The 63996-nt window shown below is 40.5% G+C and overlaps 1 long non-coding RNA gene across 1 annotated transcript; it reads left to right on the top strand.

The window, feature by feature from the left end:
- Window positions 1-10988: 10988 nt before the first annotated feature.
- Window positions 10989-15197, top strand: LOC134424098 (uncharacterized). Its single transcript, XR_010029338.1, has 3 exons — window positions 10989-11060; window positions 11882-12053; window positions 15114-15197. It is a non-coding gene; the product is annotated as an uncharacterized LOC134424098 (long non-coding RNA).
- The last annotated feature ends 48799 nt before the right edge of the window (window positions 15198-63996 follow it).

Genomic DNA, 63996 nt, shown 5'->3' with positions numbered 1-63996 from the left:
GTAAATATCATTTACTTCCCAGAAAAAAGAGCCAATTCTTTTTCCTCCAAGTGTTATAAGGAAGGTAGGATTATTATTTGCCATGGAAATGGGAGAATGCAGGAATTAGTATGGACACAATGATAAAATAAAGGTTCATGATCTGTGTTACGCTACAGAAATGAGGTTTGTCTTCTGGCTAGAATCAAGGTCAAATTACAACATCTGAGTACTGGGTGAGGAAAAGCAGAAGGTTGGACTGGAGTTTTGGTCTGTTCTCTGTTCCAGAATTTAGGGAGTGCTGAGAAATCTGCCTTTAGATCTATTTCTGGATTTGTATGCTGTGTCTCTAGGAGTTATATTAGCTTTTTCCATTCTGCCATCTGAAAATGTTAATATTTAGGGGATTTTTTTCATAAAAACAGCAACAACATGGAAAATATTAACAGGAAACATTTTAGATGCTACAGGAAATTACAGCTGTGAAGAGTGTTTCATATTGTGTTAGCAGGAGATTGAATGAAGCTTCTTCCCATCCAAACTTTGAAATCCGTGAAGAGGAGGAATGTCTCGACTCCATGTACCTGCTCTGAAGGGGTATCAGATCTGTAAAGAACAGGTATTGTTGTTTGCTTTGCTTTCACTGGCCTGGGAATCAGCAGAAACACTTGAGTTGTGCAGCAGCTGAGTTGCACAGCTGTGGGAATTGTGAGTGAGGTGACAGAGATGTCACAGCTGACAGCCCGATATCCCAACTGGGGTGCTGCCAGTGGGACACACGTGTTTGGCAGGCAGTGCTTGGTCCTGCCTGGGATCCTGCTTTCCACAGTGGAGGATGCTCTGTTCTCTGTCCCTCGCATCAGGGAGGGCACTTGGAATTTCAGAGCTGCTCTCGTGGGACAAGGGGGCTGTAGAGCCCCACCTGATTCTCCACCTGACCAGCAGCCTGGACCTGGCAAGGTCAGAGTGAGCAGTGAAGCTCCCTGAGCCGCTGGTGAATGAGGCAGTGCTGAACTTTGTTTTGTTAGCTAGCTAGCGTAAGTCTAGTCTGGTTATTTAAATATTAAATTTGCAGTTTCACAGTTTATATCCCTCAAGCATTATGGTGACTCACACTGGGTGGCTGGTTAGCTCTCAAATCCTGCCTGTGTTCCTACAGATGCAGATTATTTTCTGACTTGGATTGACCTAGAGAGAACATTGCTGCTGGAGGAGCCTTTCCATGAGAAGAACAATGCTTCTGGGTGAGCCTTACCATGAGAAGATGATGTGCTTGTTTCATCCTGTTTAGAAATCTCCTTAGACTCCATGCACGGAAATAGTAACAACAACAACAAAATAATTGAGGTTATCTCAAGAGAAATTCTCTTTGCTGGGAAGTGCATAAAATCAGAGATAACCTCTGCTGCTGTTGCCTGTCCTCAGGCTTGCAGGGAACCACAGGTTCCCTGTGAGCTGTATGGCTTTGCTCTGTTTGTGGTCTCAGATTGGCCCCAGCACTGGAGAACTCAACCCTGGCAGTGTGGGAGTGTGTTCTGTTCTCCCCAGCATCCCCTGCCCTCCCTGGATATCCACTTTGCACACCCACAGCATGGCATCCCTTCCATGTGTGCTCACATCCACAGAAGTGCTGTGCTCTGCAGGCTGCAAGGGGTGGATAGACCTGATCTGCCTCAAACTAACAAATCCCCCTGTGCTTGGAAATAAAACAAACCTCAGAAGGGGGGAAAGTTCCCTCTTCTGAAATGATCAGATGCTATAATACAGTTTCTTTTGAGCTGAATTCTGTTGGGCAGACAGCTATTGATGTGGTCCCCATTGTCACTTAGGTATTTGGTCTATTCATTATTTTCATTTATATTGTTTATGTAGAGCACCTAGAGGCCTGTGATAAGCAAATTTCACCAAATAAAATAAGCCAACTTTAGTAGGTCAATTAGCATTCTCCAAAGATCATACATTTTAGCAGGGAGTTTTGCAGTTTACTGCTGTTGTCTAAGGAGAAAATGGAAAGTAGACCCCTCCCCTTGTATACAGTGTCAAATATCAGCTCTAAATTAGAATGTTACTTATTCTTACTGAAACTGGGAATTCATTCTATGAGCTGAGTAATCACAATGCTGTGCTCTGATTTTGTTTCTGGAGATCATCCAATGAAAACAGCCTGTTGTTACCTACTGGGAAGAAATAGGCAAACACAGTCATGTCTCTAATATGTGTACACAGTATATCAGTGCTCTCCAGGTTGCTTGCTAAATGCAGCTTAAGAATGTTCTGAGATACAGACAGGGAGATTTGTAATGAGACCTGTGCAATGTATTTCTAGTGTCTGCTGTTTTCTTTATAGTTATAAAATCAATAAAACTTAGGTGTACCAAAGAATACAGCTCAGTAATAGAGCGTTGCAGGCTGATGGAGGTTGTTCTGATGGGGAGTTTATTTTTGATTTGAACATTAAGAGCTTCCTGCTTTCCCTACTTACACAACTTCTGACTGTTTGATTGCCCCCTTCTCTTCACTTGGTTGTCCTCTTCTAGAGGTCCTCTGAGGTGCTTTTTTCTTCTACTTAAGTCTTCATTGGCTCTTTTGTGATGCCTCTCTGCTTTAAACTCTTTCCTCATTTTAGGTATCTTTTGACAGAGTTTTCTTGCAATACTGAGAGTCCTAACATAAAACAAATTAATTGGTAATACTGCTGCAGCAGACAATGCAACATTTATGCTTTGTGTGCCATGCTAAGTTTGTGCCTTTCATCCCAGTTTATGAAGGTTGACCTGCCTAGAATTGGGTATTTTCACCTTTATAGCTCTTAATCTTTGCTCAAAGTTTTACTGACTTCTAGGTCTTGACTTGAGCCTGTTGACGTGTTTCTGGTTTGCTAATTTAGACTTGAACTTCCTGCCAGACTCAGCCAGACCAAGCCATACAAGCTGTTTACCTTCATAGTCTGCCTCATGTCTGTTCTTCCAGTTGGCTGTGTTTGGGAATCTGACCTCCCCAGTTTGGATTTTTTTGGGGCTAAGCTTGTTCTGACCAAAGAAGTCACAGAAGAGGGGCATGAGTGGGCAGAACAGTTGGGAGAACAGAACAGGGAGTAGCAGGATTGCTGCTGTCCAGACTCCTGGGTTCAAGGCTCGTGGTCCTGGGTGGATTCCAAATGCTCACAGAAATGCAGTGTGGGAGGAGCTGTGCCAGGGTATGGTCAAATCTGAATGCTGGGGTTTGGAGGTTTGGAGTCTCCACATTAGATACACAACAACCAATTCCATCCCAAGAATATCAGCTATATCCTACTGCTAATACTGCATTGAAAGACTTTTAATCCTAGAATGTGAAATACCCAGCCCAAGTCAAAACAAAACTAAAAACCAACTACCACCCTAAATCTAGTGAGGTTTTATCTAATTTTTTTTCCTGGGATATAATGAATTAAACATAGTATGAAATGCAAAAAGATTACATTGAGACATATAATATTTGAAGGTTTAATTCATTTTTCTAGTGTATAAGACACAAGGCTATTAAATTTTTAAAGCAGTGATCTCCTGAAGTCCCTACTTTATGAGGGCTTTCTTCATAAAGATAAATGGTTTCCTTGCCAAATCAAATGCAGATTTGAAACAAATTAAGTTAATGTTCAATGGTACAAGGTAGAATGGATGGGGGAACTGTTTTATTTTGCATTGTAATAACCATATACACCTAAATCAATAGCTGTGGAAAAAAAAGGCAATAATATCACGTAACTGCAGGAAATGAAATATAGTGAGATGAAGGGGGGAGCGGGTTGCAGAATGAAAGGATTTGTATTGGAATAATGACATTTCATTAAAAAGGGAAGGAGTGCTATTGAATATAAGTCCATACCAGTAAATTCTATTTCTTATAATAACACTTGAGATGAGTTAAAGTTGCCCAAGTATTGTGATAAAGTATCTTGCTGGATTCCTTTCTTATATTATGCTGTAATTTTACGTTAAAAGAAAAATTTGAAATGTTAAAGAGGCAGTGCATGTTTTCTAAAGTGCTTTCTATTTCTCCTAATGTTTCATTTAACTTGTTATATTATCCTGTGCTCCTGCAGTCTGAGCAGGAGGATGTTTATCAGTTTCGTTCTTCTGTAAGCTCCTATTAAAGGGACAAAACAAAATGTGAATCTGGCAGTGGTGAAAGGCATTGGATTGAGAGTCCTGGGGATTAAAGCCCACGATTTATCTGCAGCACAGTCTCAGATGGTGGGTAACAATGAGGACTGAGAGAGGGTGAATCTCTGCAATACAGGGATCAGATTCCTGCCTGGTGCAAATCAGCAGCAGCCAGGGCTGATGTGTTGGGTAATGGCACTGAACAGGACAGGATGCAGCCTTTTTCAAAGTATTTCACAAAGAAATTGTTGTTCCTCTGAAGTCAGTGACAAAAATCTCATTGGTTTCATAGAAGTAGGGATTTTAACCTTGTTTTTTGCTGTTTGTCACCCTGAAGTCTCCCTGAAAGACTCTCATATAGAAAGGAAAATATTCCATGTGCTTCACTTCAGTCACTTCCCTGATTTGTTTCCTTCTTTTGAGGTTGCCCACAAAGGGAAGAGTTCCATTGGCTGGGCAAGCTGAGAGACACATGTGGCTGCTAGAAATTGAACTGATACCCTGCTGTTCATGTCTCATGTGTCACATAAGAGGAGTTCATTAGAGGGACAAATCCATTTTGTTCTTTTGTGGAAAGAGTTTCTGCTCTTTCAGGGTACTCTGAAACGTGGGTGTGTGGGCACCTCTGCTGAACCTCTGCCAAGCAGTCATCTGGAAAATCACTTGTAGTGGTAAGAGGTGTACAGGATTGTAAAGAAAGCAGGATTGATAGTGTCATAATGCTTCAGTGTCAGTGATAGAAACATTGTGGGACATGGATGTCATCTGTGTCAGAGCTTCTCTCTCCCCTTCCTGACACGGTGTGTGCAGCTACGTGGAACTCTTGTTATCCCTGTCAGCAGTTTTGGAGCTCTGCCTTCTTTTACCAAAGCCATAAAAATGCTGTGGCAGGGCAAGGTATCTATGAGGTGGCAACAGAGCTAGAACTGTATTTTTATATTAATAAGGAGAAGGTTTGGAACTGAACTGTAGTTCCTAGAGTTGCTCATGGCTGGGTACAGAGGAGCCCATTATGAGAATGTGGTACCTCCTTGTAGCACTCTCACACCATTGTGTCCTGATATAGTCTGGCTCCTGTGGTGTACTTCTGGCAATTATAGAAATCCAGTAATGCTTCACTTGGATCTCCTGGACTCATTATGCAAATTTATTGTGGTCAGAAATGCATGAAAATCCAGAGGACGTTTGGATAAGACTTGGCTTTTCATTTAGGGCCTAGGAAATTTTTGTGTCCTGTCTCCCCATCACAGAAGAGGCATTTTTGTGCAGAGCTTGTGACTGAAATTCTTTTGAGCAGACATCTGAAGAATCCCCTGTGCACAGTTAAAGGATGAAACTTGTCCATACACACACAGCTCAGCATCCTCCTGTCCCCAGTGCAATTTGCATCTGTGCTGTTCCTCCTTATACCCTGCACAGCCAATGAGCCATCCCTTTGTGTGAGCCAGTGGGGGTCTTGCTTTGAGTTATTTTTGTAGTCATAATCAGCTCTGTGCTTCACTTGTTGGTTCATTTGTTTCAATAAGAATGGGCAAAGCATTCTCAGGCAAATTTCAGACCTCATTCAGTCTGAAGAGTCTCATCCCTATGAGCATTATGGAGAGGCACATAACTGTACTTGAGCTTGTCTCAGTTCCTTAGTCTGCTTCAAAATAAGATCCAAAGTGGAGCTTCCTGAAGCAAATCAGCTTTTCAGAGCTGTGTATTGTGAAATTGGTACTCATCTCTACCAGCAGGAATTGATCCTGTGTGCTGAGCAATCCTAATAATGTGCCTTACCTGAGTGTGTTGCAGGCTGCACTTTTCATGCAAAAAGTATCAGTTTCAGGAACATTATTTATATTCTCTCTTTTCATACATTCATCAGCTAAGGTGTCACCAGATTTTTGCCAAGGGGCCAGGGGTAACTGATAGCATCTGAGGAGATTTGGCTGTCTCCCACTCAGGATATGAGTGAAATGGTTTGCTCAGTAAATGAAATATTGTTTTTTAAATAAAAAAAAGACACCAAATATATCCAGGCTCTCCTAAAAAATGTCACAGGGAGTTTTATTTTAGAATATGTGCAACCAATCAACCTCTGATTTGTGCATTGCTGTCACATTTTCTGGTCTCTGTTTCCTCTGGATAGGACGCTTGGGATGTGATCCTTTCAATTGCTTTTAATTTTACTCCCCATGAAATTAATTGTTGACAAGTCCTAGAATCTGAGCCACTCAAACCAACTGTTCATGGATTTCTCACGTACACGTACCAGTAACATTCATAACTCACATTGAATTGTATAAGTCAGTTGGAGAACAGAAAGAGTGCTGCATGGTTTATCTAAATAATAAACACAGTTGTAATGGTAAACATTCACTCTGAACTTTCCAAGAACATCTTGCAGCATAAAAAAATTTACTGCAGAAATTCTCGGATAGTGTTTTTAGATAATGGTTAAATGTAAGAATTTCACCGTGTTGCAGCAACAGTAAAAAAAGATTAAATATATTGAATAAAGATTTTATTGTGAGTTATTTGCTCAGCTCTGTAGCACCATCAATTTTTTCTCCCTATATAAAAATAATGAAGTCAATAAATGTGTTTAGGTGACCTCTGAGACTTACAAAAAGGATGTTATGAGATGGGTGAATACTGGATACAGTATTTCATTCAGATGCTGAACAGCTGTTGTGCTAGACAGTGCTGGCATCCTATTTTTCACCACTGGTGCTAATGCAAATTGTGCTCTGATTGTATTTATATTCTGTCATATTGTGGGAATGTGAAAAAGACTGTTGGCCTGTCAGCCCTTGTGTCCCACCTGGTTGTGCCATTTGCTAATGTGCAATTGCAGAATTGCAGGCAGTCAGGAGCCTTGGCCACCAGAGTGGAGCCTGCAAAAGACTGGCCCAGCCCCTGCTGACAGCCAGCCTGGTGGCTGAGCTGGGCTCCAGCCCCTTCCAAAAATCAAAATTGGGCCCTGTTGTCCTGATGATTCCAACAGGCACCTGACAGACAGGCACTGGTTTCGTTTTTTCCCCCACCCCGGTAAAGTAGATTTTATTCAAACGCATTTAAAAACATCTGGACTCTCTCCTGACCCTGTCACTGTGGGCTGTTAATTGTTCTTTTCCAAATCAGTGATCCCAGCTTGCTGCACATCGGTCAGTGAGCAGCAGGGATTTGTTAGGGATCAGATTTGCCTTTGTGTGTTCAGAGCATCCCCAGTGCATCACAAAGTGGGAGGGGAGGACCCTTTGTTCATCCCTTACCTTGTGCTGCTCCTGTCAGGGTGCCTGCCCTCGAACCTGTCTTGTCATCAGTGCTACATGTTCATAGAAAATGTGAAAGTATTTTTCAAAGAAATAGACAAATTAGCACTTTAAGACTAATTCTTATGCAAATTTAATATTTATACCTGTGGTGATTATTTCCTTTGCAGGATGATGAAAAAGGAAATATGCATTAACATTAACAATTAGCAATATGATGAGAATTCTGTGTTTGATTAACCACATTTTCTATATGTTTTCTCTGAGTTCAGTATTTGTTTTCTTTTCAGTCTGACAGCTGTTCAAAAGTGGGTGCACACCTTTTCACTTTCAGAATGGTCTCTGTTGTAAATTGACTGAGGGTGTGTGATTTGCCCTGCAGCATCTTTTTAAAGTAATTAGTATAAATCAGTCAATAGATTTGTGTTAGTGACACCAGAAAAATTGCAGTAGTTTGGAAAACACTGCACTCTATTTTATGTTATCCTCTTTAAGTGCCATTGGTTTAAAATGTGAGAGAATTATCAATTTTAAAAGGTAGATCACTGGTACTTTGATTAAGCAGCTTTTGTTTTAGGGAGCTCCATGCTTTTATTCAGGAGACAGTTGACACGACCTGCAGATTTCTGTTTATTTCATGGAATCACAGAATCATGGAATTGTTTGGGTTGGAAGGAACCTTAAAGATCATTTTGTTCCAATGAGACACCTCCCACTTAAGAAAGTACTTTCAAAATATTGCTCCATAAACCTCTCACACTGAAAATAAGGCTAGAGAAGGATCCTTTTGACCTGCATACAAGTGACCTCTTCAAAACTAAGTTGCCCACACTGTGGAATGTTCCAGCTTCTCTGTACTCTGGTCTTCTGCAGTTGCTGAGCTCAGGTGGTTGTGACCCAGGGGAAGCAAAGGAAAGATGCTGGTTGTAGGCAAGGAATTGGTGGTGTAAGCTACTGAGAGAATTTTCTTGGGGGTGAGGGATTTGTTAGTCAAAAGGCAAGTTCCAATGTCCATTTTGGATATCAGGCTCCAGTTTAAATTCTTGGGTGCATTTCTTTCACCCATAATCCATAAATGCTTCTTTGCCACTTATTGAATTCTTGCTAGATGAGTCCAACTTTTTTCCTTTTTTTTTTTTTTTAAGGGGAGTGGGATATATTTTCAGTCCCTGCCTTTGTCAGATTTTGTGGTTTTGCAACTCTTGTGTTTCTGTTTTCTTTTCAAAGTAAGCCTGCCCTTTGTGACCGTGGGGAGACTGTCTCCAGTGAGGCTCAGTGCCATGAGAAATGCTCTCAGAAGCACTTCTAGGAGCCTTCACTCCTTCATACTCATGTCCTAGAGTCCTCTTGCTTGTTACTTGTTTGAATGACAAAAAATATTTTTTTAAGTAGTTTGGACAATTTAATCAAAACTGAAAATAGTCTTAGATCCTGAATAGGTACCCTCTTTGAAAATGCTGATTACAGTAGCTCTGTCATCCCCAGCATAAATCTTTCCTGCCTTTTTAGCTGTGTACAAAAAACAAGCTGTTTAGACAAAAAAACGCCAGGAACTTTTTAAAAAATATCTGTAATTAAGCAATCATAGCAGCCTTTAAATAAATACAGCTTGCATTTACATTTTAGCATGCACTTCTGGTGTTTGTTTAACTTTATTTCTTCTTCACCCCATTTGAACATGATAGCAAATGTACAGCAGGATTGCTGAGTGCCTCCAGTGCCCCAGCCTGTCACAGCCTGTGAGCTGCTCCTCTGGACTCAGGCTGGCAGGATGCCTGACACTGTCACTGCTCAGCACAAGTGGGTTTGAACAGAAAAGCCAACCACTTAGAAAGGCACATTGTTCTGCCCATGCCCAGATCAGAATCTATTAAAGCAATTAAAACTCAATTGTGATCAGAAATGGTGTGTGTTTGTCTCAGGCTTGGCTGTGGAAAGTTCAGATTCCCAGAGTTGGAGATCTGGGCTGGTTTTTCACATTTGTTTCTCTTGTTGAGAACAACGGGTGTGCTTCTTGAGATTGGATGCCTTTGAAAATCTGATCATGTCACTTTATTTATTTGTGTAGATTTGTGTGTGCACAAATATATACAACATGCCCAGAAACAAGCATGCCCACATACATGGCAGCTCCAGGGTCTGGATTTTCAAAGGAGTCTGGGAGAATTCAGTGAGAGATGGGTGTCTAATTAAAATTCATATCCTTCCTGCCTTTGGCATAACTTAAGCCTGCAGCTAAGTTAATACCAAAACATGACTGAAGGGCAGCAGGATAACTCAGTAATACCCACAGAAGGCAGGCAAATTAGCCTTCCTTTCACCAGCCTCACATTTTCCCATTTCTTATTTTTAAAGATGGAAGTAAAAATTACAAAGGAATGCCAAATCTCTTTAAAGTACCACCCTTATATGGGATGCTTTAGGTTGTCTGGGGTCAGGACCTATCTCTGGTCAATTGTGTGTACAGACAGCAAAGAGTGTCTGATTTTTGTTGGGACTTCACTGTACTGTTGCACTTGTGTATGAAAACCATAGCCAGGTAACCAAAGATTTTTGGACACCTGTAAAAATTGTAATGTAAGCTTTAAAATCATAGTAGAAATAGTGCATCTTTCTGTTCAATATGCTACAATCCAATCAGACAAAAAACTCCCCTGATTTAGGATTTCCCAGAATGTGGCTCCTCATCTACATGTACAAAAAGAGAATCTTATATCCTAGAAGATGCTTTACCAAATCAATTTTTTATAATAGTGCATAGTGTAGTTTACATTCCAGCCCTGGTCCCAGGAGGGAGGAGGGTACCAAGTTCAGTGCCCAGCATCTCTGCTTTATCCAACTCAGATGCTCCAGACAGCCCACCAGGGTGCAAAATGGAAAAATGGAATGCAGCCTTAAGAAAGACTTTTACACCACCACGGATCTTGAATTCTTCACTGCCCAGGATATATCCCCAGCAGGTAATTTGGGAAAAAAAAACAGTAGGGAAGATTATAATTTTTGTTTTCTGGAGACCACTGTGGGGAGGGAGGAATTTGAATGCCCCTCTTTTCTAGCCTGGGTGAGCGACAGGTTTGCACACCTACAACAGAATTGTTTCTCCAGCTGCTGAATTTTAAAGGAAAGTGGCTGCAAACACACTTTGCAAGACATGCGATCCTTCTGTTTTCCTTAGAAAATATTTACAGGACTGGTCATCTAAGGAGAGACTTTTTAATTCATGTGTCCTACCAAGACATAGTAAGAAGTCAGTACCAAATCAGTCCCCCTGAGCTGGTCCTTGGGTGTCCAAGGAGATAAATCATGGAATAGGGGACACACCTGGGCAGGTGCCAGTTTGCTACCTCTGGCCAGGAGTACAGGAGCCCTGAAAGGGATGAGGGCCTGGCTCCCAGTTTTGCACTTTTCCTCACAAAATCTGACTGAGTCCTATTTACCCAGGGGCACTGAGCCACAAGGGAGAGTGTATCAGAGCTAATAGGGCCCAGTGTTTTCTCCCCTGTTTGTTGGTGTCAATCTGTGCTTTTTTTTTAGTGTGAGCTGCTTTATGGACTCAGAAAGAATGAATCCCAAACCTCTTTCTTTTCCAGAACCACTCAGGTTTGCTGCAGTTCTCTTACTTGTGCTCCTGGATGGTACTGACAGTGGAGAACGGATTTTTAATTAAAGAGGAAAAAAGGTATTAACAAAACCTCACATCAAAGCAACTGGTCTCTAACCTGAGAAGCCCAGGATGCTTGCCCCTGCTAGGCTCCTGGACAAACACACTTCACCACTGTGATCTTAAGAGGCTGAAGTATCTTTCAGACAAGCTCATTCCTTAGACTTAATTAAAACCTAGTTCGCTCCTTTATTCAATTTATGAGGCCTAGCCAGTAGGATTAAGCGATTACAGGCAAAAAGCCCCATTTGTGAAACACTCATAAGCTCAAGCTGCTAGACTGCTCAGTTGTACTCCATTAAATTAATAAGGAATGAATAGACTGATCCATTATGAATAAAGCTGTGGGGAGCCTCAGCATTGCCTCAGACTCTCTGCACACTCCTTAGAGAACATTTGTGCAAAATGATTATGTTCATATTCATTCAATTGGAATTCTATAAAAGTGGAATGCATAAATTACTCTAAAGATGGGGAGTTTATCTTAAACATTAACTATGTGTGTGAATTAATAAGACTATTATAAAACCATTAGCATTCAGTGTATTTACCTACGTATGCTGCATACCTAAACTAAATTCAACAATTGTTCCTAATTGCTATTCTTGTTGTGTGATCAAGCTGTGGTTCATTTTCCCTTGTAGTCATAATATTTATGAATTGCAGTTTTTCCTGTGAAAACTTCTCCATCTCCCCTTTCCTCCCACCAGCTTTTCACTTGCTCCTGCAGTTTTTGTATTGGGAAGTGAAAGATCAACAGATGCTTACAGATGTGTTAAAATAACATATTGGCTATCCTCTGAAAATATTTGTGTCAACCAAACCTTTATCTTTTACAGAGTTTTAGTTGGAGAAGAATGTCAGTGACTCCTGGGTGAGTTTCCCCTGAATCTGCTGCTGTTCAGCAGAATCCCAGTTTCAAAATGCAGAGGGTACAAAACTCATCCAGCGTTCTTTGCCGTGTTGTGAACACGCACAGTCTGTTTCTTCTGGAAGAACTCCAAATGAAAGGTAAAAAGCAAACCCAAATACCAAAATGAGGGGGTGCCTTACTGGGAAAAAAACCCCAAAAATAAAAAGGTTTTAGAGGACTTTGCAAACAAGGAGTTAAAATGAATGAGCGTGGGTTAGTTGCTCAGGTTATAAAAGCAGGAGCTCAGGCAGGCAGTGGCAGGGGTGTGCTGCAGGATGAGAGGAGGGCTCAGGGCTGAGCTGCTGGGACAGACACTGAGCAGGGAACCCTTCCTCCTGCCCTGCATCTCCCTTCCCGTCCTTTGACACTTTCTGACAGAGCAGCAGGCCCTGGGGGGCTGTAGGGTGGATTCACCAGGGGCTGGGCTGGAGCAAAAGGGGTGCATTATTAGGGCTGGTTTGATGTGATCCCAGTGAGATGGCAGCAGGGGCATCCAGGCACGGTGTTATTTTCAGAGCTGTTCCTGAGCAGAGCGAGGAAGTTCCGTGTTAACACAGGTTACCTGGCATGTCTGACCTTCATTGTTCCCAGTGGAAACAGTGACAGTCTATTAGTCCTCCACAAGGGATATCACTGTCTCACAGCAGCTCTGAAAATCCCCCAGGACACTCCTGGAACAACAATAATTCTGCAGGAGTTCACACAGTGTTAGAGCTCTGTGAAATGTTTCCAACAAATCTTTGCCTGGATTGGAGAGGGGGATGTGGTGGGAAGGGGGAGAGGGACAGCTTTGAGCTCAGCTGCATTTGAGAGGAGACACTAACCTTGCAGGCAAGCTGGACCAGGTAGGGCTTTTGCCACAGGAAAATCTTGCTAATTCTCTTGAAATGAAACAGCCAAATAGATAAAAGAAGGTGGAAATTAGTTTTTTAGCTTAATCTTGCTTCTGAAGTTGAATATCAACCTTTAAATCTGAATTTTAAACTGAATGACAAAGAATTTAAACAGTGAAACTTGTAGGGGCTAAAAGCCAAAGAAACCAATTTTCAGCTGAACATTTAGGAAATTAAGTGACAGAGTTTTAATACAACTTATAGGAAGTAGAAGCTGAATCAAAGTATGATTGCCTTTGATGCAAAAATAATGCTGTGGATGGGAAAGTAACTCTGTAGCTTTTTACACATTGAGTAGCTGCTAAGATCTTTTAATGGCTGTACTTTTAGAATGAAAGGGCAGGAGTAAAGAAACTTTTAGTTCCACTGCTGGATTTCTTAGACCTGATCTTCTCTTTGCTTATTATCCTCTCCAACATGTTGTTCCTCTCAAACATTCCTGCAGCCTGTGGCACGGTTGTGTGGTGTGTCCTGGCCTCAAACAGCCCAGCCCACAAGGGCAGCAGTGATAACAGATAACCTGACAGGTGTCCTAGGCTCCAGTAAAGATAAACATGGATGTTCAGGGTAACCTGGACTTGCTGCTCTGGAGATTTCTCACCTGGAGGGTGTCCCTCAAGGAACAGAGTTATTTGATGTCATTAGGGCCCCTGGATGACTTAATCCAGGCTTGATCGAAAGGATTAATAAATGAATTCTTGACAGAGCCAGCATGTGAAGTCTGTATTGGGGAAAGGCTTATTCTTTGGCCTGGCTCCAAGAGAAACTAATCATCATGAACTTCATGCAGATTTACGATTATTCTTTCTGTAGAAAGGGTTAGGCCAGAGCTCTCTGGCAGTGCTGGAAAATCTGCAGAAAAGGAGAAAGCCAAACACTCACATTGCATGTGGGCTTGTTTCTTTGAGATCCTTCCCTTGGATTTTCTGCATTTTCACAGAAAACTGATGTAAGAGCACTATCATGTATTAAACCAGATAGAATCATTACGCTCCTCTCTACTCAAGGAGACAGAAATATCATACACTCTTATTTTTCCAAGGGAGATGCTATCACGGAATAAAGTGATAAGAAAGAAAGCTACCGTGATAGTATGAAATATGTCCACTGGCTGCCTTCAGCAGAGTAATCTTTTATATTCAAACTATTACTCAAAATAGGGATTATTGAAATGCTGTTCTTCTGTGGCACTCTCTTGGGTGATCTATGGAACCTTGTAGAAGTCAGTGAAAGGAATCTTATCATTTCTTCTTGTTCCTATAAAAAATGGTAATAAAATAACGTACCTATTACATTTCAGAACACATATATACATGTATTGGAAATGCAGTATGATAGTGGGGGTTTAAAAAGTGCTATTTCATTATCAGATTTCTAATAATATTTTAAAATATCCTGGAAAAAAAAAAGGAAAAACTGCAACCAGTATATCCAGAATTTTGGGCTTTCTTTTCTGGTTTTTTTTTTAATTGGAAGCTAGTTGAAGACTTTTTGTAATCTATTTCCAACATTGCATTTGCAGATATGTTTGGATTTGTTAGGTTATCTCCTACTCATAGGATTTTGTTAAACAAAGTTGTGGAACAGTCATTAAAATGAAGACTGAAGCTTTGTCCAGGAGCTTTGCTCCTTAGTCTTGAGATAGCTTTTTGCTTTTTCTTTTTAATGCTAAATTTTTTACATTACAGCATTATTTTCTTGACTCCTACATAAAAAAAAGGACATAATGAGGGGACAGAGATAAGACAGGGGCTGCAGAATTCTTTAATTTTACAAAGCAACAGACCAGTGGTCTGTAAGATCCAATATCTATCCCAAAAGAAAATTAAAATCACTTGGTCAGCCAGGCAGTGCAAGATGACCACAATTCTGTGATTCCCTTACATGATTAGGGTATTCTAGAGCCATGGGGATTGTTAATCCTTGTGATTTAAACTACACAGTCTAAGTACAGATGTTGCTGCTTTGTAGATTCTGCATTATTTGGATCCCATTAGTGTGTGACAGGGTTTATGAGCTGCAGGATGTGTGATGTGTGAATGGGTGTACAAGGACAGGGAGTGGCTCCTGCTTGTGGGGCTGCATAAAGGCTGAGCTCATTTTGTGCACCTGTGCTAATTAGACATGAAATCCAAGATCATCAACCTTTTGAAAGATAGATTTGATCAATGGTAATACCCCAGATAATGTCCTCCGGAGTATACATGTCCCAGGATATCCAATTTTCTTGTGTGGTAATGATTTGTGTGGATTTTGTATGCTCAGGACCACTGATTCAACAATGACATGGCAGCAAAAGAGCCACTGCATTTGGAACTGAGGAATCATTTCCTCCTGTGCTCAGGACAGGTATTTATTTATTATTAACAGTTTGTCATAGAAAATTAAGCAAAGTGATTTTTCTAGTTATGAGATGAAGGAGAGAGACCTATTTATTCTGTCATCTTCTATAACCTTTTTGGGCAGTATGGATCACTTGCATTCCTTAGGATGATTGGATAAAACATTCCTGTCCAACTTCCTCAAAGAGATTCCTTCCATGTCTGAGTGAAGCAACAGGGAATGAGATGGACACACTTAATAGACTCCTCTTTAGATATTTTGCATTTCATTGTTAATATATCACATGTATATATCTGTCCCCCTTGAAAACAAGCAAAACACTGAGGAGTAGCACCACCCATGGTTTAACATCACAGGAGTCCCAGGGAGGAGACTTTAATAATAATGTTTGCTATGTTGGATGTATACATTTAACTGTATGATTAGGGACTCTGGGAGGTGTAGAAACTCAAACCTAGTGGAATGAACCACCCTCCTCTGCGAGAGTGATGAGTGCAGGCTGGAGCTGGGGTAGAAGAGCTGTTTGATGTGTGAGGATCAGCACACCCCAGTATGTCCCTTTTGTCGCGTTCACTGTGGTGCTTGCTGATGGAAACCAGTGGGAATCCTTCTAAAGTGGGGCTTCAGTGGGTCTTCTAATGAGTTGACTACTCTCCAAAAGTACTTCTGATGAAAGCACAGTGCTGTCAGGAGAGGGATAAAGGTCACCTTGGTAATAAATGATAGCTGTGTTGCAGTCTAGGGAAAAGTTCTAAGGTTTTCCAAAGTTTGAATAGGGATAAGTGGCCCTTTAGGTAATTTTCCATTTCTGGTAATATCATGCCTTTTTTTTTTGGCCAATTTGCCCTCTCCCTACATGCTCTATTTTGGCCAGTTTCCCTGGAAGACTGCTAGAAACCCAGCATGTGCTAAAGACCTGCAAATCAGATGATCATATAACAATGATTTTCCAGTTCCAGCTGCATGTATCCCTGGCTGCCTGGTACAAGCAGGAGTCCACTGGGTACCCAGTGTGTCACACCAGTCCCAGTGCACTGACATTTTGTTGTCCTGTGGCTGTATCATGAATTAAGGGCTGAAGCCACACTGTCTCTGCTGGGCTGCAAGCACATAATTCCAATGAGCAGTATCCCCCACAGGGTAATAAACTCTTTAATAACAGTAATGCAGCAACCACAATAATGAAAAAAGTGATTACATTCTACATAAAAATATAAAAGCTCATTTGATCCTGAGGTCCCCAGTGGCACATTACCTGGACTTTTATTTAAAATATAACATTTCTTACATCTTATTCAGGTCCTTTGTTAACACTAATATAAAACAGCAGTAAAATTGTCATTGGAGGAATTTAATAAGGAGTGGGTATGGCTCAGCAGTGCATGCTGCTAATTCTGAGTCCTTCCACGAATCTAATCTAGAGAAACACAAGATGCTGTGCTTGAGTGTTTCAGTACTGAACCCCACTTTGCATATGCAAGGCAGATCAGAAGATCCCTTCTTTGGAAGCAGAGCTCTTTCCTAAAATAGGAGTGCTTCTACAAGTGCTGGAGTTTCATGAAATGTGAGAGTCCCTTCTTCTACTTGCTCTTCATTCTTGATGGTTTCCCTGCAAATCCAGGCTAACTCCAGAGATCTAGAATGACACCTGGGGATCTTCTTCCAAGAATATGTCAGGGGTTCTGAAAGCAGAAGTCAGCCAAACCTTAGTCTGTAATCCACCTTGCTGTATTTCTGTTATATCTAATACTGGGAGGAAACCAACCCTGTTAAGCATTGCTTTCCTCCCAGTATCCATAGTACAGACATTACTGAGCCCATGGTCAGACTTCAAAAGAATCAGAATTCCAGCAGCAATGTTTTTTGCACTGTCCCTTCTTGTAATCTGTACAGTTGAGCAGAAATATATTCAGACTTCCTCCATATCCTTTTTTTTTCTGTCAGTACTTCATGATTTCCTGCTGGAGACTCCAGCCTTCCCATCATGTCACTGAGGAATTAATCCCCTGTGCTGTAAGTAAGAACATATGGCAAACCATTACTCATCAGCCAGGGCCTGGACACAGTTTTGTTCTAGAAAGTGGGCTGGCCAAAATGCTGAGTGGAAGGATGGGGTTTTTAATAGGAATTTTTATCAGGGTTTGAAATGTTCTCAAATCAGAGACAGATCTGAAGATTTAGAAAGTGTGTGAGCAGGTAAAGTGCATTAGCAAATCCCCCTGTGAGGTTTAACAAGGTCACTGTGGTGGCCTTTGAGGTTGTGATGTAAATTAAGCTCCTGCTTCCCTTTGTATGGAAGCTTCATGTGTTCTCAGAAGCCAAGGGCCTGCCTTCATTTCTAGGAGTGCAAATTGCTTTCTATCAAATGGAAACAAACTAATTCAGGTAAAAAAACACATTACCATTTTGGGTTTTTTCTTTTTCAAGTCAACAGTGAAAATGTTGACTGTAATTCCAGGAGCTCCCTTAAAAATTGGTGGCCATTTACCATCATCTAGACCTCCTCTTCACCTGGCATAGTCCCTCCAGCAGTTGTTGAACCCACAGGAAATGTCATATGTGTTGTAGCTCTCTCTGGCCCTGTTCTTCCTCCCATTCTTTGATCATATCCACTGCTTGTTTCACTTGATTTGTATGATCAATCACAGCTCTAGGGCAAGGATTGCCTCTGTTTTAATATGCAAATAGGCATGTGATGCAACAGGATTGGTGTTTCTGGGTGTTAATGAGAAATAAACACATAATCAAGGCAATGGACTGCCTGAAATGGAGGTGATAGAAGGAAATGCCTTTTCAAGGTAGCATCTGCCAAATATCCTTTTACCTGAAGAGACAGAGAGAAGTCCCCACAAAAAAAGAAATCATGTTAGAAATCTTTCTTGTGTTCTTTTCCAGGGAGTGACTGCAGCACAAACCAAGATTTTTAAGCATCTTTGTTTTTTTTGAAGTGATGAGCCTTTTAAAAATAATATTGCATGGGTAGCCTTGGTGAATAGGAATTGAGGGAGATGTGCTACTGTGCTTGTTCTCTTACTAGTCATTGACTGGAAATGCTCACAAAAGGAATAAAAAGTACATTTGCCTTGTTAATACAATTTGTATTACATATTCATAAACCATTTCATAAAGCTCCCAAGGAAAAATTCAATTGTACTGAAAGCACATAATGGTAGAGTGGCCATACAGAATACAGGCAGCATGTTGCAGAATTAACTGCACAATGAATGAAATGCAATGTCTATAATAAACCCATTCAGATATAAATTATGGGAGAGTAGATGAAATGTTTGTTAAGCAATAAAGCTTGCAACCGTACATATGAAATTGAATGGGATTTATCATAAAATATTGTGGAGGATACAGTCTGAATATGTGTTACAAATTGGCTGAATTAAAAATAATCCAAGGAAAGCAAGCTTTTGGGAGACTGAAAATTTTAGGAAATGAGTTCATAAGCTGTTTAGCTCTGACCCAAAGTCCCCTGGTGCCAAGAAAAAGAGAGGCAAGAAAATAAGAACAGAATAATTTCTTAGAGGACCACAGCTATGTTGTCTTAATTTTAACCTCCTAAATTTCGTCCAGTAATCAGACTCCCTGTTGAACTAACAGCATCTCACTGGAGTAGAGGGTAGAGAATTTGGCCCAGCAGTGTTTGGTTAGTGTGATTTACAGTGGAAGATTCCCCCCCAACTATGTATCTCAGCAAGGCTGTTGTACTGAGGGCGGGATCGATGATATTTTGGTTGGACCTTAAAGAGATATGTGGTATGTTTTCCCAAAAGACTTTACCAGAAATCTCAATACTAACAACAGAGTTGCTGAAGAACACATTCTGTGGGATTCCATACCAAGCTTGACTGAAGTCCACTTCTCAAAATGACAGAGCCTACGCTTTTGCTCAGTTTTCGTAAACTGAAAATACTTATGGTTTTCACAATGTGATGGAAATATTGTACTTGTGAACAACAACCAACAGAATCACCAAACCCTTAGAATTAAATTTAAAATTCAAATAGATGTTTATGGGGATAAAAAGAGAGTGCATAATTTCCAACCACAAATAACATTTGTAGCTATGGAAACATAGGACAACCTAAGAAAAAGAAATAAGAGCTGTAGAATCTGTGCCTGAAAAGGTTAAGAACATTATCCCTTTTCTTAATCTTACCTAGATGCTTTTCATGTCTTTTCTCTCCTTTTGAAGCAATGAATAATGACCACTTCTCAAAGTAGTTAAATGTATAGAAAAGAATTTGGAAAGCTGAATACAAAGTGGTGTTTCTGTAAGGGCTTTAAGATGTTTGCTTTGATTTATAGATAGAAGATCTTGTCCCTAGACTAGAGATGAGTGCAGCCAAATGACATGGCCTTTGTAAGTCTGTTGACCCTGAGACCTTTTTTACTGTAGGTGTCTGTCAGTCTGGTGACATTCTATAGAGTTTGTCACACTGAAGGAGTAAATACATAACTTCACCCTGACTAACACCTGAGTCACCAGCAGATCTCCTTTAATCTTTTGTCTATGCAGCCCAACATTGCCTCTGCTGCTGTTTCATAAATAAAGGGGTCCTCCTTCTCAGAGCCACAGGGAAAGAACACTTCCAGTTGTTACCCAGCAGTGTTTTAATTCCAAGAGATAATGCCAAGCTATTTCAATGGTCCATTACTGTAGAGTTACATCTAAGTGAGGAGAAATTAGCTCAAGTAGACTCCATTTTGCTTCAGTGCTGAATGGATGTATTTCCCATGTGTCAGAGATTCCGTGGATTTCTTTTGTTCCCATTTTTTCACTGGAAAAACCACATTGAGTACAAACATACATCGGCATCCCGCAGTGTATCAAGAGGCCCTGGTAATCTTACCCTTTTAAGGAACGTGGCATGTGCCCAGCACTTTTGGATTGCATTTTATTTGTAGGAATACAGGCTATGAAAACCCTCCTCCCCACTGAGGAAGAAAAGCCTGTTAACTTGTCAGCCTGCATCTGAAAGGCCAAGGGTTCAAAGCTGCTCATCAGTGTTGGTTGACATTCCCCCTCAGAGCCTTAGGAAGTATCAAGTTTGCCAGTTATTGACTGCATTGCTGAGTTATCTCTTGTATAAGCACAATTTCCATAAAGGACATAAGGCCGGGGACATGTTCACCAGGCGTTTTAAGACATGGTTGATTTGATTTTCTAATTTCTTGTTTTCTCTAAACATATTTCCCTCAAATATTAAATCGTAACAATATTATTGATTGTGTTCTGCTCATGGAGCAATAGCATCTATTTAGCTTTTTACTTTTTTTTCCCCTTAATGATTTGCTCAGAGTGTGGAAGGAAGTAGAGGTGATGAAATACCTTTGTGCCTTGGAGATGGGGGCATTCCAATGGAGACCAGCTGCATGGCAATTGGGGATCTGTTAGCACCTCGACAGACCAGGCAGAGTCCCTGAACACAAAACCTTTCTCTGCCTTTCAGGAAGAGAGTCAGGACTTCACATCTAAACTTTAATAGTAAAACACCATGTTTTTCTTCAATTAGCAAATAAATTCCCTCATGATTTGAATAATTCTGGAGGAAAATTCTCCAGGAGCACAATAATTGTAAAGTCAGTTGAGGGGAAAAACATGCCATGTATAATCTGCCCTGGGCAAAGAAAATGCATCAGGTTTTGAAATGCTGAATGCTGGCAATTCAGCAGAAAGTGAGTTGTGGACAGAAACAGAGTGTTCAGCTGGTAGGACAACAGCGAGGATGTTTCAGTCAATTCTGTCTTTTTCCTGTTTACTGTGTGATTGCAAGTGAAGGGGTAATACCACTCAATGAGGCAAATTTCGTTCTTAGATTCATGCGCATAATTATCAGTGACCTTTTATGTCTGAGAGAGAATTGATTTTGATGAGAGCTCTACCTCCTGCTCTTCATGCAGGGTCTTGCCCAATTTGTTTTACATGCTCAACAGTCGTTATTTGGATGAACCAATCATGGAGATGGGCTATTATTGATAGATCTTCCAGGAAACATGTCAAAGGTAAATAAAAATAAATAAAACATGAAATTAACATGAACATGGGTTTTTACTAATCAGATACATGTTTCAGTAGCTCTTGCTCCAGAGGCACAGTTAACCAGGAGAATGCCATTGATATGAAAGGTTTATTAAGAAAAGCAATTCAACATATCTGTCATACACAAGGGAACACTGAAAAAATTAAAAATTATCCTCTAAAAAACATTTGTTGAAAGATGCACAGACCTGAATCAAACCATCTTCTAAGGTTCTTTAAAATGCTATAGCAAACTTTGTTTTCCTGAAACAGATCAGATCTTGAGGAACTGCCAGATTTTCTGGCACACCAGAAGAGGAGGTCAAATGACTTTTATGACCTGTATTTAATGCCCATTTAGCAGGTGAGAGAAATAGGAATTGCTCAAGCTCATGTGTCCAGTAATTTTTGGTGTAATGATTCAATGCCAAGTCCTGCATCTTCTGGAAGAATCTTTCTTGGGCACAGGAGGAGCTCTCATCTTTCTGACTCAGGTGGAAGAGTGCTTTGTGTCTTGTGGAATGAAGGTCCAGATCTTGGTCTGGATGGCTGACAGTGGCACAGTGTATGCCAGAATTTCTCTCTGGCTTTATGCAAAGCAGTAGATGCTCGGTGCCCACGTGTCTCTACTTGTTTACGGACAAAACTGGGCTCTTAAAATTAACAAATGCTTTTCAAGAATTTTGTGCAAAGAGTTTGCTTCAGTGAGTCAGTAGCAGAGGTATGAATAGAGCCCAGGGCTGCTCACTCCTGGCCCTGTGCACCAACCACCAAGAGCATTTACTTTTCTAGCCAGCGCCAGAGTGAAGATGTGAAAATACCACAAGCAAAACTTTTTATTTTTAATTTTTTTTCAACTTTTCCACTCAGTTCTGCAGACTCAGGCAGTTTGGTTAGCTCTCCACATTGAGCGAGAAGTTAATATTGGCTTTGCCGTGGAGTTTTGCACTTCTAGGTGTATGAAAGATGAGTCTTTCCTTCTACTTTCCCCACTGACCTCTGCTTGAAGGTGAGTGGAGATGTGTGCTGGCTTATTTTTGCTTTGAAGAAACTGGTGCAGAAGGAGAGGGGGGTGAGGAAAATTTGGCCCATTGGGGTTCCAGCCCCAAGCCCCCGTTGGCAAAGAGCGAAGAGGATGGGGAGCAGAGGGAGGCCAGGAATAGCAAATGGCCCACAGTCCCCATCTGTGCTGTTGATTCCATCCTCTGGTGATCCAGCCAGGGGATCAACAGGCCAGTTGTGCCCAGTCATTAAGGAGAGGCATGTCTGTAATTAATGGCAAAGGGCCTGATACAATAAAAGACATGTCTGCCTTTTCCACTGCGAAGCCCGCATAGGGCTGCGAAAGACGCCAAAGAAAATCAATGTTAAGCAGCTTGTATGGATTTGTGCAGACCTTTACAGTGCCAAAGTCCAGACATATTTCTCGTTGAGCTGAGTCCTCATATGTTTTATTTATAATTTAATGCTAAAATTTATGAAGGAGGTGCATGGCAGAGGGAGAACCCATAACCTTGTCATTTCTTTTCTTAAAGCAGCAGCTGCTAGATCTAGGAAAGAATTACGTCTTCCTCCTTCTATCTGACTCCCCAGCATAAAACTTCACATGATAGAAATTTTATTCAGTCTGCGTTTGTTTTCAGTGAGTCAGCTGTACAGCTGAGGTGCCTGTTGCACATCACACAAGTTTTTATCAAAATCACTAACTGCCAATCACTTCCTCTAAACTAAATCACCTCAGCTGTTATTCATCAAGCATGCCATGTTGCATTATGGGCTTTCATAACTCAGACACTTAAGGTATGAAAGAAATTAATTGCCTGTATTATTTTCCATAAAAACAAATAAACAGCACTAGGTGCCTTTTTAAACTCAATCGGAGGATTGATTTTTAAATCAAATTGTATTTCATGAGAGTTCAAGCACTCACCACTAGAAGCTATAATCTTGGAACTTTAAATATAGATGCTGTAATTCCAGAATGTCACATGCTTTAAACATTGAAGTATAAACCATTGCCATAAGAAAATGTTGTGGTTTAACCCCAGCTGGCAAATAAACATCACACAAATGGTCTCTCCCTCCCCCCCAGTGGAATGGGGAAGAGAATTGGAAGAATAAAAGTGTGAAATATTGTGGGTTAAGATAATTTTAATAGGTAAAGCAAAAGCCACACAAGCAAGCAAAGCAAAACAAGGAATTCATTCACCACTTCCCTTGGCAGGCAGGTGTCCAACCATTCCCAGGAAAGCAGGGCTCCATCATGTGTGACATGGGAAGACAAATGTCATAACACAAAACATACCCCCTTCCTTCTTCTTCCTTCAGTTTTATATGCTGGAATATGTTTCCAAATGACTTGGAATATCACTTGGGTCAGTTGGGATCTGCTTTTCCAGCTGTGTCCCCTCACAATCCCTTGTACCCCACCCAATCTCCTCACTGGTGGGGTGAGGAGCAGAAAGGGCCTTGACTCTGTGTAAGTTCTGCTCAGAAATAACAAAAACATCCCTGAATTATCAAAGCTGTTTTCAGCACCAATCCGAAACACAGCCCATTCCATCTACTGTGAAGAAAACAAACTCAACTCCAGGCAAAACCATTCCAGAAAATAAAAGGGGTACACATATTAAACATGACAGCAACATTAACAGCCTTGTTTGGAGAGAGGAAGTTTTCTTAACAGAATACATTATTTACTGGTCTCTACTGTATCATTCCACCATGATGTCAGGGTTGCATTTTTCCTGGATGTGTGGATCTGACATCAGTCACGTTTGTATTGCCACGCTCAGCTGAGACACCAAGGTGCAGGATTTCAGCTGGCATGAATCCAACCAGATCAGCACTGCAGAGCCAGCTGAGCCTAATTGAACTGTGCTGGAAACCTAAAAGGGGTGAAGCTGCCAGGGAAACAACACAGGTTCCTGCAATGGAGAAGACCCAGTGACAGGAAGAACCTCAAAATGTTTTGTTCTGCTAAATTGCCGAGAGCAGGTAGGAGTCCAAAACTCATACAAGACTCATGGGTAAGAATGCAATAGTTGCAAATATTTTTGTGTTCAGTTAAATTACCCAAATGACCTGGTTCAGCAGAATGTGAGCTGGGAGTCTCAGGGAAATGTCTGTCACATGAGATATTTTGTTAAATTTAGTTAAACAGTTAAATATTACCACTTTTATAGGCAAAAAGAACAGAAACTCCACCTAATCCAAAACACCTCACATTTTCTTTGACAAAAACGTGTTTCCTGTTTTATTCCTCCCTTTTTTGGGGGCCTCAGATATGTCAGTTGTTTAAAAGATGTGACTGCCCTTATAAATGTATCGAAGATAAGCTAGGTTGTAAAGGATTCAGGTTCATGAACTGTGTTTATACAGTCTATTGTTTAGTACTCATGAATAATTGATTCTTGTCCTTCCTGCACAAATATTCAATCAGATACCATTCAAATTGATAGCAGGTGTCTGATCTAGGAAAAAATGGCAATGTTCTTTGACTGGAGATGTGATTGTAATACAATTCTACTCCAGCCATGGGGTAAAGAGGAGTGTCACACATTTCAAATGGGACCTGTTGAGAGAGAGAGTGTTTCTAATTAAAACAGCATACCATGTAATTGTCTGGCGTGTTTTGGGTAAGCAACCATCGCAAAGAATGCTTATTGCTTTTTATTTTTATGTATGTTTGTGTGAAATGAAGGACAGATGATAGTTTTTAAAAATTGCTTGTTTCTGGTGAGGGGTTTGGTTATGCAGACAAGAATAGTTCCATGTAGTCTGTAATTCCATAGTATCCTTATATACTCAATATTAAAAATCTGACTCTGATTTCCCCAAGACCATGTGATGACCAGGAGACATAGAATAATTGCATTATGTGATATATTATTTGAGATCCAGGAAGAAGGTGCCTGTTCCTTAAAGCACAGATTCTTTTCCAATGAATTACAACTTTCCACTACTGGTAGCTTCCTGTAAGTCACTTTATATACTGCAGGAACAAAAATGTGCATAGAAACAGAGCAGGGAGCAGGACCTGCTTTTATATCCTTGAACCTTGGAGCACTGCTCATTTCTTGCTTGGGGAGGTTTGTGGATGTGAACAAAGTTGTGCCTGATATGGAAAGAGAAGCTGCAGAGTGAATATAGATATATAACTGGAATTTTGCTCCCAGGCACACGAAAATAAGTCTGAGGAGTCAGAGGTCCAATATGTTCCAGCTAATGTGAATAGAAGTCTGATCATTGAATTAATCAAGACAAAAATCAGTTCTAAGCTGGGGTTAGGAAATACAGGGTGTAGTCCACTTGTGATTAACTGATATTAGTAGGAACTCTGGAAGAGCCATTGAGCAAATATGTAAGTTGTTTTTATTTTTTGGCCACTGTCATCCTAAAAATGTTTGTGGGAGGCCTCAGCTTTTGGAAGGGTGTGGAAGAGCAGGGATGATGCGCTCATGTGCTTTGCATAGGGACCCAAAGCACTGTGCTATGAAGAGGAAAGGGGCTTCAATTCCTTCTCGTTCTTACCCAGTCCATGGGTTTCCTTGCTGCAATCTGCAAGGATGTTTTTAGGGTCAATGTTTTTACTTTGTTGTGCTTCTTCCCCTGTGTCCTCCCACCTCTGAGTTTAATGCTTGAAGACTGTTAATTGGAAGCTCTGAAAATCATTTTCTTCTGGTTGCTAGTAAGGACAGTTTTCCATGTTTCTTTATTTACAGGACTTTATATTTTCATCCTCTTTTCTATCAAAATGGCTCTGTAGGTGTAGAAAAGAGGTTCTGTTGTGTAGAATTCATGTCCATTCAGTCTTTGCACACACACATTTGACTACCAACGTGGAAAGTTAATGTTGTTTACAGGTTGTATCTGCTCAGGACACAAACATTGGTCCAATGAATGGTTGGTCATACCAGGATGAGACTTTTTTGTAGTCCTGTGAGATTTACACATTTGAACCAGGCAACTGTTGGCACTGCATCATTCTCCCACATTTTTTCAGCTCACTAGCACTCATGCATTTCCAGAAAATGAATTCAGCCATGGAGTGTTGACTCTCATGGTTTATCTGCATCTTAATTGTGTCTGGCAGTTCTTGAACGGTATCAAGTGCCTGCCCCCATGTCTGTCTCAAACCCTCAGACCCATCTCACAACCCTCTGGTGCACTGGATCCCTCCTCTAGAGCTGTCTCACGGCTGTCCATGCACTTGTTCCATGCTGACCCCTAACACTGAGGGACATCCCAGAAAGATGCATCTGCCATACAAATGCAAACACCAAGGTGTGTTTCAGAGGGCTTTGCTCTTGTCAGTTGAAAAGCCCTCATTGGGTTGCTCATTTGGGAAAAATGTTTATGCTCTGGAGCAACATAAAATGTAGAAGTTCCTTTTTTTTTTTCTCTGATGAATACTAAGCAACTGCCTGTTTGTGAAAGTTTAAACAAATGCTTCACTTACACTCTGTCTGCTCAGCACTCCAGTGCATAAAACCCCGTATTTTTAGGGAGTGCAGACCCTGAAGCCAGTAGCACACTAAAATACTCAATCTTCCATAAATATTACCCTTCCCCTGACCTTCCTTCATTTTCCATGCTGGATTCCACTTCTGAATCTATTCATTTTGAATAGGCAGCAAAATCCTTCCCTGGAATAGACAACACAGGTACACCTTGCCAGCTGTAGCAGTTCGTAATGTATATATTATTGAAATATATATTGGCAGGGGTCTCTGAAACCACAAGCAGAATCAGTTGTACCCAGAGAAACATACTTTCTTTCAGTGGCCTGAATAGCCAGTAATTGCTAAAAAATATCCTCCTCCTTTCTATAATTTCAGAAGATAACATAGTCTTTAGTTAGTTAGTGCACAAGTGACATAAAACATGAATCAGCTCTTCATAAAGACTTCTTTTTCCTGTGGTACCTTACAACTCTTCAGATGGGGCAGCTCACAAAGACAGCAATTTCTTTCTAAGGGCATTTAATGCTTGCAAAATGTTTCAATTTGCCTGCCTTCCATTACTAGTGAAATTTTCCCTTCAACTAAGCACAAACGTGCAACCCATCTTGCAACCACCTTACATGTGGAACCCTAGAACTGCACATGTGGAACTTTACAACTGCAGTGATGTGGGATGTTTCCATCCCACTAGAAACATGCTGGGGAAGGGGTGGCAAGGCTGGGACCTGGTCCCTGGCTCTGGTTCTCACTTGCCTCTCCTATTGCTTGGGAAGGATTGACAGCTCTGTTGACTGAGGCGTGACCTTGCAATGGTATTTGTGAGGCACTGGCAGGGTGGTACTGGGGGAGAACAAAGATGGGTAATTTCCTTGCATCTCAGAAAATGGCATTTGCATTATTTTTTCTGGCAGTCTCTGCGCTCCACCTCAGGAGTGATCCATAGCTTGTTGCTTATATCAGTGTGTTTACAACTTTAAGGGCTCTGAAGAGCTGTCATACATACCAGTTCTTGAGTGCTTACGAGTTTATTTGGAAGTGATGTGTATTTACAATAGTCACACCACAGTGTGAACTATGTGCTATGCACTCAAGGAGCAACCAGGCTGGAAGTCAGTGCAAGAGATGTGTGGGATAGAAGAAAACATCTTGAAATGCTACAGTAATGAGCATAAAACCCCGAAGTCAAAGCTTTTGGATTCTGCTACTATTCCTCAGCTCTGAATTCTTCCCTTTTTTCTTTCCAATAAGTCATGATTTGGTGATGTATTCCTTGCACTGCATTGGTAAGACACCACTTTTTAGGAAAACCCACCTGATAACTGTCAGCTGCTGGAAGATATCATTGAACTCTCCAATCCCTTGAAGCTGCACACTGTGGCATCTTTAGGAGTATTTTCCCCCTCTATACTTGTTTTTCTGACAATTTAACTTCATGAATTTGCTCATTCTTGAATGTACAAAGCCAGGAAGCAGAGCTGGGTGTCACCAAGTATGTGGGTACTGCCTGACCTTTAATGGGAACATTCACCTCTGGATTTGCTTGGAGTGGGAAGCTGGATGGCTTCTATATATTCATTTTGAATTTTTAGCTATCTACCTATCACTCTAGGAAGTTCTTAGAATAAGTCCATCAATCATTCAATTTCATATGAATGGAACACCAGCATGGATTTCTGTTCAGCAAATGCTAAATTATATTCTGACAATTGAGAGGATAAGGGAAGACATAATCATAAAAAAAGTTTAAGTGTTCTATGTACCTTTTTCAAAGGAGAAAAACAAGGGTTCTGGAATTCATAAACAAGTAAGCCCAATCACTATTCCTGAAAATACACTGGAACAAGTCTTTAAAAAAGTATCTTTCTAACCATTCATGTGATAAGAGGGTTGTAAAAGGTAATGTAAGACTGAAGTGATTTGTTTTCAGCAAATCCATCTGACTTCTTTCTCTGAAAGAATAACTAGCCTGGGGAAAGGGGTAAGATGTTGCTGAATTGTCCTGATTTCAGCTTTTGGTTTTGTCACACATAATTTCCTTGTGGGGGAAAAAAATTGCAGTGGAATGTGCACAGCTAAAGAACTACACTGGGCACCATATTTTACATATCAAGAAAGCATATTAAGTTGAGTGGAGGGTGACAGGAAAATCTGAAATTTATAGAACATGATCTATGAAGAAAAGTTGTGGGAACTGATAAACCTACAGAGAAATCATGGTGATAGTCTTTCCAACATGAGAAAGTTATGCAAAGGCTGGTGCTGATTGTTCTCCTTCCACTTGAGGGAATTCAAAAGAAACCAATTTAATTTTCAGCCAAGATGCATTAGGATGACTGGGAGGAAAACTTTCTAACCACAGGGGGAATTGAGTAATGATGCAGACTTCATCAGAGGGTTTCCAGAGCAGCCTAGACAGATGTTAGGGGGGTCTGGCACTGCTAAAGATTCCAGGGCTGGGGAGGTCCTGCCCAGGCCCAGGTTATTACCTGAGAACAGCAGCCCAGGAGGAAAGAGTAAAAGCTGCAGCCAAGAGACTAAGAATAAGCAGTGGTTTTATCAGATGGTGATAAATAGCTCTTTCTTAGAGATCGGGATGATATTAGTTTCTAAAAACGTAAAGTTCTTTCATCCTGAATTGATGGTGATATATACATTTTAATATATGTAGGAGAGCACAATGTAAAATGTTATAAAGACACAGCATGCTAGTGATAGTCTATCACAGACTCTGTTTATATATTGTGATAATGGCCCTAACTTCTTATTTTAAACATCAGTTACACTGTGATCTAATAAAAGATTAGGGTTTTCTAAAGTAACTTTTACTAGATTTACATACATTTTTAGTTCACATACAAATTTTTGTAGGCCTCCTGAGAACTTACAATAATAGGACAGGAGAGAATGATGCAGTATTCATTTTAATTTGCTTGTCTTGGAATGCCCTTTGCTGTTTATATTACAGATTTCAATATACATCTCAGAGGATCAGAGCAAGTATAAATATCTATACCAATTTAAAAATGTACCATTTTTAGAACCTGTCATATATTTTCTGGTAAGACATGCTATTCATCATCTTCTGAGGACCATTTTTCTTAGAAATATGTAAAAGCATATATACAACTAATGTACAGCATCCCAAAAGCTGTAGCTGGGATCATAAATTAAGCCCAAAGTGCTCAATTTTAACTGTACTTTTTTGTGGTGGCTGTCTGGATCTGAGAGTGCTTTCAAATGTGAATGAGTTTCACGAAGTTCCATAGAAGTTGATAGCTATTATTTGGCTTGTGTCTATTATTGCATAATATAATCCTCCAGAGAAAATGCTGATTTTAAGATTATTACCCACCTTGCTTCTGAAGCCTAAACTGAAAATCTGGTTATGTGTCTAAGTTAATTTAAAACTTTATTCTCTTTCTTCCCCCACCTCCTTACATCCTGTAACTTCTAGTACTGGAATGAGCAGCAGAATGACATTAACATCATAATTTTTGGTGCATGGAGATTTTTACAGCTTTTGGTGCATCTCGGTGAGTCTTTATTCTAAAAAAGCATACCCAGACAATGTGTACTGAGGCATGGATCAGTTGTGGGATATCACTTTGGTGTGCTGTCACTTGGCTGTTCTCATTTCCACTTGCTCCTTGGCAGTGACCTGTCTGCAGCTGCAGCTGAGCTGACTTTAAAAGTTTCTATCAATAACATTGCAGAGGAACACATAAAGGAAACATAAATTACTGGTAATGGTGGTGCCCAGGAGTGCTGAACCTTTAGCTCATTTATTGAACGGTTAAATATTGCCACTTTTGTAAGCTAAGGAAAAAAAAAAAAAGGAAACCTCACTAAATCCAAAACTTCTCATTTTGTCTTTCATAAAAGCATTTGTTTGCTCTTTCATCCCCCATTCTGTCTGCCATAGAGGTCATCTGTGGTGTGTCTGTTGAGATCCTCAGCAGCCAAAATGTATTAGAGCTGCCACAAAGTTGATTAAATTGACAAAAATTGTGTCAAAAATGGCTAGCAGACCACTACTGCTGGGTTATTTTGTGCTGTGCTCCAGACTTTAAACAGTTAAGGAAACCAATTAGCATCAAGCAAGCATACAATACCATTTTGTTCTGTAATTCCACCTGTCACTTTTTTATTTCCCATTTCATTCTCATCTTTCTTCATAATTGGATACAAAAATACCAAGCTGTATCTACTTGTGAGAAGAAAGATGAGAGGCAGACTCTGAACAGATCAGCGTGTGCGGGAGGAGCTGTGCCTTGTGAAAACCCAAAACTGGTTGGAAAGTGATGATCCCAGCAGTAATGAGCAGTGTGATGGATGGGATGGGCTGGGAGGGCAGAAAGAGCTGAGTGGTGTGGCTGAGCTGCTCCAGTGGTCACTGTGCTTTACAGACCAGTGCCTGCACCTCTGTGTGGGACAGAGGAAACAGCAGCAGCCATAAACCACTCAGCAATATCCTATATATAACAATGAGGATTTGGGGACAAGGACACTGGGTTATGTATTTCATTCTTTTGCTTTTCTGAGAGCGTGAAAAACAACAAAAAGCAGGTGGCCAGGGGGACTGATGTAACATCTCCTTTGACACAGATTGCATTCCAGCATTTTTAATAACTCATTTTCCCAAGGGTGGGGTGATGAGGATGCTCCAAATAGTCCTTGATTATTTTTTTTAAAAAAGGCTTGCAGAGCAGGCAGAAGGCAGCCCTATTTGCTTGTGGGATGCATTTGAAAATCCTCAAGGCACATGGATGAAGGCACTTGTTTATGGGCATCATTTCCAGATGCACTTTGCAATCAGTAATGTTTTCCTAGGGATGAAGTATTGTATGAAGTTCTGTTGCTGTGGGTAATTCCTACAGTGTGTAACTGGTGGATCTCTGATTTTTCAAGGAAGGGATGGTCTCTCCTTATTTCTAATAGAAAAAGGTATATCAAATATTGTGTTTACAATATTGATGATTAAAAGGAATGTTTTCTGCCTTGGTCAAATATAATAGGAACATTTGGGAAATTTTTCTTATGTCCTTGTTCTTCTTTAATCAAATACCTCAACTATTTTTGGTTCTCATTTCTGCAATTTTGCTTTTGCTTCAGTAACTTGCAGTGACTGCACCACAAGGAGAACCTTGTTCTTCTCTTGCACCCCATTTCCCTGTGTGGTGTGGAACTTTGGGGTGTCCTTCTGCATTTTCCATGGCACCAGCATTGATGTTGCCTTTCCTTTCTGAATTGCAATATCTCTGGATCGTTTATGCTTTATTTATTTAAGGAGGAGATCTTTACCACCATCAGAGTGGAAACTGGTTATCCCAAATCCATCTTTGCCTTGTCTTCCGGGGCTAAAAGGAATGTCCAAATGATAAGTCTGCTCTTGCAGTGATAAGATTTTCATCATTGTCTTTTCTTTCATTAAGGAGTGTCTAAACAACTTAAAATTATTTCAAGGTAATAAAAATAGCCAATAATTTATGCCCATCCAGATAGTCTGACTCTGCAATTGCTCATGTATTTTTTGGAAGTGATTCACTTCTAGAATTTCTTTGACCCCCTTAACCAGAAGAGAGGGACAAACTGACATAGCTGAAGCCACAGCTCAAGGTCAGTGTAATTAATATTATTTCATATGCAGCTTTTAATTTGAAGAACTTGAGGGGTAGGATCCCAGTTTATCCAAAACTTATAACTCAAGTGTATGAAGTCAGGAGGCAGCTGTGAGAGCTAAGGCTAAGAATGCATTTTAGGTTTTTTTCTGAACTGGGGAGCAGTCTTATTCCCTCATAATATAATATTTTGCAGAACCCAAACATGTAGGTCAGGAGGCCAGAAAATTAGCACCGAGTTATAACACTCCTGTAAGGGGGTTTGATGAAAATAAAACCTAAAACCATTCATATGTTTTAAATGGTTTCCCTTCCCTCCATTCATGCAGTGATACAGAACAGCTGGCCATGAAACCTGGCTGCATATTTGTTAAACGGGAACAGATTACTAAATCAAATTTGTTGACCAATTTTCAAGTATGTGGCCTTGAGATATTTAAAAAAAACCAAAAAAAAAAACAAGACCAAAAAAACCCCAAAAAGATGTAGGGGGGTTTGCATTGCCTAAAGAGAGAAGGGGTAAGAGGGCAGGGGTAGGAACATTTCATGGTGGTGGGATTTGGCAGCGGGGGAGGGAATCGAATCGCTAACTTTCGCGTGAGTACCCAGCTAAAACCTCAGGGAATTTTATATAGTGCATGTTGTCAGTATTTTAATCATCCACAGCTGTCAAAACTCTTGTAACCCGCCTCTTCTATTTAAAATGTGTCTTCTAGGCATAAAATAATTAAAGGTGCAGGACCATAAGGTAGGCTCAGAGCCGCTGCAATGTGACAAAACTCCACATATGAAAGGCATTATTTCAGGAAGTTTTAAATATAAATTTTGTTTTGTCAGAAGGCTGCAGGGCACACATTTTCTATACTGTCAAGCTTGATAGTAACAATATTTATATTTCAAATAAAAAGATTAAATTGCAGTCTTATGTGTTTCTGGTTTTCACATAGTTTTTACCAGTGTATCATAGTGTTCCATATCAGTGTGTCATCGAAACTTTTTTTTTTGCTGACACCAGTTTTGCTTTATTGTAATATTAAGTCTTGTACTGTCAGTCCCTGAATTGAAATAATGAGGGCAGACAGTAGTTTAGTTGACTAGCCTATATCTTCTCTTTCCTCCCCCCACCAAAAAAAAAAAAAAAAAAAAAAAAACCTGAAAAAAACACAAAATAAAAATGAATTATTTCAGAAAGACAGTTGTAAAGACAGATTTGGAGCCTACAGATGATGTGAAATGGTTTTGTGTGTGTGTGTGTGCACATGTGTGTTTGTGTAGCCTTGTGTCATCCTCATGCTCAATACCCCACCTTGCAGAGCTGGCTTCACGTGCCTACCAAGTGATGTCCACTTTGCAAAAGAATTATAACTTAGTGGAAGAGGAGGGGAATTCATAATTTCTGAATATTTTCAACTTCATTTGTTTATTTTTAATATTAAAAAAACTAACCCAAATAAAGAATGTCTTGGTTGGTTTGAGCTGTCTGGCTGGCAAGGCTTTTGTGCCACTTCTGCTTTTTTTCTGTGAGTTTTGAACTTTCTGCTGCTGCCCATGGGCCCTTTGCTGCTCATTGTTCAGAGCTGGAGCCCAGGGCTGGGCTGGTGGCATCTGTGGAGCATCAGGGCTTGACAGAACAATGGGCAGAATGGGAAGGGGTTCTGATTCAGGCTCGTGTTGGAAGGACCAGTTGGAGTCACTGGGGCTGGGTTTGCTCCTTTTGGGTCGAAATCTGAATATTTCATCACAGCCCTTTTGTGGCAGTTTGCAACTGGCAAAGGCTTTCTGTGCTAATTCCCCTGGTTTTACATCTGTGTGAGGATTTTCCCCCAGTGTCTGACAGTGCTGGCTGGTGTGTAACAAATTCTCTGACCATGATCTGTTTGGTGAACTGGGCTTATCAAAAAGCTGATTAAAAATTTGGGTGTTACAGAAATTGCTCCAGAGCTGCTATCATCTTAGGTGTGGTATGGGCTTCATTCTTCTCTCTGTGTTTCTGCACACTGGCCCTTCTTTCTGTCACTTCAAGCCTTTGGTCTGTCATTTGTCCTGCTGTCACTTTACAATAATGAAAGTTTTGATTTTTTTAATGTTAAAATGAGTTTTAAGGTGTTTTGTTTTGTATTAATTGCTGCTGATATACCTCAATAAACATATTTGGTTTTCATCCATAACCAGTCAAGAAGTTTCTGGTCCATTGTAGAAATTAGCTGGAAAGCTTCACAGATTCTATAAAATACATCATGTTGAAATGTCAGTGGAAAGGTTGTGCTCACTGAAGAACAAACATGCCTTTGCCATGTATACATCCATGTCTCTGTGCTCCCATATGCTTTGCAAAAGAGCCTGCAGGATTTATCAAAACAGGAACAATAGGGGAAGATATTTAAAGTAAAGTTATGCACAAGTGCAAGACTTTTTTGTATGGAAAAGGAGACAACAGGTGGCACTACCCATTCTGTCCTCACAGTCTGATCTCAGTTAACACTCCCAGACACATTTTTTTCCAGTTTGAACTGATGGATATACAAATCAGGCTGTTGCAGCACACACATCTCAAATGAGGGAGCATTTGGAAACATCTGGTTTCATTACACCAGGTAACACCTGCATGAAATTACATCTGTGTGGAAAGTCCTTTAACAGAATTTAGTAATTAAAGTGAGGCAATCTAATCAAAGAAAGGCATAGAGAAGGTGATACATGAAGTTTTGTTCTCTGCCATGTAAATAAACTGCATTAGTATATTGGGTCTTTCAAGAAACAGTTAACATCAACAGCTTTCAATTGGATAGATTTCATGTTAAAAACAGCCTTCCACACTATATCCCCAATATATATTCTGATCTTCCAAACAGATCTCCAGGGTGCTGTTGGGATTTATTGCACTTAATGGCATATTGTTTGGAGCGTGCAATGTGTGGGTCCGACCGAGTTTTACTGGGGGATTCTGTGGCTCAATTTCCTTTCAATATGTAGCTGTGTCCTTTTCAAATTTTGCTTTAAGGCCTTGTGCAGACTTTGTTTTATGCCTTATCAACTGGTTTGTAAAATGTCTAGGCTGACTTTGACCTGAGCATCAGCAAGGAGCTGCCCCAGAGGATGAATGTGGGGTCTGGGGGCTCTGTGGTGCTTTTGGGTTTCTCTGTGTGTTCTTACTGTGTCTGAGCCTGGAACCACCTCAAAGTGGAGTTTCTGGAATCAATTCTTAGTTCTTTTGTGAGTCTCAGGAAAGGAGATGGTTTCTCTGTCCTAGGCTAGGTTCTGTGGTAGCCCTACATAGGGTATGGGCACTTTTGGCTTTGTTTGCCTGAGATTTTACCATCTGGCAGTGTCACCTGGAAGGCATAAATACAGCCATTGTTTCAGGGGTGCTGTCAGGGGATGCATATATTTTCCTTGTCAGAAAGTATAGAATAAAGGATCTAGCAGAAATCACAAAAAAATTGCTGCTACTGTTGGAAAGTGATAAAGGATGGCAAGGTTAACACTCCTAGATTTAGGATGAGTTCCAGCAATTCTTTATGGAGCTGACTGACATTTTTTTCCCATATATTTTTTTCTCTGAAAGCTGATTTTTTTTTTTTTTTGCCAGAGTAAAAAAAACAAAAAATATCATGCAAGATTTTCATCTTGAACATGGATGTCCTTGCCAAGATTAATAAATTTTCCAAAACTTCCCTGGAGAAAGAATAATCCTTGGAGCATAGCTGGAAGTCAAGGACTCATCTTGGAAATCAGCTTTTTGGTAGAGTGTTTCCCTGCCTGCTCTTGAAACAGCATATTGTTAATCACCTGACCTTTGAAGGAGTGCAGCTGATTTGTTCAGGCTCTTTCATCCACGTTAATCCAGATGTGCCTTTTTAAACCATGTTCCTCCTGTTGATCTATTGATGTTCTCAGAATCCCTTGCTGTGCACGTGCCCTCGAGGCTGGGCCACAGAGCAGGGCAGGATTTGGGTGAGCCAGGAGAGCTTGGGAGCCCAGAGGTCACCTTGCCAGCAGTCTCCTGTTTGAAAGGAGAATTTTGCACTGGTTACCTGTGCTGATTGCTGCTGCTGCTCTCTTTTGCCACAACTGAGGGCCAAACACATCTTTTTGTGTAAGCTGCAGGTACAGCCAGGAACAGCCTTTGATGTCTCTCTTTCACAAGGCCCTTTAATGCTTCAATCCCAGAGTCAAGTGAGTGCATGGAATTGTGGCTCCACAATACCCCAAAAACCCCAAAAAGTCTTTGTCTCCTTCTCCAGCATCTGTAAATACAGTTGAGATAGTGGGATAGTGTTTCCTTGCTCTTTAAGAAGCCAAAAAAAAAAAAAGGAAAAACAAACAAGGCAGTGGCAGTAAACTTTCTGCAGAGCTTTAGCCTACCAAAGATTTAAAGGATTGACATTTGCATTACATTTTTTCCCCCACCCAGTCTCCTCATTAGCTGGATATCTTTATTCTCTAAATATTTACCACCTAAACCAAATTTACAGTTTAATTTGCTGCATAAAATCATTTATTGACTGATAAAGCTCATTACTAAGGCCTAGCCCAAGCTGTAGCCTGCCACGACAGTTTTAATTCTTGTAGCAGCAGGCTACTGCAGGAGAAAAACAATCCTGTCACGTTAACAGCAGGGGTCTGAATTATTCAAATACACTAAATCCTCCCAGAACAGTTCCCCTGCTCATAATTTGTCTTTTCCCACCAACAATTAACTAGCAATATTCAAAGTTAACAATGCCAACTCTTTTGAAATCTCAAGGAAAATGGAAATATAGACATGCAAGAAATGTTTTTAGAGAAGAATGCATTTAAAGACCAATGCTGGGAGACTTCTAGGGATTATAATCAGTTAAATGGACCCACTGCTTCCTCTATCTAGCCCAGAAGGAATTTACTGGATATTTGTGTGTGTACAGATGGGTTTGATGCTGAGTTCTGGTGTCAGGTGGCAGAGATGCAGGGCTGCTTACACCTGCCAGTGGCTCTTTCCATGGCACTGCTGATGGCTGATGTTTGTCAGTTCTGTTATCTCAGAGAAGGAGTTTCCTCTTCCATCTCCTCTCGTCTGTCAGAGCTTTTGCTGTCATTGTGATTATGAGTTATTGTAAATAATTGCAGTACTAAGTGTAAATACTGGGCCAAAACCATGCAAGAGGCTATGAAAGAGTGAAAACAGATCTTGTGGATGTTCCTGGTACAGGTCATCTTGGAGAAGCTGAAGGTCTGAATCTGTCCCAGTCAGGAGACTCAGAGCATTCTTTCCAATCAGCACACAGAATTTAGGCTGGCTGGTGGTCTTTTTACAAGTCTCTGATTAGGGCAATTTAGAAAGTCAAGACAAACTGAGGCTGTCTGATCTGCTGTGGTTGTTAACCCACTGGCCAATTTGATTTTCAGAATAGGGTTTAATGTTTTCATAATTTGTTTTTCTTACCAGCTCTGTTGGGTGATGGACCCACTCCTGCATCCATGAACAAAGAGGGGTTTGAGATCACTCCAGTGACACTGAGGAGGAGCTCTAATTCCCTGTAGGGACAAACAATTTCATTCCACAGAGGACAATCCAATTCAGGTTTGTCCTTCTGTGTGTGTGACAACCACAGGCCATATATCACAGTCAGTGATGGGCAATAGGAAAGCCTTTAGCATTCTGGTGTCTCATATAAATATTGCTTCTACATAGCACTTTACACTCTTTCAGAACTGTAAGTCCATATTTCCCCTGTCCCATTCATTTTCTCCCTTCAATTTCTGTGGCAGTTCCAGTGCAGAATAGCTTCTTGTGCAGGCCTTCAAAGTGAAAATGATGGCTCCAATTTGTGACCAAATAGCTTTGACATTGTCTGTACGTTTGCTTGAGTTTATAAAAGACTTTGGTTTTCTTATTTAATCCTTTGATGTAAGAGCAGTCTGAAAAATCAGTAATTCTTTCTGGTGTTCCCTTAGTGACAATTTTAACTCTCCCATGAAATCCTCAGTTTTTAAACTCATAATGTGTCTTTTTATCCCTTCCTACAGCACACAGAGTGCTTTAATGCTGTGAAATCTTAGATCTCTGTGAAAGTGCATAAAGATAGGAGGAAGTTAAAATATATAAAAAAGAATATGGAAGATTCTGCATTATTTGCTACTCATCTATATCAGCATTTCACAAGATGTGGGCCATAGCTCTTCTGGTGATGGTCCGGAAAACGACTGAAATTCCCCTTCATTCCCATTTAATTTAAAGGTTAAGTCTGTGTTTCTAGTCCACTCCCTGGGTGGTGGTTGAGTGGGCAGTAGCACCTGCTGAATTGATATGTCTTTATTTGATCTGATATCTCCAGTGAGCAATGTATGTGCTGCAGGAACAGAGGGCACTGTGGAAGGTTATGGATGTGCTTTCTGAGGAGCTGTAATCTCTCCTATTAGTACACCCACAACAGTGGAACTGGACTTTGGCTCTAAAACCTCTATTGCTGAAGATAAAAGGGAATTATCAGTAGGACTGAGGGTCCTACCCAGTTTGGACTGGCAGTGTTGCACTGATCTCTGATGTGTGCTCATGTATGTGCTCTCCTGGGTGCTGCGTGTGCTGAGATTCCCCCTGGTACCTGAGAGCAGTGGAGGGGACTCTGGTGGTGCTGATTTGCCCCAGCAGCTGTGGGCAGTGTTAGAAATTCATTCTTACTGGACACTGCCCCACTGTCAGTGTCCTGTTCTGCTGACATGGTGCAGCTAAAGCCATCCTTTGTGGTTTAAACACAGCTGTGATGGATAATTCACTGCAAACTCTTTCTTATTTTATAATGAAATAGATACTTTTATAATTTTAAAGCATCACCTTCTCTCATAGAAGTTATTCATGTTCACAGAAAATTACTTATCATCCTCATCTGTTTCCTTTACTTCTGTGCTGTCTTTTTGATGGGTTTCTCATCTCACCTTTCCAGAATACCTGTGGTGTCACCTCTTTGTCCTGTAACAATTTTATGGGAAAGACTGAGTAGACCTTGGGCATCCTGAAACCAGATACCTTGTTCAGCTGTCACACATCAAGTTTTAGCAGAAGACATTGTAATCAGAATTTCTGAGAGCACACGGGGGTAACTTGAAGGTAAAGCCTACCTTCAAACTTCCCATGTCCTTAGCTCTTCTTTCTGTAGAATCTCAGTATTTTCTTGCATTTATCTCTGCTTCTGCTATCCCAGAGCTCAGGGCAGTCACCAGACTGCTTAGTTTGCCTCTGGATGAAAAGAAGAATCTGGACCATGTGCACCTGGGCAGTTCACCTGTGCAGTGTCAGTGGCCCCACCACGTTTGGAGCTGAATCTGTGGGGCACAGCGAGTTCAGTGATATCACCATCATATTTTCTTGAAAAATCCCTTTGCCGGGATTTCTCTCCTGGGAAGCTGAGAAGCCTCAGAGAAAAAGGAAAACAATATTATCTCATTTGCTTCTCATGTGTTTTGCTGCTTTGGAATGTGGTTTGGAGAGTGTTTATCCAACAGATGGTTGTTTGATTGGTTTCATGTGAATTGTTTTAACTTAATGACCAATCATGGTTAGGCTATGTCAGGACTCTGGAGAGTCCCTCGTTTTTCATTAGTATCTTGTTAAGCCTTCTGTATGTATCCTTTCTCTATTCTTTAGCATAGTTTTAGTATAGCATTCTTTAGGATAATACAGTAACATAAAATAATAAATCAGCCTTCTAAGAACATGGAGTCAGATTCATCTTTCCTGCCCCCAATGGGGGACCCCGAAAATACCACACAGTGAGGCTGTGCTGCTTCCCTGTGCCTTGGGACCCTGCTGCAATCCCAGAGCTCTCATTTCCAGCTCCCTTTGACCGTCTGCCCCTGGCTGTCACAGGCTAGAACGAAGCCTGTGGGGAGCTTGACCTGTGCTTGTTTACTCCAAACGTGCCCACAGCTGCAGTGAACCCTCGCTGCTCTGAACATGCTGTTCCAGCTCCTCTCTGTGTCTGAGGCTTGGAGGCTGGAGCTGGTTAATTGTGGCAAATGTGGTTTTCTGGGACATCTAAGGGTTATGTCACTTTTCTAAAAATCTCTTTGATCTTGAATCAAAAGAAGGGGGTGGGTTTTTAATGTCATCTTAACTGTGTGGCTTTTACAAATTAAAAACCTACTTGAAATTGGTTATACAATATGTGCTTGTGTTTCTCTAAGACTGATGAGACCACCTTTGACTCTAAGCTGCTTTTTCTAGCAGATCATCAGAAAAACTCTGGTAATGAACAGTTAGGAAAAGCTAGAGGGAGCTTTTGAAATAAGAACTGTGCTTTTCTCTGTATTTTGCGAGCCAAGGCTTTAATTTATAATAAACACAATAAGGGCAGATATGAAGCTGCTAGTGTGCCATCTCATGTCAGCAAGCAAAGTAGTAGAAGGAAATACATATTTATCCTGTCCTTGTCACTAGAATCATCACAGTCATAGGTAATTAGTATCTACAATCTGAATCATATCCCACTGATTTGGCCAGAATCTTAGAAATTGCTAACTTTGGATTAAACTGATTGTGCCTTACTACCTTGTGGCTCTGTAAGCATTTACAGAATCTCAGGAATGTTTTTTCTCAATTGTTTGCATCTTATAAACCCATTTATGTAAGTGTGAGCTGGGACCATGTGGCTGAGAAGGGCTTTAAATTATTGGAGCCTTTCCTGTAGATCTTTTAGGCTTCACTAGAGCAAATGCAAGCCTATTGAATTCTGCTCTTGACATACTTCTGTGTAGATATTTCTTTGGAGTAGTCTGTGGACTTCAAAATATCTCTGAAATATAAGTGGGAAATGACTTTTATAATTTATGGAATGGATTTTGCATTTTGTGAAATGGTGAAATGTATAAAATGTGGTTTCATCCAGCTTGAAAATCAGAAATTAGATCTCTAGTACCTTAAAACCTTATTTGCTTTCCTTGTAGGTGTTCTATTCCTAATCACTGAATATGTATAATTTCTGTTAAGTTATACATGGGACAAAGATTACTATTATTCAAAACAACCAATTCTTTGGTACAATTAGGATTTGAGGAATAACTAAAAACAATTTTAAGGGACTGCATTTTCTGTGAGATAAACTCCCCCAACTTTGGAAAAAATCTGTTTTAACATCAGGACTTTGGTTTAGGAACCCAGAATGACTAGCTGGTAATGGCAAATTTAATCAGGATTAAAAATACAAAGTTCAGAAACCAATGGCAACCAGAGCTTTTCTGAGTTTCTTTGCAGATGGGGCTGTTAATTTTAAAAGCTGAGCAGGAACCATTTTGAAAATCTGCCTAGTGCATTGCTCCCTTTGCTGATGTGGGAAAGTAGACGACCTGGCTCTGCACCATTTTCCTGGTGCCAAAAAACCTTCTGGTCTTCCACTGCCTGGGAGCTGTAGGCACAAAGTGGTGTTGAGATAAATGCCCCAGAGCAATGGCCATGATCTCATGTCTCTGTTGGTGTGACATAGCCTCGTTGGCTCCTGTTTGACTCAGGGCTGCTGGGTACACCTCATTTCTTCTACCTGAGCTTTGAAAAGGCTCATCTGATAAGGTCTGAGCAGTTTATGTGCATATCTACTTTACTACACCTCAAACTTACTTCTCTCTGTCCTAAATGGAACTTTCCTGCTGTTTAGTTTGAGAGCTGCTTTGTGAGGAAGTTGGTCTTCTGTTCCTATTATTAAATATGTGGGATTCTTTGGGGGCACATCACAGAGATTTGAGCTTTTCTTGTGTTGAATTCTGCTCTTGGATACAAACTCACAATTCCCAGAGTGATCTGCAGAGAATTAATCTGTCATTAGCAATATTGGGTGTAGTGCCTCTAATTCCCATGCACCACCCTGAAAATTTCCACCACCCCCACAAATGGAAAAGAAAAAGAGGACTATTCCATTTATTCTTTTTTATATGTAAATGAGACTTAAAATAATTGTTTGATAATGACATGGGTTTTTTGTTGTTGTTTGGAAATATCTCTTGACAATAATTTATCCTGCAATTATTGTTGCTTAGTCCTATCCTTATAATTAAGGCCAAGAAAGTGTTGTTCATCACCTCATTAAATGCTTTCTCTTTCAGGATGCCTGACTCCCTTTAACACAGCCAAGAGCTGATAAAGCCACTTGTATGCAGAGCTGGCTGCCTGCAGATCTTTGATCTTTTTTTTCCCCCTTCTTCAAGAATATGACTTTGTGAAGTAGTTGGTGCTGCAGTTTCAGTTTGTTGTTTTAAACAGTTCAGTTGCTATAAATACTCGCTCACTTTGATTTTCAATTGCCCTTGTAAGACAATTGTTTTCTTGTTGGATTCCCACTGAATAGATAGTCCTCCTTCCTTTTTCTTTTGTAAAAATGTTATTAAAATATAACCCTCTTTTTAGGCTTTTCTACAGCTCACCTCTTCCTGAAAAGGTGAAATTTTTGCCCTAACCAGTGCTAATGACTGAAGAATTCTTTGCACTTGTGTTACATGTTTCCCTTGGTTTTAATGGTGGCAAAAGGGGAGAAGGAAATGTCCTGACAGAGGCCATGCACGCAATCAAAAATATCTCCTGGACCCTTGTCAGAATTATTTGACAGAAATCTCACTTCATTCTCTTTTACTTTTCTTTCTGCATTTTTTTTTTTTTTGCATTGAATGTAGAGTTGTTCCAAAAAATCTATTTCTGGAACCTTTTCTGTTGTCTGAGATATCAGTGGCCATGCTCCTGCAGAGATTCTTCCCCCTGTGAACTCCTTTGTGCACCCTGAGTCCTCTGTCATCACTGAGGAGGGTGCTTGTGGAAACCTCAGCTAAGGGCTGAAGAAGGGAAATTTTAGCTGTTTTTAAAACTCAAGTACCTTAAAGGTCCTCATGCCCTTCCATCCCCCTAAAGAAGCTCTCAGTTGTGTATCTAACATTGTAATTCACATATTTCCAAGATCTGTAAATTATATTTTTAATAGTATTATGCTTTAGGATAAATGAGCTTTTTGCTCTTCCAGGGCTCAGGATGAGGAACAAAATAAGAACCTTCATGAAACTCCAGCTAGGAGGAGAGAAGGGTACATCCTCTTGCTGTTTCCTGCCATGCCTTGCTATTCCTGGCGTGTTCACATTTCTTTTGTTTCATCCCCTACATGGTGACTTTCATTCTGGAGCTCCTTTTTGTCTATTTTTCCCTCAGCTTCTCCCAGATGGAGCAAAGACCTTTACAAGTTTGAGGGACATACAAATGACATGACCTGAATTAGGAAGGGGCCTCATCCTCCCACTTGTGTGAGCAGAGGTGGGGAGGTTTGTGAGCAGAGGCAGGGAGGCTTTGAACACGCACATAAGGTGTGTGTTTATATAAATGTGTGTGGGGAACAAAGTGCCCTCCTCTGGGACATTTCCTCTTCCAGACAGTTTAATAACAGAAGCTGAGATTGCTCCTTACACCTGTGCTTCATCTTATCCCATGGTAAGACAAAGTAACAGCCAGTGAATTAATAAGTCCATGGTGCTTTATATTAGGCAAGTGCCCGTGCACTACATTGGCAATTATTTATTGACTATTATTCAGTGCTTTGTACAATTTTCATCTGCCTCATTAAAATTGCCTATCAATGACCAAAGGCAGCAGCACAGGTTTAGGATCATGAGTCACCCTTCAGTTTCCAAGGGGCTTCTCACCCACTAAAGTTTGCTTTCTGGTTCAGGGATTTTGATGAATTAGGGCCTAATAGCTGGGTGGAGCAGAGGGATTATTTTAGTAGTGATGAGTGCAGGTAGGGAAGCTCCTGAAACCGAAAGGAACGGCAAGCATTCCTGGCTAAGCCACTTAACTGAGTAAAATGACCCAGTGATTCATTTAAATAAGAGTTTACTTGCTCAGGCTTGAAGTGCCTGGTAATAGTTGATCTTGACTATTTGTTTAATCTAATCTAAGTGACTTTCAGTGTTAGAACAAACAGCTGGTTTTACACCTGAAAGACTGTTGTTTAAAATAAGTTTAAATTATACCCCATTAGTTTCCTTCTTATGCATTGCAGTCCTTGGCTAGAGAAGGCTTGGATGTTTCTTCTGCTTTAATAAAATGCAGAGCTTGTGGCAGGGAATAAAGGGAGATAGTGGTGAATAGGAGTGGGACCACTTGTTCTGTGCTGAAGCAGAGTGCCCTGGCACTGTGGATCCTATGAGAGGTTTGTGTTCACAGCCTCTTGTGATGGTCCCAGGACAACTCTGCTGTTCAGTTAAGAGCAGCAGCTTCTGCATTCACGCAGCAGCTGAAGATGTTCAAGGAGAAAAAGTCCTTTGGGAATTATTAAATTATTAAAGCCACCACATGGACCAGGAGACTCAAGCAGTTGGCCAGTGCTGGTCTGGTCCCATAGATGTCAGTGATCCACACTGCAAATCCTGCTCCTTACAGTATCTTCTGTTCCAGACGTTCCCTGAGCTGTACAAATGAAAGGATCTTCCAAATCATTGACTGGAGAGCCTCTCTCATCTTTACCTCTTATAATGTGCAGCTGGGCAGCCTTGCTTTTATCACTAAAGCCTCTTAAATGAGTCACTGGTGCTGCATGGCCATGTGTTTCAGTGCCTTACAAATCCTGCAGAACCCACGAGAGCAGCTTTAGAGTGGTAGCTACCTGGCAGCATAAATCTCTCAGACTTCAGCTGAAATCCAGTCCAGACAGAGTGGTGAATTCCAGATGCTCAAGTGCACCTTGGCATGGATGTATTGTGCACATGGAAATAGGGCTGTGCTCCCAAGAATCCTGGTTTTCTCAGCTCATATGGGCTACACCTGGGCTCTGTTGGCAGTGCAGCCATGAAGGTTCACAGGAACAAATCTCAGCTGTCACTTTGCTGTTTGTTCCTGGAAATGTGTGAGGGGTACTTTTGTTTCTTACGTCGGGAAACCTAAATGTTCCCCCAGGAATTAATCTGTCACATGAACAATCAGTTGTCTGATTATTTTTAAAATTTCTTTTTAACATCAATAAATACATAATAGAAAAAAAGCGGAATGTTTTTCAATATTTGATTTGACTGTCTGAAACCAAGCTAAATATTAGAAATAGAGTAAAATTTTAAGTACTGCCTTAAAATTTAAATTAAGGAGCTGGAGATCCTCAGACATCTGTTCTTCCTTAATCACTGGGCAAAGGATTGTCCAACACTGTTACTTTTCCCCTGTCTGGTCCAAGAAATGCTCATTTTTAGTATTTTTTCATCCTGCATTTGTTGGTTTTCTAGTGTGGAATCTATGTTGTTAAAACTGGTAGAATAGTTCTGACACTTTTCATAATCATTTGTACTCAGATGATGAATTGAAAGTGGCTTCTGATTTGGTCTGTGCCTGTTGCACACTGTGATCAGCTCAGGAGCCATAACTGGAAATGCCATTTCTATCTGTTGAACAACACAGCACTTCCATATCCCATATCCATGAGGGCCAGGCTTCAGCATGAAGCCATGAGAGAATTTAACTCCTTTTGATACTAAAATCTTGCTTATATTAATGATTGAATAAATATCTTGTATGTGGATTATGGTTTGTGCTTGACCAAAGTGGTAATTTCCCCTAGAAGTAAAAGTTGCTGCTATACCTGAGTCACTTAGAGTTGACCATCAGTTTGACCATCAGTTCAGCAAATCTTCTGTGGGCCTGATTGTGACCTTGCCTAAATCAGTCACATATAACCTTTATAATGATAAATAACACTGTTGTTACTCCTGCTCATCCCAGGAGAAGTGAGAGGAGGATATGTCCTGGTGCTGTGGTGCCTACCTGAACCATGAGCATGATGTATTTTCTAGGAATATTTCACTCTTGTGAAAAATGGCTTAAATTTCATTTTCTGAACTGTGTTGGGATCAGGATGAACCTGTCTGCATTTTGCTGTCCAAGGCATTCCTTTCCATATTCATCTTTAGTTTCCTGTATGGCATTTCAAGCTTTTGAGCAATCTTGATTTCAGTAAAATTGAGCATTGCCTTTATCACTTTGAGTCTTACTTACTAACTTCTTCATCCTGAATTCACTGATGACATGCAGGGCTCCCACTGACTTTCATGGTGCAGAGTAACGACCTTATCTATGGCTGGAGTAATCAAATTTAGTTTTCTTTTCAGGTACGTGCATGTCTTTGATTCTCAGGTTATCAGTTATGAGAAATTTCAAAATCTCTCTTAATCAGGATTAGTACAGCCAGGGACATATTTGCCAAGGTTCTGTTTTGAAGCACGTTTGCCAGTATGGGTGAAGGCAAGGTTTAATCTCCTTGGCAGTGTGTGACTTCCATGGAAAATGCTGTGGATAACAAATATATATGGGTTGTAGTGATACTGATCTCTTATGAATCATTAGTGTGTCCCACCCGCTCTTTTTATTTAAACCATTGAAGATTAATAAAAGAGTTGTGGCTTTTAGTGCAATCATTGTGGACTGCACTGGGGCTAAAATTCTGGTGGCAAAATTCCTGAGCTAACTGCTTTCCACTCTCAAGTTAAATTTTAAAAACCATTATGATGATTAATCCTGGCTAATTATTGTTGTCATGAACACTAAACCAAATGTGGGGCCTCCAGACTGTCTCATGTCATGCTGCCTCATTGATTATTTTATTCCCTCCTTGAAATATGTTCTGGGAAGAGTAGCAGACTATAGTCTTCATGACATGTCCTCAAGTGCTCTGGGAGTTAAACATCAATTTCTATTTACATTTAATGAGCAAAAAAATTAAAACAAAAGGTCCAAAAACCAGAATAAACATAATCATCTAGGATTCCAGAGTCTGGATCCCATGGTGCTTGTGGCTTACATAGTTTGTGGCTTGTAGCACATATGGGGGAGGAAAACAGCTGAAACATTTCTATTGGAATTAAATACCAATATAGCCGGATGGAACGTGCACTGCAACACATTTCTTTCACCTTTCAGGGCTCAATCAGAGTAGCCCACGTTCATCCTTCTGCTCTCAGTTATAATTCTGTGTAAAGAGTTCTGGGTGAGGCTCAGGTTGAATTCGAGTGTTTTGTTGCTGCCTTGGTCAAGGAGATGATGCTGCAGTGAAGAATGAGCTGTTCCTTCAGCAGCAGAGATGTGAGAATAAATAAGGTTTCCTGTAATGTAGTCATTATCCTAATGGACTAATTCTCTGTAGTGACTTGAGACAATTTTCTTTTCTCATCTCCTGCTTTTTTTTTTTGTGTGTGTGTGTGTGTTTTGGGGTTTTTATATTTGTTTTGTTTTCTTTTCTTTCACCTTCCCTGCCTCCTCCTCCTCCTTGTTCTACTTTTCTGGATGTCTTTTGACCCTCCCTCTGTAATTCTCAGGACATTTTGTGTGTTTGCAGTCAGACATTGCTTCTGCTCATTCTCAGGTCCCTCCATTTCACTTGGATCACCAATGCTGTGGATAGTTGGCTCAGGAACATGATCCCCTACAGCTTCACTGCACTGCTGACACACATTCCTCAGAGTTTTGCTACAAATAAACTTGATTCAAAAATTCAGGAGGGAAGGTAGTGATGCACCATTCCCCTGCTGTGTCTGGAGCAGGTTGTCCATTCTTGGGAGAGCCTTGTGGCTGCAGGAAAGCTGCCTCTCCTGTGGGTGTTGGTGTAATCACAAGGGAAAAAATTGTATATTAGGTGGTGGAATTTGATCTGCAACGTGCAGGGGCAGATTGTAAATGTGGCACACTGAGGAGTATGCCTGTCAGATTTGCATGTCAATATTCCATTGCTTGGGAAATGTGTAGGACATGGATTGAAATAGAGCCTTGGGGAAACTGCAGTTTTGTCCAAAGAAATGAAGAGATATTAATTTCATATAATTGCACACATCTTTTACGAGGTGCAGCTCTGGAACAGGATCCAGTGTTTTCTTTGTCAGGTCCTGTCAGTAATGGCAAATCAATCACAGTGCACAAACTTGAATTTCAGCTGGTAGATCCAGTCTCCATTGCACCTGTGCTGTTCCTTCAGCCCTCTAATTAGAATATGGCAGTCTAAGTTTATGGTTTTTAAGGACAAGCATGAAACATAGGACACTTAAGTAAAACAAAATAAAATTCAAGTATGAAAGTTCAGTTTATATTAATAATTTGTATGCATATGCTCTCCAAATTAAACATTTGCATATCCTCTGGGACCGTGTAAATTAGGCAAACAGCAGAGGTATATACTGCTAGTCTTCCATAGAAAAAATGGGTGGAAATCCAACTCTGGTTACTTAACAGGGTGGCTGGTACAGCAGGGCATCTTTATTAGGCATCTTTATTAGTTTGCTACTAATGGGAGCAGTAATGGGAACCAGATCAGAAAAATGCATTTCTTTGACTAAGCAAAGGATGTAACCTCAACTTTAATATATGGATTATTACAGTGAAGCTGTTAGCTATCTGTCATCAACCAAATAGCTATTTAGCTGATCAGAGAAAAATAATTAAATCATCATAGTGTGAAAACATCTGAAAAAAATTATGCCTAAAACCTAAAATGTTTTCCTCTAGACAGCAGACAATAGGCAGGTACTCCTTGGGAAGACTAAATTGTTTTCTACATTGTTTTCATGAGAAAGTCGTTACCAATTCTTGCTACTCAGCTTTTTCATGGTCAGAACACTTTCCTCCAGACTGAGAGGCACATCCTTGAAGTGGAATCTGTGGCTAAAAACCTGACATTTCCCTTCAGCCCTCTCTACAGTGCTGGTGGCCATTTGCAGAGGTTTGGATCTTACCACAGGCCCTTCCTGGGCCCAGGATCTTGACTAGTCAATGTTCAAACCACATTATTTCACCCCAGGGTGGTACCAGGTAGTCCTCAATGTCTGTGTGAGAGCTCCTGAATTGCCTGCCTTGTTCCTCTCATTCCCATGAGCAGCAAAGCCCTGTGAGAGAGGGGCTGTGTGAGGAAGAGGAGGAGGCACATGGCTTCAAGAAATGAGTCTGCTGCCTTGCAGGGTGTTACCTGTTGCTGCTTAGTAAGTGTTTGTTTCTTTTCAACACTAATCTCTCTCAAAATATTTAACTCCAAAACCTTGGAGGCTTCCAGGACAGAGGGAAACTGGCAGAGCCAGCTCGGGGCAGGCTTTGCAGCTGCCCTTTCCTGGGAAGGGGGTGCATGGGAAAAGCCTGCTTTTGGGAAGATGTGCAATAGGATATTACTTCATTTCTCTCTGGAACAACTCCTCCTGAATTCAGTCCATTCCAGCTCCGTGTGCTGCAGTCTCAAGGGAAGGATCAAGCCCTAGAAGTTACTCTTTATTTTTTGCAGTGCTTTTCTTTGCTCACCCAGGGTTATGGGGCGTTGCTCTGGGTTCCCACTTGGGCTGGCACATCTTGTCAAACTCAAAGCAGGAACAGAGGACCTGCCCAGTTCCCAGGCTGACCCTGCCCATGCCTCCCCTCAGCCCTTCTTGCCCAGCACTGAAACCTGAAGCTGTTTGATCATCCCCTCCCTCACCCTTTGTCCTCCAGATCCCCCAAAGTGCTGACCCCTGCAGCAGTTCCTGTCCTGCCTGCTGCCCCCCACTCACAGCCCAGCCCAGCCTCCCACACCACCAGCCTCATCTGCTCTCCTCTTCCCCTCCTACATCTTCTCATGCAATGACTTCAAAACCCTTCTCCTGCCCGATTCTTGCCCCTGGCTGTCGTCTCACCGCCTCCTCTGCCTCCACATCTTTATGGATGATTCAACTGCATTTCAGCCCCATGATCAAGCAAAATGGATGGATGGGGGCACAGAGGAGCCCATGACGTGGCTTTGCTCTAATCTTAGGTTTTCCCTGCCTTTGCTCCTTTGTTTGTGGTTACTCCTTACTGAGCTCCTGCAATTTCTAACACAGATGATAAATTAGGACAGTGGGGACCGTAAAAGATAAGGTAATAACAGAAATGAAATACCAGGCCAAGATTTTAGCTGGAGTAAATCAGCTGCTGATCTAAACCAGCTGGGGATTTGGCCCATGCTAAAATGAAACTATAGGATACGAAGAATCCATATAATTATTCCCCAAAGAACACTTCTGTCATGGTGCCAGACTGATGTTTCTATTCTTGTTTTTAAAATGATGTATTTTAGAAAGTGATTGTCTCACTATTGCCCACCTGTGGTCACAATATTGGTTCTTTCAAAAGTGAACATGCCAAGTCCTTCAGGCACTCAGCAGTGCCTCTTGAAATGGCTCCCTTCAGCACCTGGAGTTTCTCTTAAAACCTGCTAATTCCAAAAAGAATCAAGGCCCACGTTCCTTTCCCTGCCCGGGTCTCGGCAGCAGCAGAACGCTGCACCTCAGAGTCTCACGGTCCAATTCTGCCCGAAATTCCAGATTGTGCTGTTGAGTTATTCACCTTCCTGCAAGCCCCCTTCAGTGCTGAGCTGTTAAACCCAGCCCTGTGCCCAGCCTGTGGCTGGATGCTGTGCTGGGGAGATTTGTAGGTTTGGTTTGTGTGGTGTGTCTGTGTGCACCCAGCACAGAACATTCAAGAATGGACTCGTCTATTTCTTTCAAAATTTGGTGGAAGGTAGTAGGTGGCTCTCTTCTGTTTTCAGGAAAGATGGCATTGATCATTATATCCAGTATCACCCATTTTTTTCTTCACTCCAGTTTATTTCTGTGTTTGCTACCTTGCGTGACCAGGAGTGAACCTGAAATCTTGAACTCGTGAGTTCCGTGTGTGTGTTGTGAGTGCTATGAGAGCTGGGCTTTCTAGAAGGCAATCTGAAGTCTCCTATTGCTTGTAATCTCTATCAAAATGTAAACCAAGGAGATGGTCCTTACCAATCATTAACAGCAAGGCTGGCACAAAGGGCTAAGTCTAGTAATCGTACTAAAAAGAAATAAATTAATAACTCTCACTGTAGTCTTAGTTCAGCCTCACCAGCCATGACATGTCCTTTCTTGCACACAGCAATGAAAATAGACCCAAGTACTGAAGGAGAGAGAAAAAAAAAAGAAATAAAAGAAAACCCAATTTGTTCCCTATTAAGCTTCTGAAAAGCTTAAACCCATTTCTATTCCAGTTAGTAGCTAAGTGAAAATGTAACTGCTTTATATATTTCACTAGAATTAAACTTAAACCTACAGAATTAGGTTTATTAATTTCTGTCAGTGCTCAATGGGGAAATAAGAGTGCCCATTCATTAAGGATACACAATTACTGCAGACAAAAATGAAGCACAGTGCTATTAACCATAATAAAAATGTTGAACACTGTGGAAATTTTCATTAAATAGAATCTATTCCTTATATGACTCTACTTAATCCTTTCTGTCTTTTTCCCCCCTTTGTGTTCTCCAACTAATTTTATTTTATTACTTAGCTCTTATGTATGTTTCTTAATGTAATTATGATTAAATATTTTTAGTAGTAAACACTATTATTTCATAAAAAAAAAAATCTGTCCCCACACTTACTTCAGCGAAAAGTGGTCTTTGGAAAACAATATAAGCATTAAGTAGTTTCATTATTATTATAGCTCATGAAGATAAAAAAGAAACCTACAGAAAATAAAAAAGAAAACTATATCAGCCATCCACTAAAGTAGAGCTGACTGGGGAAATCCTTAGGTGGAGCACTCAGGTGGACCAGAATAAATCCATTGAAATCAACTGAAATTGGGGTGGTAATTATGACTAAAAACAATTAAATAGTGAATAAATACAGAATATGTTTAGGCTTTGCTAAAAGCATTTAAGCCAAAATAATTATTTATAACAAATATATTTTCAGATTTTCATTATCTCCACATAACGCTTTGAGAAATCACTGATCCCTCATGTGGAATTCTTTGAAGGAAACCATATGTCATCTGAGGGACACAGCTTTAATTGCTTGAGAAGGATCATCAGTTAGTAACTATGATATGGATTAGCTGATGACTTTAGCTCATGAAACTCTATTGAAGCCAATGGGATTATGATCATTTCTAATAAAAAAAGACTTATCTCCAGTTGAGTTAAAAATGAATGTGACAGTGCCTGGTTGAGTGGGTGACCTGTATTTCTTGCATAGAAGTAAATGAATAATAAATAACTATGCCCTGTTGATCAAAGATATTTATTTAACCTGAGGGCTACATTATTAAAGACCTCCTCAGGAATGTCAGAGGAGATTTTGCTCATGTTCTTGTACTCCAGGGTCTTGGGCAGCTCTCAGACTGCCAGCACAGGACCCTCAGCTCCTGCAGGTCTGTAGGCTTGGGGAGTAAGGTCACAGAGAGATTTGGATCCCCAGTGTTCCTGTTAGGCACAGGAGATGCTGGATCTGAGGGCTCAGACTCAATTTTTGCTTTGGATGACAGGGATCATTCCCAGAACTTACTGAGCTGAGCATTGTCATTGTTTTGGGTTAGCACTTGCTTCAGAGCCGTGCTCCAGACTTTGAGGGGCTGCTCCCTTAACTCAAGCATTTGGACATTATTTCTTTTTTTTTTTTTTGGTCTGGGATCATTTAAATAATAAGTCCTGATATAGCAAATTAAGAAGATAGACTTGAAACTAAATGACTACACTGTAAATGAGCCATGTGGAGCGAGTTACCTCTCTCTGGACAGAAACATGGACCTTCTGGGGAAAACCTGGGCTCTTTTGCTGCTGCTCACAGCTCCTGTGAGGGCCTGCAGCTGGCTCACTGTAGTTTTTGTTTGTGCTGCTCAGAGGATGCAATCAAATGCGAGCATGAAAGATTTTTGACCAACCAAGTGCTTTGTAGGGACAAGTGACTCTTGTGCTCACGAGTAAGGTGGTCTGAATGTGGCCATTTGCACTTGGGAAGGGTTGTATCAAAAGCCTTTTCAGAGTTGGTAACATTGGTTATTTATAGATCTTTTTCTTGGATGACCTGATTGATGATATGCAGATGGTCAAGGGGGCATTAGATTATTCTAAAGCCTTATTGTGCCCAGGGCTGTTTGAAGTTTAGTTGCTTATTTCTCTCTATTAATAGCACCTTTCAGTTTGGGCCTTGGTTGCTGGCTTGGATGTTCTGACAGCATCTGTTTCTTTATCCCATCTCACCAGAGAGCTGAATAGGACACTTGTTAGACTTCCTGGCATTTAAGCACTGGAAAAGAAGGCACCCTGAGATAGAAAAGATGGGAAACCACCATGTCTGTCCACCTCCACATTCACCAATAACACAGCACAAAACTCGTTTTCCATGATTTCAGTACTGCTGCTGTAGGACTCGTGTCCTCTGCAGTTGCAGCTCTGAACCAGAGAGAAATGGTCGTGACCTTTCTAGTTCTTGGACTTAATAATGGAAGAAGTGAGGTGTGGAAACATGTAGATGGATTACCGCCAAAAGAGAATGTTTTCTGAATAGACCTCAACTACTTAGCATTCAGTAAACAGCTTTAATACAGGACAGTAAAAACTGCCTATGCACTTATTACCTTGGTATGGTTAACTAGGCAGAGTGTAACCACAGAAATATGAGTGTATTTCAGTAAACACGCAAAATGGCTTCATTTTCAAAGTACAGTAGCTCCCTTAGGTATTCTAAAATCTATTCTTCTGTAGACAAATATTCATTTTCTTTCAGCATTAATTGTAGCATTGTTGCTGATAATGTTTCCTGCATTATACTCAGCTGCCTCATACTGTGGATAAGAGAAATCAGACTGAGAGCAAGAACAGAAAATACTACGATTGCAGCTGCATCTCCTGGGGAAATTATTTGCCATTTCAAATGTCATTCAGCCTGATTCATTATTAACAGGGAGTACAAGATACCTCCTGCTTGAAAACTGGTCTGCACAGAAATGGCAAGCTGGTTTTATTGTTGCTGTCCTGATGATGTAACCTTATCAAAATATGTGCAGGTTCTGTTTTGTCTCCACTCTAAGCATAACCTTTGGCATCCTGGGTAGTGGCTAAATTAATCCGCTCCCTCAGAACAATGCAATTTCAAACACAACAAACCCCTCCTGTTGTTAAAGAACATTTATCTGCTTTACTTTCATTTGCATTTTCCATAAATTGAGTAGCAGGAAGTGTGAAACACCTGAAGTTCAAAGTCTCTGGAATGCACAGATGTTGATTTTCATTATAGACTCCAAAGATTGGCTCCTAAGCAACACTGCAGAGATTTTTGTGTAACTTAACCACCTTCCATTCGTGTGCTGGGACTCTGGGAACTCTCCAAAGAGCAATACAGCAGATTCCTGGAGGACTGGGAATGACTAGTGTGCCAGAGTGAGAATTGAAGTTATTGTCAAGTAACCTTTTGATTATCTGGTGGGATATTTCCTTAGTCTGATTTGGTTTCTTCTTAAAGATAAAGACAAAAAATACAAAAATTCTTTGGTTCTTTTGCCACACCTCTACCTAAAGATGTGCTGGTGACTCAAACTGGCACTTGCCCTTCTCTTATTTTGGTATTTATAACTCACAGCAGTGTGTGCACTTCGTGCTCCCACAGCTTTGCTTGTGCTGCCTGCTCAGATTTTCTCCTCTGACATGAAATAAGGGGTGAAACTGCCCCCACGCGCATCCACTGGGGCTGGACCTCGGGGGATTTCATGAGTTTTCCCTCCTGAAATGTTCACACAGCATCTTGTGACTTCTCTGTCTACCCCCCTATTTGGGAAGCAGATCTGTGCCTGGGTGAACCTGGGTGAGGTATTTTATACTTTGTGTTGTGTAGAGCAGTCTTGGTACTGGGATTTAGAAGGGCATAAATTTATAAGACTGGAGCTTTTCTTTTGTGCACAGCATGGAGAGATGAGTGTTTAATGTGTGGGTTCATGTCCAAATAATAATATGTGGTGTTTTCTGCAAGAACCATCCAACTCAGGTTTCTTACAAAATTTGCTTCCCTTCAGCAAAGGGGAAACCTTGGTTTAAAATTCCAGTCCTCCCTGTGCCATCTACACCAACTCAATCAGCTAACTCCATCTTGGCTAAAGGCATCTAAAGTTGTATATCATTGTTTAATGTCTACTGAGTGGAAAAATTGTCTTGTCATCCTGCAGCTTTGCCTCTTTTCCTCTGTGGAAGGAGATATTCAAATTGAAGCATTTGGATTGCAGTTATAGGGCAAATAAAGCAAGTCACCAGTGGCACATATTTGTGTACCTCCATCTGAAGATTAAACTCTTTCAAATTGCCCAGCACATAATGTGTAGATCTAATGTGAATACTGTGTTTGAATTGACTAATACTTTTGTAGAAAGGGGGAGAAGAACACAGAACCAAAATCCACTGGGGTACCATTAATGAATATTTCCCAATTTTTCATTCTTCTCTTTATTGGAGACTTCCAAAGGCCGATTTCAAGCAAGATAGAGACAAAGTTGCTTTATCATTAACAGCAGTGTTAAACTGTCTTCTTCACACCTCCTATCAAACCCATGTCTTCATGAGGCAATGAAAAAATCCCTGCAAATGCTTCTGAAGGATTAGCGGAGGTGTGAAATCTCACCTTGCATAAGAAATATGTTTTGCTCTCTTTGTCATTTCTGTGTGATTTTGTGGTTGTGAGTATTGACTTTTCCTGTCAGGCATTCAGGCAGTAGATGCTGACAGATGTCTGTATCAATCATCAGAGCAGTCTTGAGGATGTGACCCATGCATTGAGAGGAGATAGAGCCTTGTATTGAATTATAGCCAAGAAACACTCAACAGAATTGTGGCCAGGTCAACTTTGCACTGCACTGTTCCTCAGCAGGTCGTTCAGGCCACTTTAAGTCTACCCGGAGGGTCTGCATCCCTGGGAACCACCACACCACACAACAATTGTTTATTCTTTAACTCACAAAGCAAGGACAGTCTTTCCTTTATTCAGTGTAGCCAGACCTGAGCTCCATTAAAATTCATGAACATTGGTGGATAAATTTCTTCAGTTTGAGAAGGTGATAAAAATGGTGAGTGCAAGCAAGTTTGCATACTTGTCCTTTTCTTTCAAAACCTTGCAGTGATGATCTTGGCTACCTTGCAGTGCTGTGCTGTTAAATCATCCAACAGGGAGTGATGCAACACCAGACATGTGCAGAACCTGCTTGAGTGGCACACAAAATTGCTGTGCTAGTTCATGGGGATGAGTCAGAGGAGGAAGTCGCTGCAAGAGTATCTCACAAAGTATAAAGGATCTGAGGTAAAAAATGTGAAGAAGAGTGTTAGGGATGAGGATGCTGGATCTTTATATACAGATAAAATAGTGCTGAAATGCTGATGAAGTGAACATCATTTCAGAGCACATGAAACCTACAATTTACATCAACTAAATGTGAAGAGGGAAAAGAACAAACACGAACCATTATGGAAACAAGTTCAGCCATATTTGTAAAGAAGCAAATCTTGTGATGGCGCGTGCACATATTTTAGTGCGTGCTCTGCAGTATGAGAACATTTACTTCTACTTGAAATTCTGCAATTTGTGTATTTGTTCTGAGCAATAATCAAAAAAGAGCTAGCTTGTGAAGTATTTGGCCATCAAGTTTTTCTCTGTGGATGATGGTCTGGAGCTGGAGGGGCTTCCTGCAGTAAGTGCAGAGGGTATCTAAGGCCAACTCCTGCTACAGACACATCTCAGTTCAGGTCTTTTTGGTCAATGTTGTTCTGAAAGGGTTCAGTTGTTCTGTGTCACTCAATGAACTGATGGTTTGGTGTTGGCTGCTGAGGACCCAGTTGCCCTTGCCTGTTCTTCCTTGTTTCAGTCACTGTCAGCAGGCTTTGCACCAATCTTAGAGACTGTGACCTGACCAAAATATAATTTGTTTCTCTTCTGTCACTTTCTGTAGGGCAAAATCACCTCCTCTTTGGCTTTTGTTCATTATTGCTAATAAGGCATTCGCAAATCCTTCTTTATTAAAGGAAACTGAGGACTGGTATGTTCCAAGTGACATCAAGCTGGAAGGAGTCAGTTACATTCTTTAGAGTATTGGAGAGAAATATTGACATTATCAGGATTACCAAAATCTCCTGAGAATATTTTTGTAAAACAAGTTTATTTTATAAATGTAAAACATGGTATCAGTTTCTGCAATATGGGATATTTAAGACTCCTACAAAATGTTAATGCACTTTTTTAATGTGACTAAGAAAAATAAGGCTGGGTTCAGTTTCTCCCTCAAAAGGAAGAGATAAAGCAAAGAGATTCCTGCATTTCTGGAAAAATGAGCAGCAATAATTTTCAAAGCATACTACCAGTATCGTGTGAGCTATCTGTGTCTAAAATATATGTGAATATTGAGTGAATTCTTAATTTTTTTAAAAAAGTTGAAGACAGGAGACAAGCCAAAATTTTTTTACAAGCATCTCAGGTATTACCTACAACCAGAGCAATTGCAGGAATAGTGATTCCAACCTAAAGAGTGTTCCAATTTTTGTCACATCAGGTAAAATTAGACAAATAGCAAAGGATTAACAGAATGTTTTCAGAAAATTGAAATTAAAATAATAAAAGCTTCCCCACTTGGGTTTGTTTTTTTCAGTGAAGTAGGAGAATACAATGAATTTTTGTTTGCTGTCTGAAAAATCAGAACTAGACACAAGCTGGATAATATTAATGGACCAAAGAGATGAGTTTTTCTTTCAAAGTTTAAAAAATAGGTTCAGTGTAATAGACCTGAAAATAATCTGCTTTTGGGAACCAGGGTGTTTGTAGTACATCAGATAAAATAGCTCTCTTGGAATTTTTTCCTGTGGTCACATTGTTAAAAAGCTTTTAAATTTATGTTGTTGTTTTGGCAAAAAATATGAAATTGATGAAAAATTATGGCTGACAATGCAAGTTGGAATGAATAACTACACATATATGTTGATTTTATCCGTTGATTTTGAATAGCAATAAATCTAGAATTCTACCAGCTCAACTTAGGGGAGGCTTTCAGCACAGTCAACCACAAAATGCAGTTGAACCACTCACAGAGCATAATTAGAGCAGATGCTGGTATAACATCCAACTGCTGTTCACGCTTTATTATGTTAAATCCTGCCTTTCCTGTTTATTTTGGGGTTTTTTTTCTTCCTTCCCTAATACTTACCAAGACAGCTTTTAGAAATTCCCCACAAAACCCAGAAGGACCTTGTTATTTTATTCCAGGAGCAGCCTAGAATAGTTTTTTGAGTGTGTCTGTGTGTTCTGTACAGTGTATTTTCAAAAGAAAAGCAATGTTTTGCTAGTATTGAGGCATATATAACTAGGCAGCATCAAGAATCCTTATGATTGAATTAAGGTTGCACTGAAAATTCAGGTTAATTCCCAGTTTTTTGCCTTTGATTGGGCCTGACATGTTACTGCTTTTCTGCTATTCCCTCTCCCAAACTTCTCTTTTTGATTGTAAAGGAAACTGCAGGGAGATGGCAACTCCTTCTCCAGTATCTTGTGAAGCAGAATAGCATCTTAGTGTTGGTTGAGACATCAGGTCAGTATTGTGATATAAATAAAAAATAAACAGAATGAACACAAGTTGAGGGGAGTCATAAATTCATCTCACTGAATACAAACTGGAGTTCTTTTTCTTTTTTTTTTTTTTCTTCTGGATTTATTGCAATGGTTTGAAATGAAATTCTCTAGCTGACAGAAGATCATTCAGCATTAGCTATTTAAAAACTTTCACTGAAATGGAGTGAAATAAGTTTGTTATTTATGAAGTTCATCTCACAAGTTCCCAATTTGGTGAAAACTGTTTAATTTTGCTTCACATTTGAAACCTGCAAATAGCTGAGTTAATTTAACTAAAATGAGCATTCTCAAGATGACCTGTAAAGGGGAAAAAATCCAACCCAACTGTACTTTAATCTAGAAACCATCAAAGCCTTCTTGACACATGTATTATTGTAGGGCTCAGAAAAAATAAACAGTTTATGAAGAAGATTAAGAGAGAGTTTGGATTTTGCTTTTGACATATCTTGTCTCCAAATCTTAGCTGAGGATTTATTAGAACACTATCATGTCAAACTACCTCATTTATATGATAACACATCTGTAATGTTTTACAAGTGCAGCAGTCCTCGTTCAGAATGTTGCTCTTTAAGTCCTAAATTACAGTACCTGGAGAGGTATGCATAATTATAGTGCATGTTAGCAAATGATAGGATGCATTTTCCCCTAGGCTCTCTGCATTAATCATCAGCAGAGTGGGTGCAATAAAATCATAATTGCTTCTTCAAAAGTTATAATCTAACTTATACAACTTTAAGTTAGTTGTATGGCAATACGATATCGGCTGTCACGGAGCAAGCCCGTTTCCTTCATTTCCTTAAAATTAAGGTAGTGCTGCTCGGTGGTGAACTGTAATTAGCATCATTTTCATTTACACATTTGGGTTTTAGATCTTGAGTGAGTGCATGATGGTGTAAGCTCCGAGCTTGATGAAACGATGCTGATTTACATGAGCTGAGGGCCTCTGGGCTGATCTCTGCTTATTTGTTGGGCTGCCTGCAGTCACTTGGGTGGATGATTAACCTCTTCTGTCTCCTTAACTAGCAATTGTAGCTGAAAAAAAGGACAGTGTTAAGGAAAGGGGTTATTTTACATAAGAATCCCGGTTTATATTCTTCAGCTTGGGTGTGGGATTCACCAGAGGAAGATTTTGCTGCAGAGGGCTGAGCTGGTCCTGTACAGCTGTGCCAGGGAGCAGTTTGGCACCTCCCTGGCTCCCCCCTGCCTGCTCAGGGAACTTCCCTGGCTCAGCTCTGGTGATGCTTTGACCTCACGGTGATTGAACTTGGAGATGTAACCTGGAAACTGGATCCCTCCCCTCTCCCTGGTGGAAGAGTTTCGTGCTGGTTTTGCTTCCTGAATTCACTCATTTTCTTGTCAGATGAATGCCAGTGATGCCGTGTGAGGCTGTGTAATAGGTGAGTGTAGGATGGAACCGGTTAAAGGTACTCACATCAGCTGTCATGAAGCCAAGCCTACAATCAGAGATCAAAGCAAACCTTTAGTTATTTAGGAAATATCACTGATGTAATCAATACACGTTACAAAAACAATTGTTTCACTCCAATTCATTGCCTCTTAGGCTGATACATACACACACACACAGAGAGAAGCATGACATGCATATGTATGCACATGTGTGTATATATGTATTTATATACACACATATAGACACACACACACGTAAAATGAGGTTTTCATTCTTTGAAATTTGGCCAATTTTCCATGTGGTTGCAGCAGCCATGTGTAAGGGCATGTCCACAGGGCCTATCTGAGACCCAAGGGACTCAGAAAGCTAATGGATGTGATAGAAAAGCAAGTTTTTTCAGTTTTGCACAATCCTATTCCTTAAGATCAGGTCTGTAAATTAAGATCTGAACCTACACATTGAAGGCTGGATCCTGCAAACAAGGCTTCCTGGCCCCAATCCAGTAAAGCACTTAAATATATGTTTTAACATTAGGTGCATGTCTTGTTATGGTATGACTTCAAAGGGTCTTATTTTGCTTAAAATTAAGCACATGCTTAAACATGAGGTTGTGTATTTGAACGAGCCGTATCCAAATGGCTGAGCCGGAGAGCTCAGCACCTTGCATCTTCCCTGAGCAAATATAATCACAAAGAAAAGAAACAAACAGAACAGAAGCCTCCACCTTTTCCAAAGCACTTCCATTGTTGGTTTGTAGCTAATTTGCACAGAAACAGAGCAGCTCACACTGGTTTCCACTGGTTGAACCCTGGGTGCTCACCATGGCGGGCGTTGCGGCATCGCGGTCACCGCCGCTTTCAAAGCTGGCAGGTTCCCTCTGGGATGCTCCATTTCTCCTTTGCTGACCACAGAAACCCAGGCTGTGGCCATTTCCCCAAAAGCCAGAGAGCAGAGGGTGTGTTGAGGTGCATCCCCAAGCTGTAGCTCACATGCAAGTTGTGCTCAGCCACTGCTGCCACCCAGATTTATTTGCCCTTTCTGTGATTCCGGCTTTGTGGGCACGGCAATTACACATTTAATACTTGATTTGCATGAGATTAAGCTGCACACTTGTGAAATGCAAGCTGCTGCTAAACACCCTTAAAAGGGCTTAGAAGCATCCAAAAATAATGTGTTTCGCACCAAGTGAAGTATTTGCTGAAGTGCAGAAAATGGGAAAAGTTCCTCTCCACACTTTTATCTTCAGTTTTTGAAGGAAACTGTTCTTAGAGATACTAGGCTGTCCCCCTTTTGTGCAAGAAATGCAAAATATAATAAATAGAGAGTAATATCCTACCAATCAAAGCATCTTTACTTAATTTTCTAGAGCTTTAAACTCTCCTGCAGATCAGAATTTTGTTTCTCTCTCCAGCTTGCTGGTGTTAATAACCAATACTGTTAAGCAACAAAATTTCTGAGAGTTAAAAATAGGCTTTCATTAGCTAAAATGTACCATGCAGTTGTGCATTTAAATGCCATGTGCAGTTTGGGGAAAATAATCTTAGAAGAAAAAGGATTGACTTCATTTTTGTACTCTGAAAACTTGGTGTTAAATTATTTTAAAATGCACCCCACGTCACAACAAGCTGCTGTGTATCAGGTCACACTGCCTCCTCCAAAATCAGGCTTATCTTTAAATTTTCCTTTCATAAACATTTGGCAAATATAACATCAATTTAAGCTGTAATGACCACATTTAATTTTCATTTTAAATTTATTCTGTTACTATATATTGGTGTCCTGGTTGATGCCAAGTCAGCCAGCCACAGGTCTGTTTCTCATTTATGCATTGAACTTCTTTAGGTTAGACATGCTCAAGAGTCCTGGTTTAATGCATAACCCTAATTATAACTTAGAATTAAGCTACTGCTGACTGCAGCATTTTAGGCAGGAGAATCAAAGAATGTATCTAATGAAAAAAAACACAACTCCACCCCTCACTAGTACCTTATCTTTATACATTTTTATATGTTCCTTTTTTTTTTTTTTTTTTTTAAGATTGAGTGCATAATACAGCTATAAACCAGCAGTTTAGATAATATAGTCAGCTTGTCAGTTTATATATGTCTACTCTGAGCTTAAGGGTTTTCTGTTTGCTTTGAATTGGGCCTCGCTTCTTATTAAAATGCTACAGGCTTTTAAGAGATTGTAGTATCACAGACCAGTGATAGCTCAACATTCTAATATATCATTATGTTGGACCTATATCTGTGCACTATAAAATTGCATTACTGTTTAAGCTGGTTGAAATATTTTTGCAAAATGTTTGGTTTTGGATGAAAAATGCCTTTTCAGCCATGCAGAACTTTGATGAGGAAATTCTTAGAATGTTCTGATGAAAATGGCTTTGGGGTTTTTTTTTATGGAGAGACTAAAAATGCAATTCAGAGCACTGTTCAATTACAATAAAAATACTGGGGTTTCCCCACATTTTTACAGGGAGTGAAATATTTTTAAGGACAAGTTCTTGTGGTCACTTTAAACTTGTCTGAATTTCATATATTGGATTGGAACATTAGGAACTCAATGGGCAGGAAAGTCAGGGTCTTTTCATTTGGGTCTTTACTCCCAAAATAAATCTGTTCTAATTAATAAAGCAGGTTTTTAGAGGGAGAGATGATTAATGATGAACCATGATGCATGGGTCAGAAGGAAATGTGGCCTGGGGAGATGCCACCATCACCAATAAGACCAGAAAGAACCTGATGGGCCAGGAGGAGCATGGTGCTGCAGTGGGACTGCAGGATGGGGTGACGAGCTGGGATCAGAGCAGCACCACACAGGGACACCCGTGGTATTTTGTGTATTCATTGCACGAAGACAAACCTCTCAGTGAGAGATGGAGAGCAGGTGAAAGCCATTGCAAGCCTTTCTGCTGTCCCTTTCCCCACAGTACCTCCCTGCTCTCCAAGAACCCTTGAAGGTCCTGCACCTAATTCTGCTCATTTTCACTCGCTCTACCTGAAGGTAACACCTCAATTTCCTTAGAATGAGTCCAGATGTGTGCTGGGCTTTGTGGCTGCAGTGAGAATGCTTTGCCATTGGAGTATGAGAGTGTGTTTTCATTCCTGTGACAGTTCTTGTGCCTGCCTGCCGTCTGCAGGAGGCTCATCAGCGAGAGTTAAACACTGTGTGATAAAATACCAATGTTTTTCTTCTTTGGGGACAGGGAAAGGGAAAAAATTCTGGGTTTGTACTAACATTCCACTTGTTCTGCGTGGGCATTCAGCTGTACTGCCAGGAGCTGGGAACGTTTACAATCCTGGTGTAAATGAAAGCAGACAGAAGCAATGGAGAAACAGGCTGTGCAAGCCTGGGGGCTTGTCCATGCACAATAGTAGCATCAGTTCAGCTGCACAATCCATTTAGCTGAACCAGTGTATGTCTCTGATTGGACACACTTAAATTGGTTTATAACCAGCTTACATCAAATTAGTTTAAATCAGGAAGTTACCATAATAGCTGCATCAACCCGTAATTGTCTAATTTGTGTATAGGATGGTCACAAACCAGTTGCCTTTCCTCCATGCTGGCTTTTGCACTGCTTTAGATAATTTAAAAACTGTTAAACCAGCAAAACTTTTGTCTGTAGACAAGCTCTAAAGCCCAAAGTTTGTGTGAGCTGGGACAGGGAGTGAGCAGGGGCTCTGTGCTTGCTCTGTGCTGCAGCACATGCTCTCAAAGCCAGTGGAAAAGGAAAATAGAGACTTAAAAGCAAGAATGGGACACAAGACACTAATTTTCCAAAACAGTTTATTGCTCTATATGATGGAAAAGCATGAGGTAAAGAAATTGAGGACTCCTTGCTGTGACCCAGGGGTTTTTATGAGCTGTGTTCACAAACATGGAGAGGTTAAAGGGAAGCTGT

This window comes from Melospiza melodia, chromosome 13, assembly GCF_035770615.1.
Source record: "Melospiza melodia melodia isolate bMelMel2 chromosome 13, bMelMel2.pri, whole genome shotgun sequence".
Lineage (NCBI taxonomy): Eukaryota > Metazoa > Chordata > Aves > Passeriformes > Passerellidae > Melospiza > Melospiza melodia.
The sequence above is the reverse complement of the archived record's forward strand: the minus strand, read 5'-3'. Positions and strand labels throughout refer to the sequence as shown.